Source organism: Panthera onca, chromosome E2, assembly GCF_046562875.1.
Source record: "Panthera onca isolate mPanOnc1 chromosome E2, mPanOnc1 haplotype 2, whole genome shotgun sequence".
In the NCBI taxonomy this organism is placed as follows: Eukaryota; Metazoa; Chordata; class Mammalia; order Carnivora; family Felidae; genus Panthera; species Panthera onca.
Window position 1 is genome coordinate 12,027,163 of NC_138353.1, and position 57,250 is coordinate 12,084,412.

A 57,250-nucleotide genomic window follows, 5' to 3' on the forward strand; every position below is an offset into this window, starting at 1 on the left:
GTGTGAGATGATATCTCACTTTAGTTTTGATTTGTATTTCCCTGATGATAAGTGATGTTGAGCATCTTTTCATGTGCCTGTTGGCCAACTGTGGGTTTATTTATGGCCTCTCTATTTTGTTCCATTAATCTATGTGTTTATTTTTGTGTTAATATTATACTGCTTTTATTACTATAGCTTTGTAGTATATCTTGAAATCTGGGATTATGATATCTCCAGTTTTGTTATTTTTCAATATTGCGTTGGTATTTTGGGTCTTTTGTGACTCCATACAAATTTTAGGATTATTTGTTCTAGTTCTGTGAAAAATGCTATTGGTTTTTATAGGGATTGCCTTAAATGTGTAGAGTATTTGGGTATTATGGACATTTTAACAATATTTGTTCTCCCAGTGCATGAGCATGGAATATGTTTCATATGTTTGTGTCATCTTCAATTTACTTAACGAATGTTTCATAGTTTTCAGAGTACAGGGCTTCTTTTACTTTCTTGGTTAAGTTTATTTCTAGGAATTTTTTTTTGCAATTATAAACGGGATTGTTTTCTTAATTTATCTTTCTGCCACTTCATTGTTAGCGTATAGAAAAGCAACAGAATTATGTATATTGATTTTGGATCCTGTGACCTTCCTGAATTCATTTATCAGTTCTAGTAGTTTTTTGGTGGAGTCTTTAGGGTTTTCTATATATGATATCATGTAATCTGCAAATAGTGAAAGTTTTACTTCTTTGCTGATCTGGATGCTTGTCATTTCTTTTTCTTGTCTGATTGCTGCGGCTAAGGCTTATGGTACTATGTTGAATAAAAGTAGTGAGAGTAAACATCCTTGTCTTGTTCCTAACCTTAGGGAGAAAGCTCTCACTTTTTAACCATTGAGTATGATCTTAGCTGTGGGTTTTTCATATATGGCCTTTATTATGTTGAGGTATCTTCCCCCAAACCAACTTTGTTGAGGGCTTTTATCCTAAATGGATGTTGTACCTTGGTAAGTGCTTTTTCTGCATCTATTGAAATGATCATATAGTTTTTATCTTTCCTGTGTTGATGAGCTGTATCACATTGATTGATTTGTGAATATTGAACCACCCTCTTATCTCAGGAGTAAATCCCACTTGATTGGGGTGAATGATTTTTTTAAATCTGCTGTTTGATTCAGTTTGCTAATATTTTGTTGAGGATTTTTGCATCTATGTTCATCAGAGATATTGGCTTGTAGGGGTTTTTTTTGGTAGTGTCTTTATCTGGTTTTGGTATCAGGATAATGCTGGCCTCAGAGAATGAATTTGGAAGCTTTACTTTCTCTTCTATTTTTTGGAATAGTTTGAAAAGAATAGATACTAATTCTTCTATAAATGTTTGGTAGAGTTCACTTGTGACTCTGTCTGGTCCTGGAATTTTGTTTGGTGGGAGTTTTTTGATTACTGATTCAATTTCATTGCTCATCTATTCAAATGTTCCATTTCTTCCTTATCCAGTCTTGGTAGGCTATATTGTTTTAGGAATTTACCCACTTCTTCTAGGATGTCCAGTTTGTTGGCACATAATTTTTCATACTGTTCTCTTATAATTGTTTGTATGTCTGTGGTATCAGTTGTTATTTCTCCTCTTTCATATCTGATTTTAGTTTGAGTCCCCTCTCTCTCTCTCTCTCTCTCTGTCTTTCTACTTTTATTCAACATAGTACCATAAGCCTTAGCCGCAGCAATCAGACAAGAAAAAGAAATGACAAGCATCCAGATCAGCAAAGAAGTAAAACTTTCACTATTTGCAGATTACATGATATCATATATAGAAAACCCTAAAGACTCCACCAAAAAAACTACTAGAACGATAAATGAATTCAGGAAGGTCACAGGATCCAAAATCAATATACATAATTCTGTTGCTTTTCTATACGCTAACAATGAAGTGGCAGAAAGATAAATTAAGAAAACAATCCCATTTATAATTGCATAATCCTCTGGCTAAAGGATTATGAATTTTGTTGATCTTTTCAAAGAACCAGCTCCTGGTTTCATTGATCTTTTCTATTGTCGTTGTTGTTTTGTTTTGTTTTAGTTTCTGCTCTTATCTTTATTTCCTTTCTTCTACTGGTTTGGGGTTTTGTTTGTTCTTTTTCTTGTTCTGTTAGGTGTAAGGTTAGGTTGTTTTTTGAGGTTTTTCTTCCTTCTGGAGTAAGGCCTGTATTGCTAAATTTCCCTTTTAGAACAGCTTTTGTTGCCTCCCAAAGATTTGAGACTATTGTGTTTTCATTTTCACTGGTCTCCATGTATTTTTTTGATTTCCTCTTTGATTTCTGGGTTGACCCATTCATTGTTTAGTAGCATATTATTTAACCTCCGTGTACTTGTGTTCTTTCCAGATTTTTTCTCGTGGTTGAGTTCTAGTTTCACAGTGTTGTGGTCAGAAAAGATGCATGGTATGACTTCAGTCTTTTTTAATTTGTTGAGACTTGTTTTGTGGCCTAACATGTGATGTATTCTGGAGAATTTTCCACGGGCACTCAAAAAGACTGTATTCTGCTGTTTTAGGATGGAATGTTCTGAACATATCTGTTAAATCCGTCTGGTCTAATGTGTCATGCAAAGCTACTGTTTCCTTGTTAATTTTCTTTTTGGATAATCTTACCATTGATATTAAGTAGGGTGTTAAAGTCCCCTACTATGGTATTATTCTCGATTATTTCCTTTATGTTTGTTATTAGCTGCTTTATATATTTGGGTGCTTTCGTGTTAGGTGCATAAATATTTACATTGTTATATTTTCTTCTTGGATTCTTCCCTTTATGATTATGTAGTATCCTTGTCTTTTGTTACAACCTCTTTTAAAGTCTATTTTGTACAATATAAGTATTGCTACCCTGGCTTTCTTTTCATTTCCATTTGCATGATAAATGCTTTTCCATCCTTTCACTTTCAATCTGCAGGTGTCTTTAGGTCTGAAATGTGTCTCTCATGGGCAGCATATAGATGTGTCTTGTATTTTTATCCATTCTGCCATGTGTTGTCTTTTGAATGGAACATTTAATCAATTTAAATTCAAAGTAATTATTGATAGGTGTGTACTTATTGCCATTTTGTTATTCATTTTATGTTTTCTTTTTCTAGTTCTTCTCTATTCCTTTATTCTCTTGCTCTCTTCTTTCATGGTTTGCTGGATTTCTTTAGTGACATCCTTGGAATCTTTTGTCTTTATTCTTTGCATATTTATTAGTGGTTTTTTATTTGTGGTTACCATTAGGCTTGTATATAACACCTTCTGCATATAGCAGTTGGTGGTCATTTAAGTTTGAACCCATTCTTTATTCCTCCCTCCCCCCCCCCCCCCATGTTTTAGGTAAATGGTGTCATACTTTATATCCCTTTATTTTGTTAATCCTTTGACTTATTTTTATAGATATATTTAATTTTGCTGCTTTTATGCTTCCTACTTTTCTTACTCCTGCTTGGGGCCTTTCCTTTCCACTCAGAGTCCCCTTTAACATTTCTCGTAGGGATGTTTTAGTGGTGATGAATTCCTTAACTTTTCTTAGTTTTTGAAACTTTTTTTTGTCTTGGAAACTCTGAAACTCTTTATCTCTCCTATTCTGAATGACAGCCTTGCTAAATAGAGTTTGTTTTGCTGCAGGATTTTTTTTTTTTCTTTCAGCACTTTGAATAGATCATGCCACTCCCTTCTGGCCTGCAAAGTTTCTGCTGAAAAATCAGCTGATAGCCTTCTGGGATTTCCCTTGTATGTAACTGTTTTCTTTTCCCTTGCAGCTTTTAAAACTCTCTATCACTACTTATTGCCATTTTAATTACTATGTGTCTTGGTGTGGATTTCCTTGGATCGATTTTGTTGAGGGCTCTCTGTGCCTCCTGAATTTGGATTTCTGTTACTTTTTCCAGATGCAGGAACTTTTCAGCTATTATTTCTTCAAACAAATTTTCTGCCTCCTTTTCCCTCTCTTCTCCTTCTGGGGTCCCTATAATACAAATGTTGTTATGCTTGATGGTGTTGCTTTTTATTATTCTTTTTTCTATCTCATGTTCAGTTTGATTGCTTTCCATTACTCAGTATACCCATCACTGATCCATTCTTCTACTTCCTCTAATCTACCCTTTATTCCCTGTAGAGCATTTTCAATTTCACTTTTTGAGTTCTTCATCTCTGGTCCTTTTTATGTTTTGTCTTTGTTGAGGGACTCACCAAGGTCCTTCACTCTTTTCTCAAGTCCAGTGTGTATCTTTATGACCATTTCTTTAGATTATCTGTCAGACATATTACTTGTCTCCATTTTGTTTAACTCTCTTTTGGTATGATTTTGTCCTGTTCTCTCATTTGTAACATATTCCTCTGTCTCCTCATTTTGTCTAACTCTGTGTGTCTGTTTCTGTGTTAGGAACGTCAGCTATGTCTCTTGCTCTTGAAAGTAGTGACCATATGAAAAAGAGGTCCTGTAGTGCCCTGAAGTTCAATGTCCCCTGTTCACCAGAAACTTGCACTTCATGGATGTCTCCTACATGTGTTGTATGCACCCTACTGTTGTGGCTAAGCCACATTTGCCTTCAGTCCAGTCATCTGCACTGACTCTTTGCCTGTTGTAGGCATAATTTGGTCTCTGTGTTGTTAGGGGGCCAGTCTGGGGCCACCTTAGGCCTGAGTTGGGTCAGACCAGGCTTTTTCCACAGATTTAGTAGCACTGAACTGCAGGGTGCTCTCCGTGTATTGCCCCCTAAGAAGTTTTCATTGGTTTGCAGGGCCTGCAATCAGACCAGATGTCTGTCCCCAGCCAATTGCTTGAGCCACAATTGGACTGATATATGTGCTTATCTTCCCCTCTCTCTGGGAAAGGAGTCACTTTAGAGTGGTGGTATTGGCCTCTGTTGGGGCTGCTTGTATACTACCATATTTGTGTCACCACTTTGGATAGACTCCTGCTGAGGGCATGTTGGAGATGTTGGTCTACAGGAGAGTACAGGGGTGGGAGCAGCGCATGATGTTAGCAAGGTTTACACGGGTCTGTTGCGGGGGACCTGTAGCCACTTAGGAATACTGCATAAGGTAGGTCAGAGAGTGTGAGTCTTCAGGAGAGTGTGGGGATGGGGCATGCTGTTCGCAAGCTAGGTGGAGAGTGTTGACACTATGCTGATTCCCACAGTTGTCTTGTATCTAGACTGGGGTTGGGGGGAGGGAAATGGTTTCCACCAGTTCTTTTGTTCTTGGAGAAGTCTCATAAAGATCTTTGTCCCTCCAGCACATGTTCTGAGATTAGTAAATAAATCCCCTTCCTTTGAGCCTCAGGTGTTTTTCAGACTGCTGCTTCTAAGCTATATCTCGGTGGGGCTGTTTGTTATACTCTTTTTAAGGGCAGGGACTCAGTTTCCTATCAACCTCCACTTCTCCTAGATCTGAGCCCCACTGATTTTTAAAGTTCTAGGTGTTAAACCCCATTGACGGTAAGAACTCATGAAATTAAGTCCCTCTGATTTTTAAGCCAAATGTTAATGGGGATTTGTCTTTCCAGTGTGGGTCCCCTATGCCGGGGTTGCCTAGTGTGGTCTGTTCCTTTCCTTTCTCTCCAACTGAGGCATCCTCTTGTGTATGATCCTGCAGGTCAGTTTGGTTCCTATCTGCATCTCCACCCTTCCTACCCTTTTTTATGTGGTCTCTTCTCTACATTTAGGGGTGGAGAGTCTGTTCCGCCAGTCAACAAATCACTTTCTGGGTTATTTACACTGATGTGGATGTTATCTAGGTGTATCCAAGGAACAGGGTGAACTTAGGATCCCCCTACTCCACCATATCCCCCTCCCCTTCCTGAAGCTACATTTTACCACTGGTTAGCACTTTGTAGCTGTCCCCAGAACTTATTTGTTAAATGGGTAAAAGGGAGAAAATTATATTGAGTTCATCTCAAAAATTTCATATAAAATTTACTCAGAAGAATCCTGCAAAAGGTCTTAATATAACTAATACAGGTAAACAGTCAAAATGAAGAAGACCATTGACTTTACTGGGGCTTTATTATGTAGGCATGGTCGAATGAATCATTAGTCTTGGGGCTCAGTCTCCAGTCTCCTTCCCCTCCATAGATTGATATCACCTGGTTCAAAGTACCAACCCTTAATCACATGGTTAGTCTTTCTGGTGTGATCAGCCCCCATCCTGAGTCATCCATTATCATAAAATTATCTTGCCCTCCCCCCAAAACTCATCTGTCCGGTGTAAACTGTCAGGTGTGGTCTGAGGGAACCCTCATAAATAAGAAAGACTCCTGTCACTTAGCAGATTCTAAGGATTTAATGGCTATCTTCCAGGGTCTGGGGACAAAATTCAGCCAGCCTATTAATTATACAGGTGCACACAATTTAGAATTGTTATATGTTCTTGGTGAACTTAACATTTTATCATTATGAAGGGTCTCTCTAGCAATGCTTTTAAAGCATGTGTTGATTTCACATTTTATAAAAGTCACCCTTTTAAAGTATACAATTCAGTGGATTTTTAGTATATTCACACAATTGTGTACCTCACCATTATTCTCCCTCCAGAACATTTTCATCACTCCAAAATGAAACTCTATACCCATGCACAGTCCCTCCCTATTCTGCCTACCCACCCCCAGCCCCTGGCAACTCCCAGTCTACCTTCTGTCTCTATGTATTTGTGTATTATGGACATTTCATATAAATGGAATCATATACATCCTTTTGGGCTGGTTTCTTTTACTTTACATAATGTTTTCAAGGTTCATCCATTGAAACTTTATTCTACTTTATTCTCTTTTTATGGCCAAGTTATATTCCATAGTATAGATAGACCACATCTTGTTTACCCATTCATCAGTTGATGGACACTGGTTTCCACTTTTCTGGATATTAATATAATAGGCTTTGAACATCCATGTGCAACTTTCATGTGGTCTATCAATAGTTTTTGACTTAAAATATATTTTGTCTGATATTGTATTTAAAAATTTGTCAAAATAATTTCAGGCTTAGGGTGGTATCTTTTTTCCAAAGAGGATATTCACTTGACCCTCAGGTACCCGAAGGTATTAGCAATTCAGGATTCCTTTTACATAGTTTTAAGGTTACAGCTGATTTGGATTTGGGCTGCAGACCCCTACCAGGGCAGATCTGTATGCTATTCACTCTTACCTCCAGGGTTCAGTGGTTCCTGGTATCCAACACAAAATATAGGAGTTTTATCAGTTATCCACTCTTGGCAGGCCATGGACTCCAACTTTTATAAGCCTGGAGTCATCACAGTGTCAGAGATGAGTGCCTTGCTTCTCAGCCTTACCATTTTCAGAACTGGCCAGTGCCCCTCAGGGGAAAAGTGGCTCCAAGTTCTCCTGAATTTCAGAACTTATTCTCCTGAAATTCTGTACACACTGTTAGCTTACTGGTGCTTATCAACAGACTCTGTGTGTGTGTGTGTGTGTGTGTGTGTGTGTGTGTGTGTGTGTGATTAATGGGAGTTACCTATTTTGCCATTACTCAAAGTGGAAGCCTCTGTTATATTTTTTGTCAGTCATTTTTATCTTTCCTATTATCAGGTTGATCCTGCTTAATATATAAAACAGCAAAACAAATGTTACCAAACGTTTTTATTTTGGGGAAGAATCTTTTGATCTTAAAATGGTTCTTTTCTTTAAAATCACCATTTTTCACATATTTAATGTTATCTATTTTTGTATTCAGAGGTGCATTGCCCCGGATTTGAATTGGCTTCAGTTGGTGTTCAGATATTTTCACTATCCTCCATGGTCTTTTTGTCCAGAGAGATAAACTCAAATCTATCAGGACTTTAGATTTAAACTTTTAGGAATTGAATCACTATACTATACACCTGAGCTAATATAACACTGAATGCTAAATAATTGGGATTAAAATTAAAACTTTAAAAAATAGGGGCACCTGGCTGGCTCAATTGGAAGAGCATGAAACTCTTGATCTTGGGGTCATGAGTTCAAGCCCCATGTTGGGTGTAGAGATTACTAAAAATAAATAAATAAATAAACAAACAAACTTAAAAAATAAACTTTAAAGGAGATACATAGAAGAACAAATTATTTAATGACACAACAAATAATTGGAGAGATCCAATTATTTGGATCCAGTTAACTGGGACATCATGACAACTGACCCAATTCCTCCACAGGTCAAAGATCTGAAAAGGTAAACTGAAAGGGCTGTATTCAAGGATAAATGCACCTGAGTGGATAAACGGAATGAACAACTCTGGATGCTGACTTGACCAAACCAGTTATGAAAGATTTGGGAGGTAATTGGAAAATCTGAATAGGGATTGGGTATGTCAAAAGGCAATTTCTGCATACTGAATGAAACAAAGCAGGATGAGTTTACGGCAAGGCTTTTGACCTGCAAACCAGGAATCTCAAAGCTACAGAAACAAGAGTTCTGAGTTGTTCACAGGCTAAGGGGTATTTATGGGACAAATATGGAAGTCATTTGTCTTTTTTAGTTGATTGGTTGCCTAGTGGTCTTCTTTCTTATTTGGATCAGGGTAGCTGAGTCAAGGAAAGGAAGTCCAGACACAGCCGTGAACAGACTTGGCATTTGGGGATTGACTGGTGTCCTCCACTGATTTCTGAGATGAGCCGTAAATTCCTGTAAGGTTAGGTTAAGTTTCCTTTTTTGCACCTGCATTAACCATCTCCATTTTGTCCCTGACCTAAGAGACTCCATTTTAGTTCGGTTCTGCCACCAAACTAGCGTGAGTTTGCTCCTTGGTGAGTTACAGATAGAGACAACACCAAGTGGAGCTGTCACACAAAGGAAATTTTATTTGCAGCAAATAAGGAGATCACAGGGAATAACTTCCAAAGCTGTGACTCCCCTGGCAGCGGTGAGAGGTTTCTTTTTGGGGTTTAGGATGAATATTCAGTAGGAGGAGCTTTGTCATTTTATGCAAAGGTGGGCATAAGGTCGTGCATAGGCGCTTAGAAAACATGCCTACACATGCATCCTATGTTATGTTAATACACTCTTGTGCTTCTCTTCGGGTGGAGACTTCAATAGGATAATGAAGCAGAGGTAACTGTCGGACAAGGAGAAGGGGCTATGGGCGTGCTCTGAGAGCCAGTATAAACTGGATGGGGTCTTGGGCTCTTTATCTCAGGTGAGGAAAGAAAGGTCTTGTTTACTTTGGAAAGCTCCCAGGAGATCCTTTCCATTTACTAGAAGGGATGCTGCTCAATTCATGAATGGTTACATAAAGCCAATTCGATTTTTTAATTTACTTGGCTTTTTTTTTTTTAACACAACTCATTTTTTTTAAATGAAGTTCAAGATATTTCTCTTTTAGGCGTAATCAACATTTGTATCTACTTTTTGTAAATTCTTAGCATATTGGAATGAATAGATCATGCCACAAAACGGTGTCAAAAGCCCTTGGGTGCCTTGTGGAATAAAGGAGGCAGGGGAGTCAAACACACTCCCTTTACCTCTGTTCTTCCCCTCCGCACGAGACACAGCGTGGAACAGCTATGGTCACCGAAGACTGAAATTTCCTATCTACCTACCTCCTTTACCACCGTCTACCGTCTACGTTAACATAACTGTTCAGTCGTCATTAGCACAGGTTTAGTACTCCAGGGGATTCCTGTCCTAGCAAAGTGCTTGATTGTTCAACAAAGGAACTTCCACAAGGTCCATCAATTCTTCAATCTCTGCAAAAGAAAGCAACCGTTGGCACCTAAAAACCCTTGCTGTTCTCCCCAATCCTGGCCTACGCGAGTCGAATCCAAGTCCGTCGCACTGAAAGACCCGCCTGCAACCGAACTTGCAATTCTCAGTAAATTCAACCTTGACTTCGTGTCCGTGTCAAGGTGCCGTGTCCATCGCGGTGGTGTTCTCCCTCCCTGCGATTAGCAATAAACTCCGTGTATTACCCGACGGTGGTATTGGAGATATCGGGGAGCCGGCATTTGATACAAGTTTGAGATCCAGCCTTCCCCTAAAAATTTTGGTCCGTTTTTCTTTAATACGACCGAATTTTTTTCAACTCGCAATTTTCTCAGGCGCTCTAAGAAATGAATAAAACAAAAAGAAACCTGACAGTTACAGCACCAGCGAGGTAACCCAACCTGAACCCGCTTTACACCCAAACAAGAGTCAGCTGTTGGAAGCGCGGTCCCGCAAGCTGCATTCTGGGAAATGTAGTCCAGGAGTTGCGTGAAATCGGAGGCGCTTCCGCTTGGGCATTCTGGGAAGTGTAGTCCAGGAGCGGGGTACAGTCGGGGACACTTCCGCTCCAGGAAGGCGAGGTCGGGGCCGAGATTGTTGGCAGGGAGGTGAGTTAACCCCGCGCCCCTGCGGTCCCTCCGAGCCTTCTCGGCCTCGGCGTGAGGCCAGCAGCCGCCGGGTCCTCGCTCCTGGGGCATGGGAGCCGCGGCGGAGGGCGGGGACGGAGGCAGTGGCGACGAAGCCTCCGCGTGGGGGCGGGCGCGCGTGGCGTGCGGAGTTTGAAGGTCTCCCGCGCTCTCCGCGCCCAGAGCTCTCCTCCCTCACCCCTAGAGCCAGCTGTGCGTGTGCCTCGAGGTGACACACTGGGCGAGTGATTAGCATTTCCCTGCCTCCGTTTCCCCCTGGCTGAAAAGGGTTAGTGCCTGCCCAGTAGTGTTCTTCTAAGAATTAGATGAGATTATATACGAAACGCTTAAAACCAGTGCCTAGTGCCTAGTAAAATGTTGGGTGGTGCCGGGAATGCTGTCATAATATCGGGCCCCCTGTTATTTAGAAGCTCCTGAGAGGCTGGCATCGGGGGCGTGGGGTCGGAGCCCCGGCTGCAGCTCCACTGGCCCTTCCCCGATCTCTGCTGTGGGGCCGTCCCGGGATTCCTGGACTCTTCCCAGACCCTTGATTAGGAAGGAGAGTTATCTTCGGCTGGATCCCGGGGAAAGTTCTTTGTGGCTTATCGCAGAGAAACAGTCCTGCGCACGGCTTCGCAGAGTGCCTGCGGTGTACTGAGTCCTTAAGTGTTGTGAACGTGTAATAGCTGCGTGTTGTTCATTTAAGATGCAGCAGGATTTCTTAGTCTGCGGTTTCAATCAGTCATTGCCTTCATGCATATGGGAGAGGAAACTTTGTTGAGCTTAATAACATGCTCAAGTAATTACACCTATTAAAATGGTGTCATTGGGGGGAAATCATGGCAGTTTTTCATTAGCAGCAGAACAGATTATCTGTGGGCAACCGGTCGGAATTAGACTTTCCTAGGGGCTCCTGGGTGGCTCAGTCGGTTGAGCCTGCAACTTGGGCTCGGTCGTGATCTCACCGTTGGTGAGTTCGAGCCCCGAGTCAGGCTCCGTGCTGGCAGCCCAGAGCCTGGAGCCTGCTTCCGATTCTCTGTGTGTGCCTCTCTCAAAAATAAATTAAACATTAAAAAAGAATAATAATTATTAGACTTTCCTAGGGTATCGGTGACTCGCCACCTGGAGCCTTCATCTCTGAATGAGTGGGTTTCTGAAAAGATTTATTTTCTAGAAAGCACATTTGCAAGGGAAGTTTCGGGAAGCATGAAAGCATCTGCCTGTCTGACACCTTAGGGAATAGGGAATACCTGCATTATTATTATGCCCACTTACAGGTGACTGGATTGAGGCACAGAAAGATTAATAATTTGCTCAAGGTTTACAATGGTAGTGAGTAGAAAGTAGTAAGTGGAAATGGCAGAGCTCGAACCCATGCACCTTGGCCCCGTTAAATTATACTGCCTGCCTGCTTCTCATTTCCTCTGAGACCCAGGCTCAGGAATACTCTGGAAGCTACCAGAAGCACTTAGGTGAGCGACTGTTCCTGAGCTCAGGCAGCTGTCTGGGGGAGCCCAGAGGAAGCTGGAATCCAGCCCCTGGTCTACAGGGGCACCTCTTGGGGTTCCCACAAGTGCCATGTGGACTGACGGCTCTCTCACGACGGCTTTCCCATCCACAGCTTTGCCTTCCCAGAACTCTGCCCTTCCCCAAAAGGAAAAGGAGAAAAAAATGACCAAATTCCAGGTAAGTTGGTTTTGCCTTTCTGTTCCTTAAAATGACCTCTCGTTTCACATTAATTAATTAATTAATTAATTAATTAATGCGTTTCTCGCATTAACCCCCTACTTGGGAAGGGTGGAAGCATTTACCCTCCTACTTGGCAAGAACCCCAGGCACTTGAATAATTGTTGTGTACCAGCCTCTTGTTTTTTGTTTATTGCCAAATAACAGCGTGAAAATTGATTTTTAAAAAACTTAAAAAAAAAAAAAACTTGCACGTTCTAAACATGTTTACAAATGAACAGTATTAATCGTGCCGCATTCTTTCCCATTTGTGTTTACGTGTTTAGACTTGTAATCACAGTTTAAGTAGCATTTTGGATTTTTAAAATTTTATTTCTTTTAATGTGTATTTTGTTATCTTGTGAGAGAAAGAGAAAGAGTGTGAGTGAGCGGGAGAGGGGCAGAGAGAGAGAAGGAGAGAGAACCCCAAGCAGGGTCTGAGCTGTCAGTGCAGAGCCCGATGCAGGGCTCAGTCCCACGAACAGTGAGATAATAACCTGAGCTGAGATCAAGAGTCTCAACCCACTGAGCCACCCAGGTGCCCCCCATTTTGGATTTTTAAAATGCAACTTGATAATTACCTACAGTGTAAAAGGTCACATTATTTTCTGTCATTGACCTGCTGTTTTACCCCATTCTCCATATAAAACCCACATGGGGGGCGCCTGGGTGGCTCAGTCGGTTAAGTGTCCGACTTCAGCTCAGGTCACGATCTCACGGCCCGTGAGTTCGAGCCCCGCGTCGGGCTCTGGGCTGGTGGCTCAGAGCCTGGAGCCTGCTTCCGATTCTGTGTCTCCCTCTCTCTCTGCCCCTCCCCCGTTCATGCTCTGTCTCTCTCTGTCTCAAAAATAAATAAACGTTAAAAAAAAAAATTAAAACTAAAAATAAAACCCACATGGATTTTACCATTTTAGAGATGTTTACAGTAACAATTTGCTTACATATAACCTTTCACCCCATACAAAAATTCTGAGAAGTCAGTCGTTTTTTTTTTTTTTTCTCTTGAAAGTTCTAGGGGCTCGATTGTTTTCTCACATGTGGTGCCTCATTCTTTGTGATAAGAATGTCTACAGTATGGCTTGGAGCAGCAGGGTCTGCCAGAGACTGAACTCAGAAAATAATTCTAGTTTTCAAACAGCAAGAGCTAGATTCTGAGAGCGCCTGGCTGGCTCAGGGTAGAGCGTGTGACTCTTGATCTTGGGGTTGTGAGTTCAAGCCCCACGTTGAGTGTACAGGTTACTTAAAAATGAATAAGTAAATAAATTTAAATACTTCTTAAAAGCTAGATTCCTTTTTTTTAATTCTAAGTTAAATCATGTGTGTATTATATAGTTAAATATTTGTTTTATTCGTTGATGTGTTAGTATGTTTTGAAGAAGCACATTTAAAAAAAAAATTTTTTTTTAATGTTTATTTTTTGAGAGAGAGAGAGAGAGAGAGAGAGTTTGAGCAGGGAGGGGCAGAGAGAGAGGGAGACACAGAATCCGAAGCAGGCTCCAGGCTCCCAGCTGTCAGCACAGAGCCCGATGTAGGGCTCGAACCCACAAGCTGTGAGATAATGACCTGAGCCGAAGTCAGACGCTTAACTGACCGAGCCACCCAGGCGCCCCAGCACATACTTATTTTTAAAAATCTTGAGCACTAGGGATTTGCCAGGCATTTACTCTGTGGGACAGCTGTGTGAGGATATACCTGGTCTTCTCTGCATTTTCACATGAAGAAACAGGTTTGTGAACCTTCAGATACCTCCTGAAATCCACTCGGTTCCCAGCTGACCCTAAAGTTCCCATTGCCTAAGTCGGGAGTTTCAGGTGTCCGATTAGGGTAAATGGAAAGACCCAGAAGAAAAGAGACTTCTCTGTTCGGGGACCTCAGGCCAGGCTAGATGTGTGCTGGCAGATCTGGTGGATGGGGGTCTCCAAACATAACATTGTCGCCACCTGATTCCTTTTCTTAGTGCCTGTCTCTTCTGTGTCAGACATGTCAAGTCGTTGTTTAGTACACAGGTGCTCAGAACTCCAGCTAGAGTTTTTATTTCCATGCAGAAAAAGTTATGACACAAATAGGAAACAGGAGTTGGCGGGGGGGGGGGGGGGGGGTGGTGGCTAAGAATTTATACATGCTAGAAAAAAGGCTTGATATTCTCAGTAGGAATTTTACTGATGCATAAGATACTCCGGTAGGATTCCTTTGTTCATACAAAGGAAATGAACAGGTAATATGTGAAAAAAAATGGAAAGATGATCTTTTATTATTATTTGAGCGTAGTTGCCACACTGTGTCGAAAAGACTACGTTCTGGTTGTTTCGTTTTGAAGATTTTATTTTTAAGTAATCTCTACACCATACGGGGGGCTCAGACTCACAGCCCTGAGATCAAGAGTCCCAAAGCTCCACCAACGGAGGCAGCCAGGTGCCCCCCAGTTTGGGCCAGAGTGTAGAGAGTCCAGAATACTTGTAATCTTTTACAGGAAGAGTTAATGGGGGAAAATTGCCATTATATTAACAAAATCAGGGTGCATATTTTTCAAGAGTGCAAATGCCACTTCCTGGAACTTATCCTAGGGAAGTAACAGGACAGTTGGCTGAGATCTGTATGAAAACTGTATAAAGGGCACGATGCTACCTGTATACAAGGTGTTTTTCTCCTTCTTCCCTCCCCTTCCCCTCCCCTGCACGGCCCTAGCGTGTTTGGTAAGACTGTGGAAGGGGAAGAGGAGAAACTATGAGAAGAGTTGCCCGGTTCCCTCAGAATCGGGAACGGCTTCCCCCGGACCTCCACCTTCTCCGTGCTGCCCCGCTCCCAGTGGCCACGGGGTGCGAGCTCGAGGTTACGTGTGCTTGGTGTTGTAGGAGGCGGTGACGTTCAAGGACGTGGCTGTGGTCTTCACGGAGGAGGAGCTGGGGCTGCTGGACCCCACCCAGAGGAAGCTGTACCGAGAAGTGATGCTGGAGAACTTCCGGAACCTGGTCTCTGTGGGTGAGCGCGAGACCTTTCTGTCACTCATCCCCTCGAGCAGGGTTTCTTCACCTTGGCACTGTTGGCATCGGGGGCAGATATTTCTTTGTTGTGAGGGCCGTCCTGTGCCTACTGGGATGTTGAGTGACATCCCTGGCCTCCGCCCACTAGTTTAAGGCTTCAGGGCTCCTCAGAGACCAGGGTTTCCCAGTCCCTTTAGAACACGGAGACGAGATGTTTCTAGTCTTTGTTCCGAGGCAGACATCGTCTCGTGTAAATGAACTGTAAATGAACAGTTAAGCTTGTCTTCGCCTGGCTCCATATTTCAGGCATCTTTTTTAAACTTGTAGATCATGAGCCACTGGTGGGTCAGGACGTTCGTAAATGGCATCGACTGTCTTCTAATCTAGAATACTTACAGGACAGAGCTCCTTAGCGGGGGTTCACCTTGACGCGTTAAGTTCAGCTGTTTCCATTGAGGGGTGTCAGACGGGGAAGGATGTGAGGAAAACAGACGGTGGTTAGAAACCGTTCGTTTGGTCATTTATTTCAGTAATTTGTGTGGTAAGAATAGATCTCTAATGATGCCAAGCGTACCGCTCACCGTGGGTCGTGACGGAAAAGTGTTTGGTAACCACTGCTGCGGGGCGGGGCAGAGCCTCACATTATGGGATGGGAACCCACGGTTTTCAGTACTCGCGCCCTTCGTGTTTTCACTCGCGTCTTCTCTTTCCACAGGGCATTCATCCTCCAAACCAGATGTGATATCCCAGTTGGAGAGAGAGGAAAAGCTTTGCACGAAGGAGATCCACACTCAAAGAGGTAGGCGCGGCTCGCGTCCTGGCAGGGGACGGTCCCGTCGATCTGCCTGCGTCCTGGCTGATCTTCGTGCAGCAGCCAGAGAGGCCCCTTGAAAACCTCAGTCCCGCTGCGTCACACCTGCTTCAGTCCCTCCCCGGGCTTCTCCTTTTACAGAATAAAACCCAGCGTGTTCCAGGGGCCTGGAAGGTCCTGTGGCATGGGCTCCTTCCCCCAGCCTCACCATTCATTCTACATTTTTCTCCCGTCACGTCCCCCTCCCTCTGTCTGCCAGCCTCACGGCACTCAGGTGCCTCTGCATTAGGACCTTTCCCGTTCTCTCCTCCGGCCGGAACGCTGCCAGCCCGTACACGTCTGACCGCTCTTGCTTTCTCACTCGCTCCTGTCGATCCGAAGTCCTTCTACCCAAGGCCTTATCCGACCACCACTTAAAATGCCATCTCCCGCCACTCGCCGTGTCCCTGACTTGCCTTCATTTGCGTGTAACCACCAGACTTATTAGCATCTGGGATTTTTACATTGTGGTAAAATACACATAATACCCTTTATTTCAACTATCTTTAAGTGGGCCTTAGGTACATCCACACTGTCGCACAACCCTCCGTGCTGTCCCTCTCCAGAACGTTTCCATCATCCCACACTGGAACCCTGCGCCGTAAACAGCGCCCCCTGTTCTTCTCTTACCCCACTTCCTGGTGACCACTGTTCTCCTTTCCGTCTCTTTGGATTTGACTATTTCACATACCTCATGGAAGTGGAGTCATGCGACATTTGCCATTTGCACCCGGTTTATTTCACTTAGCATAACGTCTTCAAGGTTGATTGTGTCGTAACGCATGTCAGAATTTCCTTCTTTTTTTATGGCTGAGTGACGTCGCGTCGTGTGCACCTGTCGCATTTTCGTCATCCGTTGATGGACATTTGGGTTTGTACCGTTTGGTTATGGTGAAAAATGCTGCTGTGAACATGGGTGTACAAATATCTGTTCAAGTCCTTGCTTTCCATTTTTTGTGTGTATACCCAGAACAGAAGTGTTGGATCGTGTTAGCAATTCTATTTTTTTTTCCTTGGGAGAGGAAGGGAGGGGGAGAGAGAGAGAGAGAGAGACTGCAAGCAAGTTGGGGAGGGCAGAGCGACAGAGAGGGGGAGAGAGAGAATCTTAAGCAGGTTCCTTGCCCAGCACGGAGCCCCAGGGAGGCTCTATCTCACGACCATGAGATCATGACCTGTGCTGAATCGACAGTCCGATGCTTACCCGACTAAGCCACCCAGGTGCCCCTGGTAATTCGGTTTTTAATTTTTGAGGAAGTGCCATACCGTTTTTCACAATAGCTGCACTGTTTTATGTTCCCACCAGCAATACACAAGGGTTCCAGTTTTCTTCATCCTCACCAACACTTGTGTTCTGTGGGTTGGTTTTTTTTTTCCCCTTAATAGCCACCCTAATGGGTGCAAAGCGGTACCTCGTTTTGATTTGCGGTTCTCTGATAATTAGTGATATTGATCATCTTTTCATGTGCTTAGTAGCCATTTGTGTTTCTTCTTTGGAGAAATATCTGTGCAAGTCTTTTGTCCATTTTTGAGTCCGAGTGTTTGTTTTCCTTTGAGTTTTAGGAGTTCTCTGCGTTCTGAATACCAATCCTGTTTCAGATAATATGATTTGCAAGTATTTTCTCATTTGGCGTGTGGCCTTTTTACTCTATTGACAGTGTCTTCTGATGCACAAGAGTTTTTAATTTCCATGAAATTTTCAAATTTGTCTGTGTGTTTTCTTCCCTGTGCCTTTGGTGTCCTAGCCAAGAAATCATTGTCAAATCCAGTGTCACAAAGCTTTTGGCGTATTCTTTCTCCTAGGAGTTTTATAGTTTTTGCTCCTGTGTTCTGATTTTTGATGCATTTTGAGGTAATTCGTGAATATGGTATAAGGAAAGATCTGACTTCATGCTTTTGCGTGTAAATAGCCAATATTTCCAGCACCATTTATTGAAAAGACTGTCCTTTTCCCATTCAGTGGTCTTGGCACCCTTGTCAAAAACCACTTGGCTGTGTATGCAATGGTTCATTTTGGGGCCTTGTAGACTATTCCCTCGGTCTGTATGTCTTTATGCCAGTACCACACTTTTTTGACTACAGCAGCTTTATAGTAAGTTTTGAAATCAGGAAGTGACTACCTCCAACTTTTTTTGTTTTTTAAAGGTTGTTTTGGCCACTGGGGGTCCCTTGAGATTCCATGTGAATTTAGGATGGGTTTTTCTGTTTCTGTACTCTTGGGATTTTGATAGAGATTGCATTGAACCTGTAGGTCCTTTGACCACGTAGCACTGATATCTTAACAGTAGTAAACCTTCCAATTCAGGAACATGGACTGTCATTCCATTTTTTTAATGTTTTTAATTTATCGATGTTTTGTACTTTTCAGTGTACATGTCTTTCACCTCCTTGGTTCAGTTAATTCCCAAGTTTTATTCTTTTTGGTGCTATTGTATATGGATTTTTTTTTTTTTTAATTTACATCCAGGTTAGTTAGCATAGGATTTCAGGAGTAGAATCCAGGCATTCATCCCCTGCATATAACACCCAGTGTTCATCCCAGCAAGTGTCCTTCTTAATGCCCCTTGCCCATTTAGCCCATCCTCCCACCCACAGCCCCTCCAGCAACCCTCCGTTTGTTCTCCACATTTATGAGTCTCTTCTGTTTGGTCCCCCTCCCTGTTTTTATATTATTTTTGTTTCCCTTCCCTTATGTTCATCTGTTTTGTCTCTTAAAGTCCTCATAGGAGTGAAGTCATATGATTTTTGTCTTTCTCTGACTAATTTCACTTAGCATAATACCGTCTAGTTCGATCCACGTAGTTGCACATGGCAAAATTTCATTCTTTTTGATTGTTAAGTAATACTTCATATATACATATGGTATGTATGCATATATATTATATTATATTATATTATATTATATTATATTATATTATATATATTATATATATTATATATACATACACACATATATACACATACCACATCTTCTTTATCCGTTCATCCATCGATGGACATTTGGGCTCTTTCAATACTTTGACTATTGTCGATAGTGCTGCTATAAACATTGGGGTGCGTGTTTCCCTTTGAAACGGCACACCTGTATCCCTTGGATAAATACCTAGTAGTGCAGTTGCTGGGTCATAGGGTCGTTGTAGTTTTAATCTTTTGAGGAACCTCCATCCTGTTTTCCAGAGTGGCTGCACCAGCTTGCATTCCCACCATCAGTGCAAAAGAGATCCTCTTTCTCCGCATCCTCACCAACATCTCTTGTTGCCTGAGTTGTTAATGTGAGCCATTCTGACAGGTGTGAGGTGGTATCTCATTGTGGCTTTGATTTGTTTTTCTCGATTTCCTTTGCTGATTGTTCGCTCTTTGTATGTAGAAATGCAACTGGTTTTTGTGTGTGGCTTTGTGTCCTGCTGAATTCATTTATTTTAACAATTCTTATGTGGAATCTTTCAGGCTTTCTACATATAAGATCATATTATCTATGAACATAAATAATTTTACATCTTTCTTCCCAATTTCCATCACGCACCCTACCCCCAATTCTCACGACCATAAATCTGATCTCTGTTTCTGTAAATTTGATATTTTTAGATTCCACACATAAATGAGATCATAGGGTATTTGTCTTTCTGTGTCTGACTTATTCCACTTAGCATAACGCCCGCAGAGTCCATCCATGTTGTTACACATTTTCTTCTTTTTTATGGCTGAATCATATTCCTGCGTGTGTGTGTGTGTGTGTGTGTGTGTGAGTGACATTTTCATTATCTGTTCGTTAGTTACGAACACTTGGATGATTTCCATGTCTCAGCTATTGTAAATAATGCAGGGAACGTGGGGGTGTAAATATCTCTTTCGAACCGTGATGTTGTTTCCTTTGGATATATATCCAGAAGTGGAATTGTTGGATCTCTTTTTTGATGCAAGTATTTACAGATAAAAATTTTCTTCTTTGCAATGCTTTCGCTGCTTCCCCTAAGTTTTGGTACCCTGGATTTTCATTTTCATTCGTCTCCAGATATTTTCTAATTTTATTTGTGATTGTTTTTCTTTGATTCATTGGTTATTGATAAGTATGTTTTGAGTTCCACATATTCGTCAATTTTCCAAGATTCCTGCTTTTGATTTCTAGCTTCAGTCCAGTGTGATTAGAAAAATTTGTTGTATGATTTCATTCAATCTTTTAAAAAAAATTTGTTAAAGACTTGTCTTATGGCTTCACATATGGTCTGCCCTGGAGAACGACTTGAGAAAAATGTATATTATGCTGTTGTTGGGTGGCATTTCCTGTGTATGTTAGGTCCAGTTGGCTTGTAGTGTTAAGTTCTCTATTTCCTTGATCTTTTGTCTAGTTCTATCCATTACTGAAAGCAGGATATTGAATGTTCCTTCTGTTACTATCGATAGCTATTTATCCCTTCAATTTGTCTGTATTTGCCTCATATATTTGGTATTCTGATGTTTAGTATATATCCATTTGTAATTTTTATATCTTCTTGGCGCATTGACTCTTTTATCAGTACAGATTGTTTCTTATAAGTTTTTGACTTGAAACTCTTTTTTGTCTGACATCAGTTATAGCTGTCCAGCTCTCTTTTGCATGGGATATCTTTCTGTCCTGTCACTTTGTTTTTCTTCTTCTTCTTTTTTAATGTTTATTCATTTTTGAGAGAGAGAGGGTGTGAGTGGGGGAAAGGCATGGTTGGGGGAGCAGAGGATCCATAGCCGGGCTCTGCGCTGACAGCAGCAAGCCCGATGCGAGGCTCAAAGTCATGAACTATGAGCTCGTGATGGGAGCCAAAGTTGGACACTCAGCCGACCAAGCCACCCAGGCACCCCTGTCATGTCACTTTCAAGCTATGTGTGGTCTTAGATATAAAGTCTCTTGTAGACAGCTTATAGCTGGATCATGTTTTGTTTTGTTTTGTTTAATCCATTCCTCCAATTTATGCCTTTTTTTTTTTTTTTTAACGTTTATTTATTTTTGAGACAGAGAGAGACAGAGCATGAACGGGGGAGGGGCAGAGAGAGAGGGAGACACAGAATCGGAAGCAGGCTCCAGGCTCTGAGCCATCAGCCCAGAGCCCGACGCGGGGCTCGAACTCACGGACTCACAGACCGTGAGATCGTGACCTGAGCTGAAGTCGGACGCTTAACCGACTGAGCCACCCAGGCGCCCCAATTTATGCCTTTTGATTGGGGAGTTTAATCCATTTACATTTAAAGTAATTATTGATAGGGAAGGACTTTTGCCATTTTGTTATTTGTTTTTATATTTGTTTCAGGTATATCATAAAGCTTTTTTGGCCCTCTTTTCCTTCATTATTACATTTTGTGTGTGTGTTTAGTTGACTTTTTTTTTTTTTCTTTTTTTGTAGGGACACATCTCAATTCTATAATTCTGATACCAGTTCTAATAAGTGGAGGTTATTGCCATACTAAGCAATTAGTCAAGATTTCAGCTGGGTGTCGTACATTTCAACTCAATTCTGACACCATCTGTCTGGATACAGCGTCAGATCCTACAGGTTAAGGGCTCAGTTCTATAAGATCCCCACCCCTCACCCTTCACCCCCTTTCAGAGGCCAGCGATAAGGCCAGATTGTTAACTGTGCTTCAGAGGTTCCCTCAACCCCAACCCTGGGTTCAATTAATTTGCTTTAGTGGCTCACAGAACTCAGAGATACCGTTTACTTACTAGATTATCAGTTTATTACAAGGGGATACAATTAAACAGCCACATGGAAGGGACGCGTAGGGCAAAATATGTGGGGAGGGGTGTGGAACTTCCAGGCACTCTCTGGGCTCACCACTCTCCCTGCATCTCCACATGTCCACCTACCTGAAAGTTCCCCAAACCCCCTCCTTTTGGGTTTTTATGGAGGCCTCATTAGTTAGACATGATCGATTAGGTCATTGGCTGTTAGTGATTGGTTCAGCTTTCTGGCCCTCTCCCTTCCCCCAGAGGTCAGGAGGTGGGACTACAAATTCCAACCCTGTAATCAAGGCTGGCTTTCATGGCAACCAGCCTCCCATCCTTAGAGGATTTCCAAAAGTCACCTCATTAACCTAAAACTCAGATGTGGTTGAAAGAGGTTTGTTAGGAAGTATAGGACACCCATCTCACCTTTATGGAAATGGAAGGATTTCAGGAGCTTAGGAAAAGAGACCAAATATTATAACAAAGATGCTCCCATTGTTCTTTTCTCTTAGGAAATTCCAAGGATTTGGGGATCTGCGGGCCAGGAACTGAAGACCAAAATATGTATTTATTATAAATCACAATATCACATTTTATAGCATTCAGTGGATAGGTTTTATATGTATCTTTAATTTTTCAGAAGTGTTTTATTTTTTTGACACTATATATTTCATTTCTCAGTTGTTTGCTTCTATCTCCTAGGAATACAGTTAATTTTTGACATCAACCTTGTAGCCTGCAGTCTTCCCATATTGGTATATTCTAGAGGCATTATTGCACATTCCTAAAGATTTTCTATGTAGAAGATCATGATGTACAAATGTATATTCTTTCTTCTTTCCAATCTGAATGCCTTTGGGTTTTTTTGTTTGCTTGCTTGCCTCAAGGCAGGTGAACAGCGTCAGTCTTTCAGCACTGATAATGGCGTCGTCAGCTGTAGGTTTTCTTTTTTGGTTGAGTTCCCTTCTGAGTTTCAGAGTTTTTATCATGAATGGGTAATAGTATACGCATATACATCTTTCATAAAATACTGAGGTGATCATTACATTTTCTCCTGTATGTTGTAAATACGATAAAATACATTGGCGATTTCACATGTTAAAACAACCTTGCGTTCCTCCTATTAAAACCCAAAATTCGGCTGACTAAATTTTAAAGATCTTACTGGCTTTATTCAGTGATTCCTGAATCAGGCAGCATTCATGAGAGCAGATAGAAAAGCTCCCCCAGGAGCTATCTAAAGTAAAAGACTTACAGGCAGAACGGAACACGGACAAGGAAGTTCTGTGAGGCACAAAAGCAGGTTGGTCATTTGCAAGGTTACTTTCCCTGTAGGGGATGGCAGGCTACCTAACTAGAGCAGATCGGGGCTTGGTTTAAGATTGCATTTCTGGGTGAGCCAAAAATTATACTAAGTCTTGGTTTGGGGGCATGAGGCTTAGCATATGCAACTCCATTCGGGGCCTGTCGTCTTGTCTTTAACGCTGGGATTAACCCCACCTATTCATGATGTACTACTATTCTTTTTATTATGTTTGTAGAAACAAACAAGATTTGTTCTTTATTAAGGATATTTGTACTTTTGTTAGGGGGGATTTTGATTCGTAACGTTCTTGGGACTTGATATCTTTGTCTGGTTTTGATGTCGAGGTAATACTGGCCTTACACAAGTGACATTCATGTGTACCTTCCTCTTCTGTTTTCTGGAAGGGTTCGTGTAGGACTGGTATTACTCCTTTCCTGAGTGCCAAGTGGAATCCACTGGTAAAGTCGTCTGGTCTTATTGTGAGAATGTTTTTATGAATTAAATTCCTGAACTCTTTAGATTTTTTGCTTTTCTTGCTACAGATTTGGTTATTTGTATGTTTCAGGGAATTAGTACATCTTATCTAAATTGTTGAATATATCCCCTTATTTTAATGCCTCTAAGATCTGTAGTAATATCCTATCTTTCATGACTGATACTGAGTTTTCCCTATTGTTTGTTTCTATTTATCTGATTTTTACTCTTCTTTCCTGCTCTTTTCACGGCTTCTTGAGATGGAACCTCAGGTGTTTGATTTTAGACCTTTCTTATTTCCTAATGTAAACGTTTAAAGCTATAAAAGTATCTCTGAGTGCTATTTAACTGCACGCCAGAAATGGTGATATAATGTTCCTTCATCATTATCTCAAAGTGTTTTCTAATTTCCCGTGCAATCTCCTGTTTGACGTGTGGCTTGCTCAGAGTGTATTTAATTTTCGTATGATTAGGACTTTTCTGGATGTCTTCACTGTTGTTTCAATCTAGTCTTTTTATCGACATCTAGTTGGCATACGGTGATACATCCGTTTCAGGAGTGCAGCATAGAGAGTAGACAACCGTATGCAGTGTCTGCCATCTGTCACCATACAGCACCGTTACGACCCCATTGCCGTACCTTTCATCCCTGTAAGTCACCCATTCCGAAGCGGGATCCTCTACTTCCCACTCGCCTTCACCTGTCTTGCCCATCCCTCACGCCCCTCCAGCGACCACTAGTTCCCTGTATTTATGGGCCTGCTTCCATTTTGTTCGCATGTTCTGACTGTTAGATTCCACCTGTAAGTGAAATCAAGTTATTTCTCGGACTTAGTTCACTCAGCATAACACCTCCTAGGTCTATCCGTGTTGTTGCAAATGGCAAGATCTCACTCTTTTTTATGACTGCTATTCCGTCGTGTGTATGTATGTCCGTGTGTGTGTATGGACACACATACACACCCCACATCTTCTTCATCCTGTTGATGGACACTTGGGCTGCTTCCATGTCTTGCCTGTTGTAAATGATGCTGCGGTAAATACAGGGGTGCGTGTATCTTTTTGAATTGGTGTTTTGTTTTCTTTTGGTAAATATCCAGTAGTGGAATTACTAGATTATATGGTAATTCTATTTTTTTTTTAATTTTTTTAAATGTTGATTTATTTTTGAGAGAGAGAGACAGAGCAAGAGCAGGGGAGGGGCAGAGAGAGACAGAGGGAGACACAGAATCTGAACCGGGCTCCAGGCTCCGAGCTGGCAGCACAGAGCCCGACGCGGGGCTGGACCCCATGAACCGCGAGATCATGACCCAAGCAGAAACTGGATGCTTAACCGACTGAGCCACCCAGGCGCTCCATATGGTAATTCTATTTTTGATTTTTTGAGGAACCCTCATATGGTTTTCCACAGTGGCTGCACCAATTTACATTCCTACCAGCAGTAGGCAGTGGTTCCTTTTTCTCCACGTCCTCATCAATGCTTATTATTCATCTTTTTGATACTAGCCATTCTGACAGATAGGATGTGATATCTCATTCTGGTTTTGATTGGCATTTTCCTGATGGTAAGTGATGTTGGGTGTCTTTTCATGTCTCTTGGCCACTTATATGTCTTCTTCGGAAAAATGTCTATTCAGGTCTTTTGCCGGCTTTTGAATTGGGTTATTTGTTTTTTTGGTGTTAAGTTATATGTAAGTTGTTTATATGTTTTGGATATTAATCTCTTCTCAGATATATCACTTGCAAATGTCTTCTTTTATTAAGGAGGTTGCCTTTTTATCTCACTGATGGTTTCCTTGGGTGTGCAAAAGCTTTTTATTTTAGTGTAACTCCAGTAGTTTATTTGTGCTTCTGTTTTCTTTGCCTGAAGAGATAGATGTAGAAAAATGTTTCTAAGGCCAGTGTTGAAGAGATTGCTACCTGTGCTCTCTTCTAGGATTTTTAGGATTTCGGATCTCACACTTAGGTCTTTAATCCATTTTGACTTTATTTTTGTGTGTAATATAAGAAAGTGGTCCAGTTTTCCCAGCACTAGTTATTAAAGGGACTGTCTTGGCGCATCTGGGTGGCTCAGTCAGTTAAGTGTCCGACTCTTGATTTTGGCTCAGGTCATGATCTCACAGTTCTCTCTCTCTCTCTCTCTCTCTCTCTCTCTCTCTGCCCTTCCCCTTCTTGCACGTGCACACAAGATCTCTCTCTCAAAATAAATAAACTTTAAATAAAAGAAAGACTGTCTTTTCCCCGTTGTATATTTTTGCCTCCTTTGTCAAAGATTAATTAACCATATAAGCAGGGGTTTCTTTCTGGGCTCTCTCTTCCGTTCCATTGATCTCTGTGTCTTTGTGCCACTACCATACTATTTTGATTACTATAGCTTTGTAGTGTATCTTGAAACGTGGGATTGTGATACCTCCAGCTTTATTGTTACTGCCTTTGAATTTAATTCCACTCTGGTCAGAGAACATACTCTTCAGTGTTCCAGTCTTTTGAAACTTTTTTCATAACCCCTGGACACGGTTATTTTGATGGATTTTGCATGTGTATTTGGAGAAAAAAAATGTGTGTTCTATAGTTGGGTGCAGTGATGATCTATAAGTTTCATTTTAGTTAAAATGGTTAATTTTAAGGGTTCAGAGTTTGTATTGTTTCACTGATTTTTTTTTTTTTTTATGGTCGAATTGTTTCACCAACTAAGAGAAGTGTGTTAAAATCTCTAACTCTGTAGTTTTGTCCATCTCTCAGTTTCTGTTTTTGCTTCGTGTGTTTTGTAGCCTTTGTTAGATACATATGCGTTTGTAATTTTTACACCATTTTGCCATATTGACCCTTTTATTATGGCTCTCTCTGTCTTTAATAGTGTTCTGTTTTTGTTTCCAGTTTGTATTCAAATTCCAGTTAATTAGCATCGAGTGTAATATTCATTTCAGCTGTAGAATTTAGTGGATCCTCATTTACATACAACACATGCAACACCCAGTGCTGATCACAAGTGCCCTCCTTCATACCCATCACCCATCTAAGGCATCCCTTTGCCCACCTCCCCTGCAGCAGCCCTCAGTTTGCGCTCTAGAGGTGAGAGTCTCTTACGGTTTGCTTCCCTCTCTTTTTTTTTCCTTCCCCTTTGCTCATCTATTGTGCTTCTTAAAGTTCCACACGTGAGGGAAGTCATACAGTAGTTGTCTTTTTCTGATTTATTTCACTTAGTATCATACACTCTACCTCCATCCGCATCTATTTCGTAGAGTCTCTTTTTATCTGATACTAGTTTAGCCACTCAATCTTTCTTAGGCTTTGCATGATATATTTGTATGTCTTTTATTTTTTTTAACGATGCATATTTAGAATAGGTCTCTTGTTGACAGTGTATAGTTGGATCTTTTCTTTTTACGTGATCTGCCTTCCGATTTTTGGGTAGTACATTTACACACAGTGTAGTTATTAATACGGGTGTGTTTACATTCATCATCGTGCCTTTGGGTCTTCTCTCTTTGCTCATCTGTCGTTTTCTGTAATATTTTGGGCAGTTTAAATATTTTTTGGTGTTCTGCTGTAATGCCTCTCATGACTTCTGGCTGCTGCTTTTTTAGTCCAGGCCCTGGGGTCTTTGCTACATCTGCATAGTCGAGAGATCGGCCAAAGATGTGGGTAGGGTTTATAGTCCTAGTTAGGGACGGACCCTCTGTGGCTCCCTTACCTTTGATTTTTCTCCCCTAAATTTCCAGTGGTGTTTCTGACCTTGAGTTGTGACCTTTGACACTTCAAACCGTGTTTGGGTTAAGTAATAGCACTGAGTCAGCAGAGACTCAAACTCACAAATTTTACCCTGTGCCATTAATGGTGAGCCAGGGATTTGGGAAAAACTTAGATTAATCTTACTTCTGTGGCTTTCTGGCTTCCAGGATTTCCATCCTAAATTTCCTGTTCCCCAGCCCTGAACAGTTTTGGCTTTTTCTTGCCAGATCTGGAAGGGGGGTTAACTTGGGAAGCACTCTAATACAAAAGAAATCTTTAAAAGTTGTGCATAATTCTCATGCTCACTTGTAATCTCTCCCTCTCTCCCCTTCTTCATGTCCCACACCCATCCCCAAGCAACTACTGATCTACTTTCTGTCACTCTACAGGACTTTTTTTTAATTGAAAAAAAAAAATTTAATGCTTAATTTTGAGAGACAGAGAGACAGACACAGAGTGCAAGCAGGGGAGGGCCAAAGAGAGAGGGAGGCCCAGCATCTGAAGCAGGCTCCAGGCTCTGAGCTGTCAGCACAGAGCCCGATGCGGGGCTCGAACTGACGAACCGTAAAATTGTGATCTGAGCCAAAGTCAGACCCTTAACCAACTGAGCCACCCAGGGGCCCCTAAAACTTTAAAAAAAAATTTTTTTTAACGTTTATTTACTTTTGAGACAGAGAGAGACAGAGCGTGAATGGGGAAGGGTCAGAGAGAGGGAGACACAGAATCCGAAACAGGCTCCAGGCTCTGAGCTGTCAGCACAGAGCCCGACACGGGGCTTGAACTCACGGGCCGTGAGATCATGACCTGAGCCGAAGTCAGCCGCTCAACCGACTGAGCCACCCAGGCGCCCCCCCTAAAACTTTTTTTAAATCATATGGTGTTTTTTCTTTCCCTTGGCTGTCTTATTTTACTCAGTATAGGTTGAGATTCACCCGTGTTGTTGCATCTATCCATAGTTCATTCCTTTTTATTGCTAAGTAGTATTCCAGTGTGAATATACTACGATTTGTTTATTCATTCACCTGCTGACGGGTTTGTCTAGCTTTGGGCTGTTACGAGTGAAGATGCTGAATATTCTTATATATGTGTGTGTGTATTGGCATACACCTTCATTTTTCTTAGACAAGAATAACACATGGAATGGTTGCATCTTGTGGTTGGCATATATGTGTTACTTTTTATTCGTTTTTTTCCACTGGCGTGTATTTAAGTCTATAAATACATTTTTATTTTTATTTTCATTTTTTTTACATTTTATTTATTTTTGAGAAACAGTGAGACAAAGCGTGAGTGGGGGAGGAGCAGAGAGAGAAGGAGACACAGAATCTGAAGCAGGCTCCAGGCTCTGAGCAAGCGGTCAGCACAGAGCCTGATGCGGGGCTCAGATCCACAAACTGTGAGATCATAACCTGAGCCGAAGTCGGACGCTCAACCGACTGAGCCACCGAGGCGCCCCTATAAATACATTTTTAAAATAGGTTTTATTTTTCACCTAACTTTTGGGTTCACAGCAAAAGTGAGCAGAAGATACAGAGAGTTCCTCTAGACTACACCCACGTGCAGGCACACACACAGCCTTCCCCTGTCAACATTTGATACTAGAGTGGAACTTTTGTTGCAGTCGATGAACCTACCGTTCATCAGCGTAGGTTCCCCGGGATACATCATCATCGCCCAGTGTCTATACTTCAGAGTTTGCTCTTGCTGTTGTACATTGTAGGAGTTTGTACAAATTTATAGTGGTATGTATCTACCATTACGGTGTGATCCAGAACAGATTGCCTTAAAATTCTCCGTGCTCTGTTAATTCCCCCTCCCCTCTAAACACTGTCGACTAGCGATCCGTTTGTCTCCATAGGTTTGCCTTTCCCAGGATGTCAGCTGGAATTGTAGAGCTTTCAGCTGTTTCAGATTCACTTCTTTCACTTAGCAATGTGCATTTAAAGTTCCCTCAGGACTTGATAGCCCTGTTCTTTTTAGCACTGGACGATAGTCCATTGTCTGGACGTACCACAGTTTATTCATCCATTCGGCTTGATGGCTTCCAAGTTTTGACAATTACGAATAAAGCTGCCGCAGACATCTGTGTGATGATTTTTGCGTGGACATACGTCTTCCGCTCACCTGGTAAGTACCAAGGTGCACTGTTTACTTTTGTGGTTTTGTAAGAAACTGCCAGACTATCTTCCAAAGTGGCCACACCATTTTGCGTTTTCAGCAGCAGTGAATTGAGGCTTCCGGTTACATACTCACCAGCAGCGGTGTCGACCTTTGGGATTTGGGCCATCCTAATAGGGGGAGTCGTATCTCATTTTGATCTGCAGTTCACTAAGGACATGTGATGTTGAACACCTTTTTCGGAGGCCTGTTTGCTCTTAGTGTATTTTCTTCGCTGATGTGTCTGTTCAGGGCTTTTGTCCATATTTTAAACACATTGTTTTCTTATCGTTGGCTTTGACGAGTTCCTTTGCCACATCTATTTTTTACAAATATCTTCTCCCTGACTCCCCTTATTCTCTTGACGCGGCTTGCTCAGAGCAGAAACTTCATTTAGGAGTTTGCTACTTTTGCGTTTACATTAAGGTCTGTGCTTTGAGTTCATGTCTGCAAAAAGCTTAAACTCTCCATATGGATTTTTTTTTTTTTTTTTCCGCACGTGAATGTCCGGTGGTTCTAGCACCGACTGCCTTTGCTTCATTGTATTGCCTTTACCCCGTTGTCAAAGATCAGCTGATTATATTCGCTTGAGCCCTATCTCTCACGTCTTTGTTCCACTCCATTGGTCCATTTCTTCTGTCGCCAATTCTACACCACCTTGAATACTGCAGCTCTACGGAATAGGTCTAGGTGTTGCCTAACGCGTCTTCCAACCTTGTAATTCTCCTTCAATACTGTGTTGGCTCTTCTGGGTCTTTTGCCTTTCCGTGGAAACTTTTAAATCCATTTGTCGATATCCACCAGATGTCTCGCCGGGATTTTGATCGGGATTGTGAAGGACTGACATCTTGACAATCTCGGGGCTTTTTATCCCTGAACATAGACTCTTAGGGGGTGCTAATGTAAATGATAATGCTATCGTAATTTCCAATTCCACTTGTCCATTGCTTGTGTATAAGGGAGCAATATACTTTTCTGTATCAATTTTGTGTTCTGCATCCTTGCTATAATTGTTTATTAGTTCCAGGAGGTTTTTTGATTGATTCTTTGGGGGGTTTCTACATCGACAATCACATCATTCTCCAACAACGTTTTATTTCTTCCTTTGCAATCTGTACCCATTTGCGTTAGCTGGGACTTACAGTACAGTGTTGAAAAGGAGTGCTAAGACATTCCTGATTTTAGCGGGAAGGTTTTATGTGTCTCACAAAGATACTAGTTAGATGTCCTTTCTCCAGTTGAGGAATTTCTTCTATATTCCTGGTTTGCTTGAGAGTTTTTATTATAAACAAGTATTGGATTTTATCAAATGTTTTTTCTCTGTATCTTTTGATAGTCTTATGTGATTTTTCTGTAGTTTTTTCATGTAATGGATTAATTTTCCAGGGTTGAACCTTTCTTACATGCCTAGTATACTTGACCAGAGCATCTAATTCTTTTTATGCATTGTTGCATTTGACTTGCTAATATTTTTGGAGGATCTTTGGCGTTGATGAAATATATCAGTCTGTAGTTTTCCTGTAATATCTTTGTCTGATTTTGGTATTAAGGTAACGATGGCCTCATAGAATGAGTGAGGAAATATTCTCATTGCTTTTGTCCTCTGAAAGCTATTGTAAAGAAGTAATATAATGCCTTTCTTAAACGTTTGGTAGAATTCACAAGTGAACATATCTGGGCCTGGTGCTGTTTCAAAAGATTAATGATTCAGCTTCTTTAATAGATACAGGCCTAGGGCCCCTGGGTGGCTCAGTCAGTTAAGTGTCCGACTCTTGGTTTGGGCTCAGGTCGTGATCTCAGTTGGTGAGATTGAGCCCTGCATCAGGCTCTGTGCTGGCAGTGCGGAGCCTGGTTGGGATTCTCTCTCTGTCCCTCCCCTGTTCGTGCACGCTCTCAGACTCTCTTTTTCTCAAAAAAAGTAAACTTTAAAAAAATACAGATGTAGGCCTATTCAGATTGTTTCTTCTTGTATGAGTTTTAGCAGATTGTGTCTTTCAAAGAATTGTTCCATTTCATCTAGATTATTAAATTTGTGGTCCTGGAGTTATTCATGGTATCCATTTGTTATTCCTTTCGTGTCCATAGTATCTGTATTGATGTCTCCTTTTTCTTTCCATTTTATGGAACTATAATTGACATATAGCACTGTAAAATTTTATTTTATTTTTTTTAACGTTTATTTATTTTTGAGACAGAGAGACACAGAGCATGAACAGGGGAGGGGCAGAGAGATAGGGAGACACAGAATCTGAAACAGGCTCCAGGCTCTGAGCTGTCAGCACAGAGCCCGACGTGGGGCTCGAACTCACGGACCGCGAGATCGTGACCCGAGCCGAAGTCGGCTGCTTAACCGACTGAGCCACCCAGGCGCCCCAAGCACCGTAAAATTTTAAGGTGTACATCATAATGACTTAATATTACAAAATGATTACCATAGTAAGTGTCGTTAAAATCCATTACCTGTTAGAGGTTTTTTAAAAATGGGTTTTTTCCCTTGTGATGAAAACTTTTAGGGTTTATGCTTTTAGCAACCTTCAGATAGGTCACATAAGCAGTGTTAACAATATTCACCATTCCAGTACTTATTTACCTTATAATTGGAACTTTGAGCCTTCTGGTCCCTTTCATCCAGTCCCTCCATCCCTGGTAACCACAAATTCGATCTCTTCCTCTGAGTTGTTTTTACATCTACCTATAAGAGAGATCATACGGTATTTGTCTTTGCCTGACATATTTCACTTAGCATAATGCCCTTGAGGTCCATCTGTGTTGTCATAATGGCAAGATTTCATTCTTTTTTATGGCTGAATAATATCCTCCCCCCCTTATACACGACCCGGTTTCTTTATGCATTCATCCATCGATGGACCCTTGTTTCCACGTATTCGCTGTTGTAAATGCTGCTGCAGTGATCATGGTGCAGATCTCTCCGACAGGCTGATTTTGTTTTCTTCAGATATATGCCCAGAACTGGAATTGCGAGGTCTGTGGTAGTTCTGTTTTAGATGTTTTGAGGGCCCTCCTTACTGTTTTCTGCACTGGCTGCACCAGTTTACAATCCCAACAACAGTGCACAAGGATTCCCTTTCCTCCACATCCTCACCAGCACTTATCTCTCGTCTTTTTGATGCCAGGAATTCTAACGGGCATGAGGTCGTATCTCCTTGTGGTTTTGGTTTGCATTTCACTAGTGATGAGCGATACTGGACATCTTTTCACGTATAGGTTTCTCCTGCTCTCTGAACGTAGAGGGTTCCTATGAAGTCTTCTGTGAGCCAAAATGGCTTAAAGAAGCAATTACCAGGACACCTGGGTGGCTCGGTGGGTTGGGCATCCGACTCTTGATTTTGACTCAGGTTATCATGTCACAGTTGTGAGATCAAGCCCCGCATCCGGCTCTGTAGTGAGCGTGGAGCCTGCTTAAGATCCTTTTTCTCCCTCTCCCTTTGCCCCTCCCCCTGCTCACATGCTCCCTACCTCTCTCTCTCTCTCAAAAAAAAAAAAAAAAAAAAGCAGTTACCAGTCATTTATATGGAACATTTTTGACTGTTTTGACTGTTCCCAGACCCAGAAATGACCTCTCTCTTAGGCTTTCTGCTACCTAGGACACATCTTTCTCGTGGGTGCACAGATGAAGCACGGGTGCTCCCAGCCACGGTTAAGGCTATAGTGGCTTCAGCACTGAGATGCTGCCTTTAGTTCCGGAGCTTAGCCGTTGGCCCCTTGGGGCATGCGCTGCCTCTGTCACGGCTCACCGCAAAACGAAAGCTAAATGCTATTTTCACTTTTCACCTTTTCTCATAAAAGTGAAAACGCTCTTCGGATTTCTTGTGGTTTAGCAAATGCCAGGACTCATGTACGTTCTTTGTAAAAGTTAAACGGTGTAACACGCGCTTTCAAAAAGCAGGTGGTGCCTTGGGGCGCCTGGGTGGCTCAGTCGATTGAGCGTCTGCCTTGGGCTCATGTCACGATCCCGCAGTCCGTGAGTTCGAGCCCCGCGTCAGGCTCTGTGCTGACAGCTCGGAGCCTGGAGCCTGCTTCAGAGTCTGTTTCCCTCTGCACCCCCCACCTGTGCACGCATGCTCTCTGTCTCTCTCTCAAAAATAAATAAAAGACCTGAGAAGACCTTAAGCCCTCACTCTGGGCTGATCCCAAATTTCCTTCCCTTTTAAATGTGTGGGGTTTTTTCCACTGGATATTCTATTGTTTGCTGTAGACCTTTGTTTTTCAGATATTTTAGCTAGTCTCTGGTGTTTTTTTTTTTAATAAAAATGTTTCCTTTGCAGAAGAAGGGCTTGGAGCTTCTTAGTTCACCACCTTGCTGATGTCAGTCTCTCTGTCCCTGATTCTTTATTCTCTTTATCCCTTCAGGAGGCAGGAATCAAAACGAGAAGGAGACTCTTCACGAAGCAGGAGTAAGGTGCCTTTCATTGGGAGAGTTGTCATGTTGGCAAATCAAGAGACATATCGTGAGCAAATTAACCAAAGATCAAGACTCCAAGATAAATCTTCAAGGAAAGAGTTCTGAGTTCCCTGAACAGTGTGATGCCCCCTGTCGAGTGGGAGCAGGAATATGTATTCAGGCTTCCATGGAAGACAGCTGTATAATGAACCTTATAGAGGATCATTCCAGTATTCTTGAAAATCAAGAATTTCTGGCCGGGAGAGTTCAGAATTCTTGGAGTAAAATCTATCTCAGCGAAACACAGAATTACCAGAGAAGTTGTAAGCAGACTCCGATGAAAAACCAATTATGTATATTTGCTCCGTACGTTAACCTCTTTAGTTGCATGTCACACCACCATGATGGCGATAAACCTCACAGCGAAGACTGTGGTAAAGACATCTTAAGGGTGTCCCCTCTGGTCCAGCAGACCTACCGCTGTCGTCAATGTGAGAAAGCATTCAACGATGGCGCCAGTCTTGAACTTCATCAGCGGGTACACTCGAGAAAGAAGTCCTCTGAGTACGGTGCACACGAGAAGGACGCCCGCTATAGCTCAGCTCTGCCCGTTCCACAAAGTGTTTACACGGGGAAAAAACGCTATTGGTGTCACGAGTGTGGGAAGGGTTTCAGCCAGAGCTCAAACCTGCAGACTCATCAGAGAGTGCACACAGGGGAGAAGCCCTATTCGTGCCTTGAGTGTGGGAAGAGCTTTAACCAGACCTCCCATCTTTACGCCCATTTGCCTATTCACACAGGAGAGAAGCCCTACAGATGTGAAAGTTGTGGGAAGGGCTTCAGTCGTAGCACAGATCTTAACATTCACTGCAGAGTCCACACCGGAGAGAAACCTTACAAATGTGAGGTGTGCGGGAAGGGCTTCACCCAGAGATCACATCTTCAGGCCCACGAGAGAATCCACACCGGAGAGAAACCGTATAAGTGTGGAGACTGTGGTAAACGCTTTAGTTGCAGCTCAAATCTCCATACCCACCAGAGAGTCCACACGGAAGAGAAACCGTATAAGTGTGATGAGTGTGGAAAATGCTTCAGCTTGAGCTTTAACCTTCACAGCCATCAGCGGGTCCACACGGGAGAGAAGCCATATAAATGCGAAGAGTGTGGGAAGGGTTTTAGTTCAGCCTCAAGTTTCCAGAGCCATCAAAGGGTTCACACGGGGGAGAAACCATTTCGCTGCAACGTGTGTGGTAAAGGCTTCAGTCAGAGTTCCTATTTTCAAGCCCATCAGAGAGTCCACACTGGAGAAAAACCATACAAATGTGAGGTGTGTGGGAAGCGCTTCAATTGGAGCTTGAATCTTCACAATCATCAGAGGGTCCACACAGGGGAGAAACCTTATAAATGCGAAGAGTGTGGAAAGGGCTTCAGTCAGGCCTCCAATCTTCAAGCTCATCAGAGTGTCCACACTGGGGAGAAACCGTTCAAGTGTGACGCGTGCCAGAAGCGATTCAGTCAGGCCTCCCATCTTCAAGCCCATCAGAGAGTCCACACGGGAGAGAAGCCATATAAGTGCGATACATGTGGCAAGGCCTTCAGCCAGAGGTCAAATCTTCAAGTCCACCAGATCATTCACACTGGAGAGAAACCGTTTAAATGTGAGGAGTGTGGGAAAGAATTCAGTTGGAGTGCTGGGCTCAGTGCTCATCAGAGGGTCCACACAGGAGAGAAACCTTATACGTGTCAGCAGTGTGGTAAAGGCTTCAGTCAGGCCTCCCATTTTCACACGCATCAGAGGGTCCACACTGGAGAAAGGCCATACATATGTGATGTGTGTTGTAAAGGCTTCAGCCAGAGATCACATCTTGTGTACCATCAGAGAGTCCACACTGGAGCAAATCTGTAGAAGTGTGAGGTGTGGGGGGTGGCCTTCGGTTAGAGTTCACATCTTCATCTCCATTGGAAAATCGACGCTAGTAATTGTAGAAAGTTCCTTCAGAACTCAGAAGCCTCCGGGAATCTTCACATGCAAGCCGCTCTGTGAAGCGCTCTCTTTTAAGGACAGCTGGGTGCTGAATTCTTTGCGGATCGGATCTCACAGACGAGAGAAAACCTTTTCCGTAAATACGGCCAGTGTTTGTGCCGGCATTCTGAATGTCCCAATTTTTCGAGATGCAACAGAAAAGAACTTCAAAATTCACCCCAGTCTACCCAGGAAAGAGGCCTTATAAGTGAAGATTAGGGGCAGGACTTTTAACAAAAGTATAGTGATGGACAAGTAAAATTAATGTCGGTGGCAGTGTAACCTCCATGTAGGGAGGGAGGTTTTTCACTACTTTATCTCTACTGTGTAGAAAAGTGCGCTTGGCTCGTAAGAGATGCCCAGCAATTACCGGACAAAGTGGAGAAAATCTGTCATTAGGACAGATACAGTAAAACCTTGGTTTTATATGTGCCATACGTGAGCATAATTCATTCCAGAAACATGCTTAATCCAAAGCAGTTGAATACCTAAGCCAATTTCGTCATAAGAAATAACTCGGATGATTTGTTCCACAACCCAAAAATATTCGGATGAAAAGGATTACAATACTGTAATAGAACACAAAATCATAAAATATAAGGAAAAATAAATTAACCTGCACTTACCTTTGAAAACCTTAGTGGCTGGTGTGAGGGAGACAAGAGAAAGGAGGGTGACTGTGTAGGATGACAGTCACTGTCACTAACGGAATCACTGCCATCTGTTGGTTCAATGGACTCTTCTTCTGCACAGGGCCCTTGTATGTGGTCGCACGGATGTTGGCTACAGTACAGTATTAATAAACTCTTGTCATATACTGTATTTAATGTAACTGGCAAGAAGGCAGCAGAGGAAAGGGTCTCTAGCTGTAGGCAGCCTGACCTAGAATGAAGCAAAGCCTTCTTAAGCTTACTCTTGTATGGAAAAGCAAGGGGCTGTCCATAGGTGCTTTGAAGTGATAAAAATACACTAGTGCCTGTTGTGGGTACCTTCCAACATTCTGAAAAATCACTGATTTCCGCCGAACACCACAGCCTGAGACTGAGCATCTGAGCCTGGGAATCCTTCGGTGAGAGAGAGAGAACCATTGGCTCACTTGTGATCACGTGACATTGGGCATCGCATACGACTCGTATTGCAAGACATCCCTCGTCTGTCAAGTGAAAACATATTAGAAATGTTTGCCCGTCTTGTGGAACATTCGCAGAACAAGATACTCGCAGTCCAAGGTTTTACTGTATTTGAAAATTCTACTCCCCTACCCTGAATTCATAATAACATACTTCAAAGGAATCCTGCAAGTAGCCTTAATGAGATTAATTTCAGGAGATACTCAAGTACAGAAAATTACATAATACTGCCATCCACAATAATGCAAACTGGGATGGCACTGGTGAATGGCCCCCATCCCCAATCTGGCCCTGGTTCTTTGTAGTGTGTCAGCCCTGTTGTACAGTGTAATATTTAATGTTATTTGTATTTTATAGACTGAAAAATACTGTTTTTAAGCAATCTAATAACATGATACAATTTATATGCTTGGGAATTTTGGACCCTAATCCATTAAGGTAGATTTCACTGTTAACTCTTTAAAAGTGTTGAATAGTTACTAATGACAAAAAGTTTTTTAGTAAACTTGAATTGTTAATAATCGGTTTCTTCTCCTTTTTCCATTTAGGCTTAGGTTGCCTTCTCTGTGCATAAGTCCCCCACACAGACCTCTGTAGGCAGGGGCTTTAGCAGATTTCAAGTACGTTAATTTTGTCACACCCCGCCCCCCACCAAAGGGAGTGTGGAGCAAGAAACCTGTTGAATTTTATTGAGATTTCATTAAATGTAACAATTTAGATGGATTACCATTTGCACAGCATTCAGTGCCTCTTGTTAGGAGCGAACACCATTAGCTGGTCAATATCACAATACCCTTTGACCTGGCAATCATAGCACTAGAGGCTTCGCTTAAAAGATTATAGGGAAAGTGGGAGTGGACACAGGATGCTTATACTTAATTTTATAAAAAAAAAAAAAATTCTTAGCAAAATATTGGTGTAAATATGTTCTAATGATATACAACTGCAAAAAAAAAAAAAAAAGATAACGACCTTGATCTATAATGGCAGGTAGAGAACCATCTTTCATGAGAAAACTAGGTTAGCGCCCTCCCAGTATGTGTGGACCAACAAATATGTATACCTACAGATGTGCTTATGGATGGCTTTATCTCACCATATGTCACGGGAACCTGTTTACAAAGACGCATGAAAGGATGTTCATTGTTTCATTATTGGTTATAGCACAGTTTGCATTCATCAGGTGGGTTGACCAAACAGTTTATGGTTTATCTATTCAGCGCAATACTATGCAAAATCACATGAAAAATAAACTTATGGTTACTAACACTGGTAAATACCCAGGATATGCAAATAAGAGTGGCCAGAGTTTTGTAGGAGATAGATGCATGTCAATCTATTATGTCCCCTTTAAAAGTAATCAGATCATATTCATACCTCTGGATATACTGTGCTATGTATGTAGAATATTCTCATGTATACGTATGATACAATTACCTTTAAAAGGGGGGGTATTATAGTAAAATTTTAACTTGTTTTGAGAGCATTTTAAAGCCTTTATTTTCAGCGTATTCTAAACATTCAGAAAAGATGCAAGAACAGAATTCCCATATATCCTTAGGTTATCCACTGTGATTACAGACCAAGCAGATCATTCAACTGTATAATACCTGAGTTGAGAGGACCCACACAGCTTTGGTTCCTCGGGCATGTCTTTCCATCTCTGTGGTCGCAGAGCCACTTCATACCGACTGGACACTACGTGGAGGCTCAGAGTATCCTAACAAAAATCAGCAGAAGTACTATGGCCTCATCTAATCTACCCTCAGAAGTTACAGTGTTAATTCGAGGAGGCAGTTACAAAAACCCATCCAGGATCAAAAAGAGAGGGAGCACGGACTCCACCTTCTGATAAGAGGAGTGTCAAGGAATTTGCAAACGTGTCTTAAGATTACCATACTCGGTTATAATGTTTTCTACTCTACAGCTTATTCAAATTCCACAGTTGTCCCATAATACGTTTATAACAATTTTTTTTTTTCTCTATTCCAGGATCTCATCTTAAGACAGGTCGTTAAGTTGTCCTGTTCCTTTAATCTTTAATTTTTTTTTTTTAACGTTTATTTATTTTTGAGACAGAGAGAGATAGAGCATGAACGGGGGAGGGTCAGAGAGAGGGAGACACAGAATCTGAAACAGGCTCCAGGCTCTGAGCGGTCAGCACAGAGTCCGATGCGGGGCTCGAACTCACGGACCATGAGATCATGACCTGAGCCGAAGTCGGCCGCTTAACCAGCTGAGCCACCCAGGCGCCCCAAATCTTTAAATCTGGATCAGCTCCACAGTATTTCTCTTTCATGAAATCAGTATCTTTGAAAAGTATGGGCTAGTTATTGTGTAGACTATCCCTAAATTTTGGTGTGATCTCTCATGATTAGATTCAAATCAGTGTGGCAAGCATGTTCCATGAATGACACATACTTCTCAGTGCATTAAACCAGGAAACACATTTATCAGTGATCCTAGTTTTGATCATTTGAATAAACTGACAACTTCAAGGTTTCTCCACTATAAAATTGCTGTTTTGCCTTTGATATTAATAAGTAATTTGTGGGGAGATTTTTGTGTAACAACTACCTTATTACAATCTTTCACCTGCTAGTTTTATTGTTGATATCTTCGGTCTCAGTTATTACTGCGATGATTGCAAAGCGATGGCTTTCTTGCTCCGTCATTCCTCCTATATTTAGCAATTGGCATTCCATCATTACAGGAGCTTTCCCTTCTCCCCTGTGTCTCTTTTCTATCTGTATGTATCATCAATATGAACACTTGATTTCTGGTCTAATAGCATTTTGGGTTTATCTTGTATACTGCCTGCTGCAGCCACAGATTCTACAAAGACCTGATTCCTTTGAGTGGAATGGTACTTAGAAACCAAGATCTGCGTGCTATGTGTTATCATTATTGGGGTATCAGTCCTTCCTGTATATGTATGTATGCGAAAAATGAAGACACCTTCAACTTCAAATAAGTATGTCTAGTCTGTCCCTCTTCCATATTAACTTCTTTTGCAATAGTTGGAAATCCGTTCCCACTATCATCAATCTGTTTACTGATTATTCAGTCCTTTAATACACAGCAAGTGGTTTTGAGTTGCTAAACAATAGCATTGTGGGGGTAACTGGGTAGCTCGGTCAGTTTTGCATCCAACTCTTGATTTCAGGTCAGGTCATGATCCTACAGTCATGGCGTCATGCCCTGCATGAGGCTCTATGCTGAGCATGGAGCCTGCTTAAGATTCTCTCTCTCTGTCCTTCTCCCCGACTCGTGCGTGCTCTCTCTCAAAAAATAAACAATAGCATTGCAAAAAATAAACCTGGCTGTGTTCAGGACTTGTTTACAAGAATTTTTCTCTTTAAACCAAGTATATAAAGTACTTTAAAAGTAACTTTGTCTATTTCTTTTTTGTTTCCATTCAATCTAGTTATATTATTCATTTGAAATAAAGTTAGATTCTTTTCTTTAAGTTTATATTCCCTTTCAAGCTCTCTGTATCTTGTGATTTACAAAAATTGGTAAATGAATTGTTCTGATGAAACTCTAGTTCCATAAGTACCCTAATATGTTTTTATTTGTATTGATTTCCTTTTATTTAGACATACGGTTAGACATATTTATTAAAGTTTTTGAGTTACCTCCTTAGAAATATACAATAAGTACTTTTCATTTTTCATGAAATTAATCTTTATATTATATATTCCTTTGTGTAGATAGGCCACAGGAATGGGGAGGTTAAAACGCATGGTGGAAATTGGGTGGATTCACAGAAGTTTGGTGGTTTACAAATGGTTAAGTCTTTGTATTTTCTTTATATTTGAAATCCAGGATTAAAATAAAAAAAATATATGTGTATACTTATATACACATATAAATATAAATCTATACATCAATATATGAAAAGAGAAAGAACTAGTGAGTATAGACTTTTAGGGTCAGAGAAAGTTTACCAAACTCTGCAGTTGATGTGCAGTTGTAGCTGCTCTGAGACTTGGACAATTTACTGGAAAAAAGCTGCCTGTTAATAAGGCATTCTTAATAACTGCCATGAAATTTCAATGAAGAAAGTTGTCCCCGACCAAGGATTCTAACTCTTCCAAATTGTCTCTTTTCTCTCACATTCCTTGTACTAGTTACTAGACTTGGACATGGGGTAGGTATCTGTTGTTCATTTTCCCTCCCAAACCATTATCTCCATCTCCCCTCTGCCCATTGATTTGCACAAACTACCCACTGTTCCTTCATGCAGCTATCAACCGATCTTCATTCTTCTTGTTCCTTGATTTTATCTCCAGAACGAGTCCTGTTACCCTGCCACTACTCTTGTCACACTACTTGAAGATTATTATATCCACTTCCAAAAGCCTGGACTCTCAGTTCTTTGCTGTGCCACCAATGGTCTTGTCTTCCACATCGCCTCAGCCCCTGACTCCAATGGTAACACCTTACTTACAAGAAAGTAACCAGAAACCCTCTATAATCTCAACCATTCCAATCCAGTCATCAACTCTCATTTTACCAGCCTATATCCTCTTTATTCTCATTTTAATAACTTTTAGAACTCACAAGGACCTAAAATTCATCACTCCTACTCCCTTTCACTCTCCCACCTTAATTTCCCCTATGTGTGGAAAGAAGATCAGACTTCCCCTTAAATCCCAATGCCCAAAACTGTGTCTCATGTCAATCTCTAACAGCAAGGAATACTTCAAGAGTGTTTATGTTTCCCAGTCTATAGAAAGGCAGGGAAGAGAAAACTGGGTTAGGAATCTATGCTAGATGAAGCAATCTACAGTTTGTGGTCCAAATAGGCTGTGACTTAAGTGTGTTTTTGCACACTAGCTCCAACCCCAATTTATTATCTTTCACGTAAGAGTCATATTGCAGTTCTAGTGAGAATAAGGCTATTATAATAATAATGCCAACACTCAGGATTTTTACAAAATAATTTCAGGGGTGCCTGGGTGGCTCAGTTGGTTTAACATCCAACTCAATTTTGGCTCAGGTCATGATCTCACAGTTCATGGGATCAAGCCCCACATCAAGCTTGTGCTGAAAATGCAGAGCCTGCTTGGTATTCTCTCCTTCTCTCTGCCCCTCCCCTGCTTGTGCTCTCAAAGAAACTTAAAAAAAAAAAATTAAGACTTTGGAGATTGATCAGTTGCTATAATTACTTATCTGTGCAACATCTCATGAATTACCGTGATGTAGTTGGAAAACACTGCTTTAGAGGTGAACTGCTTAGTGGTGTAAATATATGTAAACAAGTAACCATATATGAAGTATAAGAATGAGAGAAGCATTTTAAATCTGCTGACCAAATGGTCCCTGTTGCACCAAAACTCCAGCAGATGACAAGTATAAATTCTAGACCAAATAGTACAAGAAAAACTATCCAAAGGCATTTGAGAGTGAACAAAAGGCACGCAGATTCTGGAGATGGTCAACACTTGGAAGAAAGAAATAACACAAGGTCAGTTTCCTGATTTTCATGGCTTTTACCCAGAGAGCAAGTCCAGTCTGCACTATTTTGGTCAACTAAAACGTAGATGGAAAATCATAAGTTTTCCAACAAAATTGTTCAAGGCCTACACAACTGCTGCTGGAAAATAAAGTGTGTAGAATATCCTGGAAGAGGGCCAGAGAGGTGAAACCCCAAGTTCTGTATATAAGCATTTCCCAAATGTCTTGTTGACTCCTCAACTAGACAGAGGAGACAAATAATCCAAGCCAATACTAACAGAAGTTAATTAAAATTTGATCCACCACCCATGGGAAAAGGAACATTTTTGGTTCGAGTCGAGCTAAATTAAGTGCCTAATAAAAATACAAGAAAAGAAAAAACTCTAGAGGAACATAATGGAATCCAGAGTTTCCTGAATATATTAATCACAATGTCCAGGATATAATTCAAAATTACTAGATATGTGAGAAAACAAAAACAGGAAAACATGACTCATTTTCAAGAGAAAACAAATCTGTGGAGGTCAACACTGCAATGATCCAGATGTGGGAATTAGACAATGATTTTTAAAAGCTATTATAACTATGCTTAAAATGTAAAGGAAACTATGCTCACCAAAGAAGGAAAAAAAACAAGAAACCTTAGCTGGAAAGTAGAAACTATCAAAAAATAACCAAATAAAAGGTCCAGGGAGAAGACAGTGGAGGAGTACCCTAAGCTTACCATGTCCCACAGATACATCTAGATAACACCCACATCACTATAAATACTCCAATAATGACCCAAAGACTGGCAGAACAGACTCTCCAGAGCTCCATGTAGAGAAGAGGCCACATCAAAGAGGGTAGGAAGGGCAGAGACATGAAAGCTAAATAGACTTATGAAATAGTCTGCAGGAGGGAGGGAAGCCGTGGGTGCAGAGAGGGGAGAGGACCAGACCCCATGCCAGGTACCCCAGCCATAGGGGACCCACACAGGAAAGATAAATCCCCATGACATTGGGCTTTAAAAACGAGAGGGGCCAAATTTCTTTAGTTTTTACAACCAACGGGGCTTAACAACTGGAACTTTAAAAGTCAGCAGGTGGCTCTGCAAGAGCTTGGAGGGCAATAGGAAATGGAGTCCTCACCCTTAAAGAGATAGCACAACAAACAGCCCTAAAGAGATACGGCAAGAAGCAGCAGTTTGAGAAATGCCTGGAGTATATGAAAAGGAGATTTATTATTCTCAGAGCATGTGCTGGAGAGGCAGATATCATTGGGAGACTTCTCTGGGAACAAAGGAGTTGGTAGATGCCACTTCCCAACCCTACCCCCCAGCCTAGATACACACAGGAACCAACATAGCACCAACACTCCCTACCTAACTTGCTAACACAACACATCCTGCCACACATGGTGTGGACCTGCCCTGGCCTAAGCAGGAATTCTGGGTGGCTGCAAGTCCCCTCTTAGCTGACCGGTGCTGACCTTGCTGGTATCACTCACTCTGCCCCCACATCTCCTGAAGATCTGCCCGCCCCTGCCCCACCCCCGCCATAAGGCTTTGGCCAGATCCTATCCAAAGAAACATCCCCAATAAAGACCAGCACCACTCCAAAGTGACTCCTGCCCAAGGAAATGGGGAACACAACCACACATGCCAGTCCGACTGTGGCCCCAGCAGAGGGCTTGAAGGCACACATTGGGCCTGACTGCAGGCCCCATCCACCAATGAAAGCTTCTCAGAGGACAACACAAGGAGAGTGCCCTGCAGGCCAGTGCTACTGCGTCTCTTCCAATGATAAAAACTCAGTAAGCTAGGAATAGTGGGGGAACTTCCTGAACTTGATAAAGAACATCTACAAGAAAACCTAGCACAACATAATAAATTAATGGTGGTAAGCTAGAAGTTTTCCTCTGAAGATCAGAGATCAGGCAAACATGTTCACTTCACCATTCCCATTGAATACTGTACTGGAAGTCCTAGCTAACAAATAAGAAACGGAAATAAGAGGTATGCAGCTTGAAGAGGGAGAAATTAAACAGCCTTTGTTCACAAAGACTACGTAGAAAATCCCAAAGAACTGAAAAAAACAAAAACAAAAAACAAACACCTCCTTCTGGTTAGAGCAAGGTACAGGATACAATATACAAAAGTCAATTTCTTCCCTGTGTAACAGCATGGAAAGTTGTAGTTTGAATTAAAAACAAAATAGCATTTATGTTAGCTCTAAAAATGGGAAATACTTATATACAAATCTAACAAAATACGTATAAGAACCACATGAGGAAAATTATAAAGCTCTGGTAAAAAAAATTAATGTCTGGGGCGCCTGGGTGGCTCAGTCGGTTGAGCGTCCGACTTCGGCTCAGGTCATGATCTTGCAGTTCGTGAGTTCGAGCCCCGCGTCAGGCTCTGTGCCAAGAGCTCAGGGCCTGGAGCCTGCTTCGGATTCTGCGTCTCCCTCGCTCTCTGCCCCGCCCCTGCTCATGCTCTGTCTCTGTCTTTCAAAATTAATAAACATTTAAAAAAAATTAATGTCTAGATAAATGGAGAGATATTCCATGTTCTTGGACAGGAGGACTTAATACTGTTGAGATGTCCGTTCTCCTGATTAGATCTACAGACTCAAGATGATGCCAACAAAATTCCAGAATGTTATATTATAAATATGGACAAATGGATTCTAAAGTTTGTGTAAGAGGCAAGAGACTGAGAACAGCCAACAAAGGAAGAAGAATAAAGCCACAGGACAGGACTGACATTACCTGAATACAAGACTTACTACAAAGGCACGGTACTCAAAATGGTATGGTACTGAAAAAAGAATAGACTAACAGGTTAATGGAATAGAGCCCAGAAACAAGCCTACACAAATATAGTCAAGTGATCTTTGAGAAAAAGAGCAAAGGCAATAATACAGAGCCAAGAAAGTCTTTTCAACAAACAGTTGGGGAAGAACTGGACACCCACATGCAAAAGAAAAAAAAGAAATAGACACAAACCTTACATCCTTCACGAAATCTTACTCAAAACGGATTGCAAACCTAAATGTAGAAATGTAAAACTGTCAGACTCCCAGAAGATAAGAGAAAATCTAGATGACCTTGGGTTTGGCAATGAGTTTGTAGATAAAAAACCAAAACCACAATCCATGAAAGAAAAAAAAATGTTAGACTTCCTTAAAATTAAAAACTCTGTTCTGCAGAAGACACTGTTGACAGAATAAAAAGACAAGCCACAAAATCAGAGAAAATACCTGAAAAACTCTGATCTAATAAAGGCTGTGTATCCCAAATATACAAAGAAGTCTTAAAAGTCAACAACGAACCAACTTAAAAATAAGCACAAGATCTGAACAGACACCTCACTAAAGAAGATACAGATGGAAAAAAAAGCTTGTGAAAAGATGTCATGTCATTGGGAACTTGCAAATTAAAAAAATGAGATACCACTATACACCTATTAGAGTGGCTAAAACACCAAATACTGGCAATACCAAATGCTGTTAAGAATGTAGAGCGCAAAAATGATATTTCATTGCTCGTGGAAAAGCAAAGTGGTACAGACACTTTGAAAGACAGTGTTTGGCAGTTTCTTATATGAGGCTAAACCTAGTTTTGCCATATAATCTAGCAATTATGCTTCTAGGAACCTACTCACTGGGGTTGAAAACCTATCTGTATACCTCCAAATCTTCACACAAATGTTTATAGGAACTTTACCTATAATTGTCAAAAACTGGAAGGAACATGGTTGCCCTTTAATGGGTGAGTTGACATACAATCTATGGTATATTCTTACAATGGAGTGTTCCTCAATGATTAAAAACAAAGAAATGAGCTATCAAACCACCAAAAAGACACGAAGTGACTTTAAATGTATATTTCTAAGTAAAAGAAGCCAGTCTGAACAGGCTACATATTATAGCATTCCAGCTACATGACATTCTAGAAAAGGCAAAACTATAGAAACCATAAAATGATCAGGGGGTTGAAGAAAATAAGAGGGGAGGTTAACTAAGTGGGACACAGAGTAATTTTAGAGCCGTGAAACTATTATGTATGATACTGTAATGGGAGATACAGGATATTATGTGTTTGTCAAAACCCATAGACCTGTACAACAGAAAGAGTAAATACTCAGGTAAATATAGACTTTAGTTAATAGTATGGATCAAGATTGGTTCATCAGTAGTAACAAATATATCACGATAGCAAGATGGTAATGACGGGGGAAATGGGTTGGGGGAGGAGGAGGGAAAGAATGTATGGGAACTCCCTGGCTGCTTTATTTTTCTGTAAACAATAGAATTTCACTTAAAAAACAAATTAATTAGGGGCACCTGGCTGGCTCGTTTGGGCGCCCAACTTCGGCTCTGGTCATGATCTTGCGGTCTGTGAGTTCAAGTCCCACATCAAGCTCTGTGCTGACAGCTCAGAGCCTGGAGCCTGCTTCAGATTCTGGGTCTCCTCTCTCTGTCTCTGTCTCTGTCTCTGTCTCTCTCTCTGCCCCTCCCCTGCTCGCTCACACTCGCTCGCTCTCTCAAAAATAAATTTAAAAATATTTTTAAAAAAACAAATGAATTAATTAAAAAGACAATAACAAAAACAAGTTCACTAGATTCCTAAAATAGCAAAATGCTAACAACAGAGAAAAGTATCCATGGCCTTGAAGACAGATTAATGGAAATTATCAAATTTGGGGGCACATGGTTTGCTCAGTCAGTTGAGCATCCAACTCTTTCCCCCCCCCAACCCCACTGGGCTGTGAGTTTCTCAAATGCACAAGCCATTTATCTTTGATTTCTTTTTTTTTAATATATGAAATTTATTGTCAATTGGTTTCCATACAACACCCAGTGCTCATCCCAAAAGATGCCCTCCTCAATACCCATCACCCACCCTCCCCTCCCTCCCACCCCCCATCCACCTTCAGTTTGTTCTCAGTTTTTAAGAGTCTCTTATGCTTTGGCTTTCTCCCACTCTAACCTCTTTTTTTTTTTCCTTCCCCTCCCCCATGGGTTCCTGTTAAGTTTCTCAGGATCCACATAAGAGTGAAACCATATGGTATCTGTCTTTCTCTGTATGGCTTATTTCACTTAGCATCACACTCTCCAGTTCCATCCACGTTGCTACAAAGGGCCATATTTCGTTCTTTCTCATTGCCACGTAGTACTACATTGTGTATATAAACCACAATTTCTTTATCCATTCATCGGTTGATGGACATTTAGGCTCTTTCCATAATTTGGCTATTGTTGAGAGTGCGAGCATCCAACTCTTGATTTAGGCTCAGGTCATGATCTTGTGGTTCGTGGGATCAAACCCCGTGTCAGGCTCTGTGCTAGCAGTGTGGAGCCTGCTTGGGATTCTCTCTCACTCCCCCTCTCTCTGCCTCTTTCCTTGAACTCACTCACTCTCTCTCTCAAAATAAACAAACTTTAAAAAGAGAGAGAAATTATCAAATCTGAAGAACAGAGATAGCCCCAAATTTAAAAGAACCTCTGTGATCAGAAGGATTATCAAAAGGGATAACTTAGTGTATTTATAGTCCTAGGAGGAGGGGTAGGGGGAATAAGGCAGACAATAATTAAAAAAAAATAAAGATGAAAAATCCAAATTTGGTGCAAGATATAAATCTACAGATTTAAGAAGTGTACTTCAAACAGGAAAACCAGACCTATCTACACCGCAATCAAACTAATAAAAACCAAGGATATAAATCAAATCATGAGAGCAGCTAAAGACAAATGACATTACAGAGGGAAACAATGGTTCAAATGACTGTTGGCATTTGGGGAAAAGTCCAATCAGAAAACAACGTGGGGCCAAAAAAAATAGCAGCACTGTCTGTAAATTGCTGCGAGGAAACACACACACACACACACACACACACACACACACACACACACACACACACCAGTATTCAGAATAATGTCCTCTCAAAATAAAGATATTTTCAAATCACAGAGAACAGAGAATTCACTCCTAGCAGAACTGCACATCGAGAAATGTACATTTCCAAGCGGAAATGACACTAGAAACATGGACTTCCAGGAATCAAGGAAGAACGCCAAAACTGTAAATATGTGGATAATTATAAAATGCTATTTTTCTTAATTTATTTAATATACATGATTGATGATGCATAATAACATGTGGATGCGATACATGTAAAAAATATTTTTTACAGGAAATGACACAATATTAACTTTAAGACAACTGTGAAAAAGAACATAATCACTTAAGTAACTTAATGCAAATATGTACAGCCTGAATTAATAGTGAATGCTCAAAAATATTCAATTAGCTCAAAAGAAAGCAGGAAAGGAGAAACAAAGGGGACAAAAGAAGGGAGAGCAACTGGTAAAATGGAAGCCCTAAATGTAACCATGTAAATAATGGCATCAAATGTTAATTAACTCTACAAATGCAAAGATTGAATGGGTAAAAAATTCACTATATGTTGTCTTCAAGAAAGGCACCTCAAGCATAAAGACACAGACAGGTTGAAAAGTCCATATGAACAGTAAATGTGTGAAGACTGGCAGTTATGTTAGTATCAGATAAAGTAGATTTCCTCACAAAAACTCTCACAGAGACACAACAGGGAAATCTCACAACGATAAAAAGGTCAATACATTAGTGACACATACAATTATTAATTTTTTTTAATATTTTTTAACGTTTATTCATTTTTGAGAAACAGAATGCAAGCAGGGGAGAAACAGAGTGAGAGGGAGACACAGGATCCGAAGCAGGCTCCAGGCTCTGAGCTGTCTGCACAGAGCCCTACCCGGGGCTTGAACCCACAAACCCTGAGATCATGATTTGAGCCGAAGTCGGATGTTCAACCTACTGAGCCACCCAGGTGCCCCATAATTATTGTTTATGTGACAAGTCACAAGGTTTTAGAATACATGAAACAAAACTTACAAAATTAAAGGGGAATATAAGAAAACCTAAAATCAGAAGTAAAGATTTTTAACCTGTCTCAAAAAGTATTACAATTGGAGTTTTTTAAATTACATCTGAAGACAGATATGAACGATATCAACCACCTTGATCTAAGTGATATTTATAGAACATTATATGCAAGAACAGCAGAATACTGTTGATGGTACCTGGGAGTTTACAGAATAAATTTGGTAATGAAAGGAAACTGTATCAATCTGGGCATGTATTAACTTAGTCATTTTACATAAAAATACCCAAATTGTAATTTTTCTTCTTGGTACATTATTCATATAATAATTTGAACTTTAATAACTTCTATTTTAAACCATTTTGACAGTTTATCTCCTAGTGTGTGTGAATAACAACCAAATGATTTCTTTTTTATAATCTTAAATGTTTCACAAGAGAGAGAAAATAGGGGCACCTGAGTGGTTCAGTTGGTTAAGCGTACAACTCTTGATTTCAGGTCATAGTCTCATGGTCCTGAGATCGAGTACCGTGTTGGAATTCACACTGGGCATTGAGCCTGCTTAAGATTCTCTCTCTCCCTCTCTCTCTGCTCCAAGTCACACACGGGAGAAAATTTTAAAAAAGTGGAACAGGGGTGCCTGGGTGGCTCAGTCGATTAAGCGTCCGACTTCGGCTCAGGTCATGATCTCACAGTCCGTGAGTTCGAGCCCCACATTGGGTTCTGTGCTGACAGCTCAGAGCCTGGAGCCTGTTTCAGATTCTGTGTCTCCCTCTCTCTCTGCCCCTCCCCTGCTCATGTTCTGTCTCTCTCTGTCTCAAAAACAAATAAACATTAAAGAAAAAAAACAAGTGGAACAGAAAAAAAAAATGAGAGGGATCCAGCTTCAGACAATGATGCATTTATACCATGATGAGGCTAATATGTTCTCTTTGCAAGAAAAAGGAAGAAAGTTTAGATGCAGAAAAAGATCTGGAATAGACCCATTCAAGGACTGACATATAGCTGGTTTTGAGAAAATTTGGTGCCTGGTAATTTTTAAAAGTTAAATTTAAAAGATAATTTTTATTTTTTTAACTTTTTTTTTTGAAAGAGAGACAGAGCTTAGGCAGGGGAGGGGCAGAGAGAGAGAGAGAATCTGAGCTGTCAGCACAGAGCCCAGTGCAGGGCTTGAACTCATGAACCGTGGGATCATGACCCGAGCCAAAGTCGGACACTTAACCAACTGAGCCACCCAGGCACCCCTAAAAAATAATTTTTAAAGTTATCAATGGTCAACTCTTTAAATACAGAAACAAAGGATCAGGTATCTACCAAATTAAACAAAATGCTCTCACTTCTGGGCAAAAAAAAAATCTCCCAATGAATTTATCTTTCCTTCACTTTGTTCCAAGGTGCATCTCAAACAGTCTTGCTCACTTGTAAAAGTTCCCCAAGTGGCCAGTGCAATTCTAAATCGTCCCTCTAGAAATTGTGCCAGTTAGGCAACTGTACAAGTTAGCACTATGAGTGAGGAAATGATAGAGGCAGCAGGTGGTAAGCCTGGGATAAACATTGGGGTGCATGTGCCCCTTTAATGGATAAAGAAGAAGTGGTATATATCTACAATGGAATATTACTTGATGATCAAAAAGAACGAAATCTGGCCAGTGGCAACAACGTGGATGGAACTAGGTGGTATTATGCTAAGCGAAGTCAGAGAAAGACAAATGTCATATGTGGAATTTAAGAAACACAACAGACGAACATGGGGAATGGAAGAAAAAATAAGATAAAAACAGACAGAGAGGCAAACCATAAGAACCTCTTAAAGAGAACAAATTGATGGGGCGCCTGGGTGGCTCAGTCAGTTAAGTGACCCGCTTCAGCTCAGATCATGATCTCACGGTTCCTGGGTTCCTGAGTCTGAGCCCCGTGTTGGGCTCTGTGCTGGCAGCTCAGAGCCTGGAGCCTGTTTCGGATGCTGTGTCTCCCTCTCTCTCTGACCTTCCCCCGTTCATGCTCTGTCTCTGTCTCAAAAATAAATAAACATTTAAAAAAGAGAGAGAGAGAGAGAGAGAGAGAGAGAACAAATTGGGGAGTACTGGAGGGAGGTGGGGGAGGCAGGTGGGGAAGGGGGATGGGCATTAAGGAGGGCACTTGTTGGGCCGAACACTGGGTGATGAATCACTAAGTTCTACTCCTGAAACCAATACTAAACTGTATGTTAACTTGAATTTAAATACATTTAAAAACAAACAAAAAAGAGACCCCATGAGTATTGACCAGGCAGTAAGGATCGTGCTTGTATAACTTCATGTCTCTGGAGCTCAGCCAAAGCACAATAGCCACCAGTTAGGGCAGACAAAACAAAACAAAGAAGTTCTCAGCGACGCAAACACTAGGGAAGAAGTTGTTATACCATTTTGATAGCGACCTGAAGCAAAGTTTGTGTCCAAAAGGCTATGGTCTGAGGAGACCCTCTGACTTTCCCAATCCCTACAGCAGCTTGACCAGAGTCATGGAACCTGTGCTCATTCTATCAACGAGCAGACAGACCACAGGAGCAGGTGTTAAAAGCCTGGAAAACAATTTCACCAAGGAGCAGTTCAAATTTCATCAGATAACTACAGCAAAATATCCCGGGGGACTTCAATCCTAGAAAAACAAACCCAATGCCAAATTGCTTCATTGAAACCTCAGAGGTAAGTTCTGCATGAACTTGCCTTCTGGGCAGCACCTTGAATACTCAGCTGGGGGTGGAAATGGTTCATACATACACACTGTTATTGAGCAGGAAGTCCCCATCCAAGGCAGCGAGGGCTTCAATGGGATTATAGTGAAGCTCCATTCTGTCAATGCCCCCTAGTCATTATCTTCGCTAAACCTTCAGATCGCTATCCAAACCGTAGAAGAACTTCATTATTTGTTTGTGTCCCTGAGAACTGCTGTGTTTAATCTGCCCTACTTGGTGATAACTGGACTTTGGCTCAACTCCAGAGGCACAGAGTTCCACCAGAAACACTCCTGCTATGTAGCCGAACAAGTTAGGCTGATTACTCATTGCAGCGAGGGACAGCAAAGACCGCAACCAAGGGATTTTCAGTGAGTTGTGTGAGGTGATATCGCGGAGGCTTCAAAAAAGTGGGGCTTTGCTCTGGGTTGGGTGTTGTCAGGGGGTAATTCTGTGATTGGGTATATTCATAAATGTTATGTAGGAGGGAAGGTTGGACCAAGGCTAAGGGTAGAATTGGTGAAGAAACGGCAGTCACTCAAAGCAGCTGGGAGAGGGTGCTAGTTAGCCATTTCTGTCATTTGGGTAATACTATTTTGTCCCTGCTGAAACAGGATTGCAGAGTGGTCTTGTTTTTGCCTTGATGCATCATGGCAAAAAAGCAGCCTTGTTCAAAGCTGAATTTCTGTGAAATCATTTCTTTTCTTTTTTTTTTTTTTTTTTTTGAGAGAGAGCGAGTACAAGAGGAGCAGGGGAGGAGCATAGAGAGAGGGAGAGAGAGAATCTTAAGCAGGCCCAGCACAAAGCCCAACGCAGGGCTTGATCTCACAACCACGAGATCATGACCTGAGCCAAAATCAAGAGTCGACTCTCAACTGATTGCCCTGAAAACTGTTTATTTTTCAAAAGAAGGCAGGAAAAGGCGAGCAGTGGGAACAAACAGAAATCAAATGGCAGACCAAATTACAAACGTGAAGGGAATTCCAAACATTTCAGTAAATACGTCTAAAAATACAACAATGAGAAGACAGATTGTCAGAATAAAATTTTTTTTCATGACACAACTATACGTTGTTTACAAGAGAGGAGCTTCAGTTACAATGATATAGGCAGGTTAAGAGTAAAATGATGGGGTAAAATTTTACCGTGTAACAATCACAAGAAAGCTGTGGCTGTTTGGGAAATGCAAATTAAAGCCATGCCAAGATACCACCACATACTCGGAAGAGTGGATTAAAAAAAAAACCTGACAATCTGAAGGGCTAGTGAGGTTGGAGAGCAAATGGATCTGTTACAGGTCGCTAGTGAGAATATAAAATGGTACAGTCACTCTAGAAAAGTTTGCAGCTTCTTTAAAAACTAAACATGCCATATGACCATATGACCAAAGCATATCGGCAAATGTTCACAGCAGCTGCAGTTATAATATCCAAGTGGACCCTGGCTAGCTCAGTCTATAGAGCATGTGACTCTTGATCTCAGGGTCATGAATTTGAACCCCACTTTGGGGGTGGAGCCTATTTAAAAAAATAAAGTATAATACCCCAAATTATAATAATAGAAGACAGATCAGTGGTTTCCAGGAGTTGGGGTTGGATAGAGGGTCTATTTATAAAGGAATAATACCAGGTGGGCCAGTTCTATATCCTGAGTGTTGTGGTGGTTACCAAAACCTGTATGTGGAATAAATTTTCACACACACACACACACACACACACACACACACACACACACACTTTCTGCATGCAAACACTGATTAAAATATGCAGCTCTCTGCCAAGCCAGCAATTTTGCTCCTAGGCATTTATCCTGGAGAAAAGGAAACATGTTCACACAAAAATCTGTGCACAAATGCTCATGGCAGCTTTATTTGTAACAGCCGAAAAAATGTAATCAGTGCCCATGTCCTCCAACTGGTGAAAGGTTAATCAAACTGTGGCATATTGCATGGGATACTACGTTATCCTAAAATGTACTGAACTACTGATACCCACAATTGGATGGATCTCCAGGGAATTTTGATGAGTGTAAAAAAGTTAATTTCCAAAGGTTACCTGCTCTAAGATTCCTTTTATATAACATTCCTGAAATGACAAAATTACAGAGATGGACACAGATAGTGATTGCCAGAGGTTAGGGATGGGGTGAAGAAGTTGGAGGTGGTAGGTAGGGTTATAAATAAGACAAGAAGTGTTCAATATTTTGACTATAGTTGTGGATACATGAATCTACATGGCACTTGACATACACATAATGTGTACCAATAAAACTGGAGAAATCTGATTTAGGTCAGTGCATTGTATGAGTGTCAATATCTTGGTTGCATTATTATATCATAGTTTTGCTAAATTTTTCTATGGAAGGAAACTGGGCAAAAGGCACAAGGGGTCTTTCTGTATTGTGTCTTATAACTGCATGGCAACCTAAATTACCTCATTAAAATTTTCAAGTAAAAAAAGGAAACCATCAAAACCCTAGAGGAGAAAGCAGGAAAAGACCTCTCTGACCTCAGCGGTAGCAATCTCTTACTCGACACATCCCCAAAGGCAAGGGAATTAAAAGCAAAAATGAATTACTGGGACCTTATGAAGATAAAAAAGCTTCTGCACAGCAAAGGAAACAACCAACAAAACTAAAAGGCAACCAACGGAATGGGAAAAGAGATTTTCAAATGACGTATCGGACAAAGGGCTAGTATCCAAAATCTATAAAGAGCTCACCAAACTCCACACCCGAAAAACAAATAACCCAGTGAAGAAATGGGCAGAAAACATGAATAGACACTTCTCTAAAGAAGACATCCGGATGGCCAACAGGCACATGAAAAGATGCTCAACGTCGCTCCTCATCAGGGAAATACAAATGAAAACCACACTCAGATATCACCTCACGCCAGTCAGAGTGGCCAAAATGAACAGATCAGAAGACTATAGATGCTGGAGAAGATGTGGAGAAACGGGAACCCTCTTGCACTGTTGGTAGGAATGCAAACTGGTGCAGCCGCTCTGGAAAACAGTGTGGAGGTTCCTCAAAAAATTAAAAATAGACCTACCCTATGACCCAGCGGTAGCACTGCTAGGAATTTACCCAAGGGGTACAGGAGTACTGATGCATAGGGGCACCTGTACCCCAATGTTTATAGCGGCACTCTCAACAATAGCCAAATTATGGAAAGAGCCTAAATGTCCATCAACTGATGAATGGATCAAGAAATTGTGGTTTATATACACAATGGAGTACTAGATGGCAATGAGAAAGAATGAAATATGGCCCTTTGTAGCAACGTGGATGGAACTGGAGAGTGTGATGCTAAGTGAAATAAGCCATACAGAGAAAGAGAGATACCATATGTTTTCACTCTTATGTGGATCCTGAGAAACTTAACAGGAACCCATGGGGGAGGGGAAGGAAAAAAAAAAGAGGTTAGAGTGGGAGAGAGCCAAAGCATAAGAGACTCTTAAAAACTGAGAACAAACTGAAGGTGGATGGGGGGTGGGAAGGAGGGGAGGGTGGGTGATGGGTATTGAGGAGGGCACCTTTTGGGATGAGCACTGGTGTTGTAGGGAAACCAATTTGACAATAAATTTCATATATTGAAAAAAAAGGATGAAAAAAAATAAAAATGTGTACAGTTAATAATATTGTATCAAGGGCAATTTCCTGGTTTTAAAACCAGGAGCGTACAATGGTTATGTGAGATTTTGTCATTGTGAAAAGTTGTGTGGCAATACTATCCTTCCCCCTTGCCCCTGTCAAGTTCTTAGGTCTTAAAGTATTTCAAAATAAAAAGTTTTAAAAAGAAAAAAAAAAGTCAAAATGGCCACATTAATATAAGACATACTAGTCTTATAACAACAAAACTTACCAAGGATAAAAAGAGATATTATTCAGGAACCTGGGTGGCTCAGTAGGTTAAGCATCCAACCCTTGATATTGGCTCAGGTCATGATCTTGGGGGTCATGAGATCAAGCCCCCTCATTGGTCTCCACACTGAGCATGGAGCCTGCTTGGCATTCTCTCTCTCTGTCTCTCTCTCTCTCTCTCTCTCTCTCTCTCTCTCTCTCTCCCTCCCTCCCCTACTCTCTCACTCTGCTTCTCCCCTGCTCACACTCCTCTCACAAAATAAATAAACATTAATTTTTTTTTTTTTATTTTTGAGAGAGAAAGAGAACGAGTGGGGGAGGAGCAGAGAGACAGGGAGACACAGAATCTGAAGCAGCCTCCAGGCTCTGGAGCCCTACCCAGGGGAACTCACCCACTGCCAGATCATGACCTTAGCCAAAGTGGGATGCTTAACTGACTGAGCCACCCAGGCGCCCCAATAAATAAACATTTTTCTAAAAAAAAGAGATATTATGTAATGATTAAAGGTCAATTCATTAAGTAAATGTAACAAGGATAAACTATAAAGCCACCTAACAGTGAAACTTGAAAATACTTAAATAGAAAGCTGAGGAGAGGAGTTAAGAGGGCAGAGGAGTGGGGAGACGGTAAGCTTGTCTCCTCCCTCAAACACAGCTAGATAGTCACCAGATCACTCTGAACACGCAAGAAGTCAGTCGGAGGTCTGAGAGAACAAAAACTGCAAGTAGAAAAGCTACCACCTTCTGGAAGGTAGGAGGTGTGGAGACATATAGCTATGAGTATGGCAGTGGGGAGGGAGCCTGTTTACAGAGCCTACTGCAGAGTGTTACAAGCAGGGGAGGGCAAAATCTGAACTTTTAGAAGTCTGCTACAGTGGGGGATGTGCCTTAAAGGCTTTGCTCAGGTGGCAAAGCAGGGTGGAATCCCAGGAGTGACAGCATGACCTGAGGATCCTTGGGTCGCAAAGACAGGTGGTGCCACCATGCTGCGCAGTTTTCAGGCATAGGAACGGGGACTGGGGCTGAGGGCAGAAAGCGGAGTTGCCGGCTTTCTGCTCTGTTTTGATATAAACCCTAAACTGCTACATGGTCATGTGACTGCTTTCCTTGCAAGGGCCAGCAAAAGTATAGTTAGACCTTCCCGCCTAGCAACAGAGCAGGTCTGTACTGTGGGAGTCCCTAAAATTTGGAGTTTTGAAAATGAATTGCACACCTGAGATTAAAAAAAAAGTTTGGATACAGGCAAGGTAAACACAGGGTTCTGATGGAAACCAGGGACACAAGAGGGGTGACTGACTGCTGTTCTGTGAGGGTTCCCTGAAGAGTGGGGGGACATGATCTTTCAGCTCCGGGACGAGAAAACAGGGCAATGCCATATTTATCCCCTCCCCCCAGTCAGAGCTGAAAGCCTTCAGGGAGCAAAACAGCGCCACCTAATGGAGGCCAGAGCCACTTACGCCAAGCCCTACCCCAATGCCCCCGGAAGCACAGTTCCACTGAAACA

At 41.5% G+C, this 57,250-nt stretch overlaps 1 protein-coding gene across 2 annotated transcripts; it reads left to right on the top strand.

Moving 5' to 3' along the window:
* Positions 1 to 10,205: 10,205 nt before the first annotated feature.
* Positions 10,206 to 40,611, top strand: ZNF235 (zinc finger protein 235). 2 transcript variants are annotated; one of them, XM_078438337.2, is made up of 6 exons: positions 10,206 to 10,306; positions 11,946 to 12,010; positions 14,902 to 15,028; positions 15,746 to 15,844; positions 33,616 to 38,822; positions 39,046 to 40,611. In XM_078438337.2, the coding sequence occupies exons 2-5, from the start codon at positions 11,996 to 11,998 to the stop codon at positions 35,547 to 35,549; spliced, it is 2,175 nt and encodes a 724-aa protein (XP_078294463.2). In that variant the 5' UTR covers positions 10,206 to 10,306; positions 11,946 to 11,995; the 3' UTR covers positions 35,550 to 38,822; positions 39,046 to 40,611. The 2 variants fall into 2 exon arrangements, with proteins under 2 accessions (XP_078294463.2, XP_060507369.3); XM_060651386.3 differs by having other exon boundaries at positions 10,210 to 10,306; positions 15,746 to 15,829; positions 33,613 to 38,822; positions 39,046 to 40,610.
* Positions 40,612 to 57,250: the final 16,639 nt, after the last annotated feature.

Bases quoted from the DNA above. Each gene is read 5' to 3' on its own strand.
- ZNF235 (XM_078438337.2), top strand. The intron at 15,029-15,745 runs GTGAGCGCGAGA...CTCTTTCCACAG, and splicing joins CCGGAACCTGGTCTCTGTGG to GGCATTCATCCTCCAAACCA. The intron at 15,845-33,615 runs GTCCTGGCAGGG...TCCCTTCAGGAG, and splicing joins AAGAGGTAGGCGCGGCTCGC to GCAGGAATCAAAACGAGAAG.